The following is a 72,089-nucleotide window of genomic DNA, read 5'->3' as shown; positions in this document are numbered from 1 at the left end:
TACACAGAGAATAATTAGGATTAGGACACGGAGTTTATAATATTTTTATAATGGTCACTGGGATTTAACACAGGAAAATGCAGGAAATCTATCTACAAAACCAAAGACATAGATTATTTTGTCAAGAGCCTAAACCCCACAGCAATGTCCCACATGAGTTCAGATAAAAACCCAGAGGTCAGGACAATGACTCCCACGAGTCCAACTGGATGTCCAGAGCCCACAAGAATAACTCATGTCAGTCTCTTTTACAGATCTGTGCCGGGAAGACCCAAGGATCAGCGGTGGAAGCTAGAAAGTTTATGCCAGGAGGATGAAGGAGGTGTGCTAGTGGGATGAAGGTTCTATGCTGGAGCTGAGAAGGGGCACTCACAACAAAGATCAGGGCTATCCTGAAAGGCACCACAGCCATCCACAGTGACATGGAGGCCCTGAGCTCCTCTTCCAACAAGCACAGTCAGGTACATTCCAGGAAGCAGCATGATGAGTTCATCCTGGAGACCAAGCAGCACACATCTTACCCTCTGGAGCCAGGAAGCAATGCTCGATGTGAGGACCAAGGCTTCACCAGGAGAACCAATAGCTCTGACAGCAACTCATAGGAGAACCCACAATGCCTCCTTAATGCCTCAACTCTCAACACTTCCTTTCTTCTCTACCTATTTATCCTGCCAACTTTCCTCAGGTGGAGCATCTTCACTCAATGCCATGCTGATGTAATCCAGCTGGCGTTAAATTGACTACCCATTAATAATCCATAACAGATGGTCAGAGTGGGAGGGAGGACCCCACAAGTGCTTTGGAGCCCTGCCCCATTTCTGGGTGCTCAGTGCTCATAGGTGATGATGGTTGCTACCTTCCTGCGATTTCCCACTTGAGGATGCCAGGGATGCACCAATCCATTGTGAAACCACTCCTCTTATTTCCTATCCTCAAGAAGGAGTGGAAAGTTATGTGGTAGATAAAGAATTCCATGAGGGTTTATTAACTGATTGTACTGAAGTCGATGAGCTGGTGAATAATGGCTTACTAGTCACGTACTGGGTTCTAACACAACAGGGCAGAGGTTTTTATTATTAGTAGACGAATTGCAAACCTACAGGACCTGCCCAGAAGACTGCAGTGTAAACAGTTACAAGGATTCATGCTGATTATTGAACTGTTGCAGCTAGTACAGCTCGTAGGGTCCAGATGACTGAGATTCTTAGAGCATTTTTTTAATGATTCTAAGCTCATTGAAAGTTTCATTTACATTTTTTCATTGTTTGATTTATTTAAAGTCAAGGAAAACACTGACCATCTAGAAAATTTCTTACAGTTTAAGGGCAGACAGGATGTTCAGCAACACTTTCCTTGGAAGTGGAATTTTTGTTTTGAAATTATACATTGTAATAATACATTATTTTACTAGTCAGAAGATACTTATGGTAAAACAACTTGTTTTATTTTATCAAGCATTAAACTTTCTTAAGAAAATAATTAGACAGCAAAACAAACAGCTTAGAAAAACTAAGGAAACTGAAGCCAGTTGATTTGTAATCAGTGGTCTCCTTTAAAAATATTATTGTGGAACAGATCACAATATAGACATGGAAATCAAGTTTGAGGGTATAGGCAACTACTTTGAAGGCAATAAGATTCACTATGATACCCATTCTGGTTTGACTATTATCTTCTTTTGAAGTCCTGTAATGTCTCCAATGGTTAGGTTTTATTGGTCTTGTTCTGTACCATTTTGTTCAATTTTATTATACCTGATATAGGCAATTGTTTTTAAGGTAGCAAGAGGCATTACGGTAACCATTGTTAATTACCTTGTATTCTGTTTTTACATCAAGTCCATCCTTTGTTTTGACTGACTCTCTTTTGTTTTGTCACATTTGATTTTATTCTCTTCCAAAAAAATGTAATAAGAACTGTGGAAGTAATAAAACCCAAAATTGTTTTTTTTTTAATTTAAAGAGAAAAAGGAAGGACATAAAAAACAAAGCAGTAAAAGGATACATGTAATACAATACTTCAAGAAAAATGTGGAAATCATTGGTTAATAGGTTACATATTGTCTTCTTAAAAATGGTTGTCCAAATTATAAAATTAAAGCATATAAAGTGGACAATACAGTAATATTGGAGACAGTTTCATTCAATGATCCAACAAAAGCTCAGTAATATGGTTTTCCATGCTACACACTCAAACATACCTGTGGTTATATCCCTTAGTCCACCTTCCTTTCCTCTCTTTTTTACAATAACAAGTACACTTTTGGGGTTTTATTACTTCCACAGTTCTTATTACTTTTTTTGAAGAGAATAAAACCAAACATGACCAAGCAAAACAGAGTCAGTTAGAACAGAAGGACGGGCATAGTACATGATGCAAAAATAGAATACCAGGTGATCAGAAGTGATTACCATTGTGCCTCCTGCTATTTTTAAATTGAGTTGCCTATATCATCAGGTATAATAGAATTGATCAAAACAACAAAGAACAAGACCAATAAAACCTCCACTGGAGACCTTACAGGACTTCAAAAACAGATAATAGTCAAACCATAATGGGCATCATAGTATATCTTATTGCCTATACCTTCAAACGATACTATGAAACAAAATATAATATAGTATAATCAGACAGTACAATATGGGGAGAGCAATACTGGGATTCAAATCAGGTTAATAGGGAAACAAAAAAGTTACTATAATATGTCCCACTATTTTAAATTTAATTTTCCCTTAATTAAAAAAATGAGAAAAAATAGATTCATTTAAAAGGGGGGAGATTGAGATAAAAGAAAACATTGTAACAGAACAATGCAGGTCAGAACTGAACAATTTAAGCATCATTGTGTTTCACCACCAGATAATCTAACATAATAGTAGTCCCCATAGTGCCTCTTTCCTTGAATTATTTGAGTATAACTTCATATGCTATAGCATCAAGCATATCAAGACAGTGTGAAGCCATTCAAGAGAATGAAAAAAATTACAGGGTATTTAGAACCTGCTAATAGAAAATGAAAAATGGTTTCTATATTATCTCTTTGCCTATATAAAATTTGTTTATAGTATCACATATAGTAAACTATAGTAAGATACAACATGTTAAAACCAGTGGAAACAGATGTAAAACAGCTTGATGGGACTTCAAAATAAGATAATATTAAATCAGCACTAGCTTTTATGTTGTGTTGTTTTCTTCAAAATAGCTATTTGTACTATCACAGATACTAAAATCGAACAACCCAGGTTAAAACCATTGCAATTAATGAGTTAAAACATTATATGGCTTCAAACAAATATGATTGGGAATTATGGTCACCACATATTTTATGTATTCTTATCATTTCTTACACTAGGGAAACTATTCGGTATTTATACATGTGAGTTTGATTTATTTCACTTATGAGTATGGTCTCAAGCTGCATCCATTTATTTATAAATGTCTCAATGTGATCATTCTTTATAGCTGAGTAGTGCTCCTTATATAAAATACCACAACTTTTTATCCATTCTTCCGCTGATGGACACATAGGTTGTTTCCAAGATCTGGCTATTACAAATTGTGCTGCTATAAATATGGGTGCACATATATCACTATGATATGGTGCTTTCAGTTCTTCTGAGAATAAGCCTAGAAGTGGTATAGATGGGTCAAATAGGGCTTCCAGTTCCAGCTTTCTTAAAAATCTCCAGACTGACCTCCACAATGGTTGAACTAGTCTACACTCCCACCAACAGTGCAGGAGAGTTCCTTTTCCCCACAGCCTCTCCAGCATTTGTTGTTGGTAGTTTTCTTGATCTTAGCCATTCTTTCAGGAGTGAGATGAAATCTCAGTGTGGTTTTAAGTTTCATTTCTCTAATGACTAATGATAATGAACATTTTTCTTATATTTATTTGCCCTTTGTATTTCTTCATCTGAATATTTTTATTCATCTCAGATGTCCACTTTTGGATTGGGTCTTTGAATTTTGGGGGTCGGATTTTTAAAAATTCTTTATATGTTTTAGACAGAAGTCCTTTGTCTGAAGGGCAGTCCACTAAGATTTTTTCCCAGTTTGTGGGTTTTCTTCACACTATGCTGGATATTTCTTTTGACGTGCAGAAACTTTTTAATAAGAGGTGATACCAATTATTGGCTCTGGAAGTATTTCCTGTGCAGTTTGAGTCCTATTCATGAATTCTCTACCTAATCCTAGGTCTTCAAGGATTTACCCAATTTGTCTTCCATTAGATTTAGTTTTTCTGTTTGAATATTTAGATCCTTGATCCATTTATATTTTATTTTAATACATAGTGATAGGCATGGATCTAGTTTTAGTTTTTGGCATGTGGAGAGCCAGTTTTTCCAACACCATTTATTAAAGAGACTATCGTTCTTCCAGTGAACATGTTTGGTCCCTTTATCGAAGATAAGGTGGTTGAGTGTGTTTGTAGTTGTGGTTATATCTTCTAATCTATTCCACTGATCTTCGGCTCTGTTTTGGTTTTAGTACCATGTTGATTTTACTACGGTTGCATTGTAGTATAACTTCAAGTCAGGGATTGTGATACCTCCTGCCTTGCCTTTGCTGCTAAGAACTGTCCTTGCTATTCTACATCTCTTCTTGCTCCAGATGAATTTTAGGAGTGATTTCTGGAGTTCTATGAGGTATGTTTATGGTATTTTTATCGGAATTGCATTGAATCTATATAAAAGTTTTGGGAGAATGGCCATTTTCACAATATTTATTCTTCCTATACATGAGCAAGGGATGTCTTTCCATTTTCTGAGATCATCTTCAATTTCATTTTTCAGTGTATTATAATTTTCCCTGTATAGGTCTTTCACTTCTTTCATGAGCGTAATTCCTAAATATTTCATATTTTTTGGTTGCTAATGTGAAGGGTGTGGCTTCTGTTATTTCCCTCTCTGTGCCTTTTTTGTTAGTGTATAGGAATGCTATCATTTTTTGAGTACTGATTTTATATCCATCTATACTACTGAATTTATTTATTATATCTAGGAGTCTTTCAGTGGAGTCTTGGGGATCTTCTATGTAGAGTATCATGTTATCTGCAAATAATGATAGCTTAATTTATTCTTAATTTATTCTTAAGCCTTTTATTTCTCTCTTTTGTCTAATTGCTCTGGCTAGGATTTCCAGTTCTATATTAAATAGGAGTGATGATAAGGGACATCCTTGTCTTGTGCCTGATTTTAAAGTAAAGGTTTCAGGTTTTGGCCATTTAGTATTATATTGACTGTTGGTTTGTCAAAGGCAGCCTTCATTATATTGAGGTAAAGACCATCCATTCCTATTTTCTGCAAGGTTTTTATCATAAACGAATGTTGGACCTTATCAAAAGCTTTGTCTGCATCTATAGAAGTGATCATGTGATTCTTACTTTTGGCTTTATTGATATGGTGTATTGCATTTATTGATTTACGTATATTGAACCATCCCTGCATGCCTGGGATGAATCCCCCTTGGTTATTTTGTATGATCTTCTTGATGATTTGCTGCATCCTATTTGCCAATATTTTATTGAGGATTTTTGCATCTGGTTAATTAGGGAGATTTGTCTGTAGTTCTCTTTTTCAGTTGGGTCCTTCTCAGGTTTGGTACTAGAGTAGTATTTGCTTCTAGGAATGATTTTGTAAGGATTGCTTCCCTTTCAATTTCATTGAAGAGTTTGCAAGTGTTGGCATTAGGTCTTCTTTGTATTGCTTGTAGAATTCTGCAGTGGATCCGTCTGGGCCTGGGCTCTTCTTTGTAGGTAAGGATTTAATTATGTTTTCAATTTCCTTGATAGCAATTGGGGTATTCAGCAGTTTTACTTCTCCTTGATCTAGCTTTGGTACTTCGTATGTTTCTAGAAATCTGTTTCCTCTGTGTTATCAAACTTTTGAGAGTAGAGGTTTTCGAAATAGGTGTTGATGATCTTCTGTATTTCAGTAGGGTTTGTAGTGATTTCTCCTCTTTCATTCCTTATTGCATGAATTTGAGATTTTTCTTACCTTTTTAAAATAAGGTTGGGTAGGGGCTTATCAATTTTATTTATTCTTTCAAAGAACAACTCTTTGATTCATTGATTTTTTGGATTGTTTTCTTTTAGTCTCTATTGCATTGATTTCTGCTCTGATTTTTATACTTTCTTTACTTCTTTTGGCTTTGGGCTTGAATTTCTCTTCTTTTTCCAAATGTTTGATGTGTAACATCAGGTTATTTATTTGTATTCATTCTATTTTCCTGATGTCTGAACTCAGTACAATAAATTTTCCTCTGAGGACAGCTTTCTTTGCATCCCACAGCTTCTAGTAAGTTGTATTTGCATTTTCATTTCTTGTAGGTATTGTTTAATTTCTTCTTTAATTTCCTCTGTGACCCACTGATTACTCAAGAGTGTGTTATTCAGTTTCCATGTGTTTGTGGGAATTTTGCAGTATCTTTTATCATTAATTTCTAATTTCATATTGCTAAGGTCCGATAGCATGCAAGGGATAATTTCAACTATTTTGCATTTATTTAAATACGTTTTGTGAATTAATATATGGTTTATTTTAGAGAATGACCCATGTTCTGCTGAGAAAAATGTGTATTGTGTTGTTGTATGGAATACTCTGTATATGTCTATTAAGTCCATTTGTTCATAGGTGCAATTCAGCTCTTTTAATTCTTCGCTGATTTTCTGTCTGTTTGATTTGTCCATTGGTGTCAATTTTGTGTTAAGTTCTCCTGTTAGAATCATGTTACTGCTAATTTGGTTTTTCATTTCTGTTAGTACTTGTTTTATATAACTGGGTGCTCTGGTATTTGGTGCATCTATATTTAAGATAGTTATCTCTTCCTCTTTGAGTTTTCCCCCTAACAAGTATATAGTGACCTTCTTTATCCCTTCTGATCATTATTGGCTTGAAGTTCACATTGTCTGCAAACAGAATAGCTACCCCAACTTTTTTGGGGGGTTTCTGTTGCATGAAGTATTGTTTTCCACCCTTTGACTTTCAGTCTGTGAGTATCCTCTTGGGTTAGATGAGTTTCTTATAGATAGCATATGGTTGGATTTTGTTTCTTGATCCATTCTGCCAGTCTGTTTTTTTAATTGGTGCATTGAGAACATTTACATTAATGGCTATAACTATTATATACTGGTTTATTGTTGACATGTTATCTTTCTGCTATTGCATCTTTATCTTCCTGTTCTATTTAATTGTCTTCTTTGTTTAGTGTTTTTTTCCTAAATGTATCTAGGCTGTCATTCAGTATTCTTTGCTGGGTTGGCTTGGTGATCATGTAGTTTTTCAGCTGTTCTTTGTCATAGAAGTATCTTATTTCTCCATCGATTTTGAAGGACAGTTTTTCAAGTTAAATAAGTCTAGGTTGGAAATCATTTTTCCTTTAGGATCTGAAATACTTCACTCCATGCTCTTTTGACTTTTTTGTTTGTTCTGAGTAGTCTGCTGTGATTCTGATAGGTTTTCCTTTATAGGTGATCTGTCTTTTCTCTCTGACAGCTTTTAATATTCTATTCTTTTGTTTGATTTCTTGGATTGCCATTATTATATGTCTGGGTGTAGTTTTGTTTTGGTTATGGCTATTTGGAGTTCTATATGCTTCATTGATCCTGATATCAGTTTCCAATTTCCTGTTTGGGAAATTTTCAGCTATTACTTTTCTAAATATCCTCTTGACAGCCTTTATGTTGTTTGCTTGTTTTTTCATTTATCCCTATCAACCTTATGTTCTTCCTCTTTGCCTCATCTTGCAGGTGTTGAATTGTTAATTCCTGATTTCTTGTTATTTTTAAAAGATCTTTCCTTTCCTGTTCACTGGCTGCAATCTTTTCTTCAAGGTCTGAAATTCTATCTTCACATTCATTGAGGCGGATTTTACAACTTTCAAAGGAGTTTTTGATTTCCTATATATCTCTTTGCATCTGATTTATATATTATGTTTGTTTCTTATATTGTTCATCCAGGAATTCTATATTTTTGTTTAGTTCCTCCAAATTTTTAATTGTGTCTTCTTTAGATATGTTCAGCATCTCCTTCATTTCTTTTATCATTTCTTATTTTACCTCAGATCTTATTTCTAGTTTGAATTCCTTTAAGGCTTCCAAGATTTGTTTGTTTATTTCAATTACTATTATTTCAGTTATTTCAGGTATGTGTCACATATTTTCTTCTATGCACATGGCTCCTAGGCTTTCTTGGGATGGGATGGATGTTTGAGATTCCATTTTGGTCTTTAATTTTTCCATTTTCCTATATTTTCTAGCTTCAAGTTTTGTTCCAATTGAGAGAGAGAGGTCCACCAAGCTGGGATGGATTCTGTGGCTTGGCTGGACTTGCTGTTCCTGGCAGGAAGCTGCAGTCTGGCCTGCAGGCGAGGGAGAGAATTCCACCAGGCTGGGACAGATTCCTTGCCTCTGCTTGTTGCACTGGTGCCAACAGGAAGCCGTGGCCTGGTCCTCAGGTGAGGGAGAGGGTTCCGTCAGGCTGGGCTGGGATTCCCTGCCTCTGCTTCACTCACTGGTCCCAACAAGAAGGCACAGAAGAAGACCTGGCAATATCATAATGTAGGACAAACCTTCCCCTTCTGCAGAGATCTTAGAGGTGTGGAGGAAGGAGCTGTGAGCTCCATCAGCCTATGAGTGGAATTTGAGTCTAGATTTGGGAGACAAATTTGCATGAGATTGGCCCATTTCCTTTATGATGTTGAGACACAGGCCATGGTTTCTCTAGTCCTCCTGCTGCAGAGATGAATCTCTTCCCTTGCATTCATGTGCTGTCTGCATTTGTGATAGGCAGGAAGCTACCTTCCCTGGAGTGGAGGGAGCAGAACCATGACCTTTCTTTCTGACCCCACCCCAGCTTTTTCCAGTCCTGTTCCATTCTTGTTCCTAGTCTGACTCTGCCCTACCAAATGAGCTCCTTTGCTGCTTCCACAGGATAAGGAGGAGCACAGCTCCTTCTTCCTCTTCGCAATCTCTCACCTCTACTGCCATCCATGCTGCTGGAGAGCTCAATTCACAATTATTAAAATTGTCAGGAGAGGTCCTCCTGCCACCTCCTCTGACAAGTCCTGTGATCCAGGTCCCACTGGTCAAAGGCTGCAGTGACTGAAGATGAGGACGTGTGTCCTGTGCTCCCATACAGAGAAACCTCCCCGGGGGAATGAATGAGGCTGTCTCTGCTAAGTGTCCCTCTCCCTCTGACCTTGTGTAGGTGCTGGATATCCTTTAATTTCTAGGTTCCCCCTTCCTTTGTTTCCTAGAGGTGATTCCTAAATTCCTAATGCTTACCTAATTACAGTTGTTGTTTTGTGAACAATTATACATTATAAACACTAGTGCTCATGATGACAGTGCCACTAAAATTAAAACTTACCTCTTTCCAAGTTTTTATTAGCCAGGAGTGTGTAGTTCTTGGTCACTATTTGTGCACTGTGGATTCAGAGAAATGTTTTCCAGTACAGTGCAGCAAGGACCCTCATGATTTCTTGCCACTCAGTTCCATAGCAAATACTTTACACATTTTGAAGATCATCATAAACAGATGAAATATACTACTGTCATTAATTAGATCTCCTTAAAGATTCCCCTTGTGAGCTCATATTCTTATCAGTTCATCTCTGAGTCAAGAAATGGGGCTGAGGATTTCTGAGTAAGTCATTATGGAGAACAGAGCCCGGATCCATCTGCCATCATTAGGAGACTCTGAGCAGGGAGACTGCACACATTTTGACTTCCAGTGTGAAGAGGCAAAAATACTGGATGCAGGGGTCACTTTGTTTGTGACCTCTTCTGCAGGGAGACACAAGTGTACAAAATTGTCACCACTGCCTTTAGTGCTGGTTGTCTAGTTTTGAAGTGGAAAAGCTTCATGGAACCCTCACCTGTGATCCACAAGACACTCAGTCTGCTGTTCTATTGTGTCATACCTGTGCCTGGGATGGTTCCCTGCCCTTCAGTGCGCTGTTCTTTCAGTGCATTGAATGGTCTGTATCCATGTACTCTGAAATTATTATTTCTTATGTCATTTCCTGGACAGTCTTCAATATAGCATAGTGCACTTTTTTTCACAATTTTTCATATTTTTTATTAGTGCATATTTGCAGAATATAATGATTGCATTCACCATAGTTAGTTAACAGAATCTGATTTGCTAACCTTTTTCTCTTTATCCTCAAATCTAATCATAATCAGGTGGCCTGAATGCAGGTAACAATCGATTCCACAGTAGTAAGGAGAAATAGATGAAAACATTGTATGTGGATTCTTAGTGCTGGCTCTGGGCAGGCAGGTGGAGCTGTTCTGAGTCCAAGCATGAGAACACTGACCATGACATCAAGAATTAGGAGAGTCTGTTACTCGCTGAGTGGGCACTGGTTCTGACCCCCCACCAGAACCCTCACCTCTCTGCATTGAGGTCATTCATAGAGTTACTCCTGCATTAACAGTTTTAATCTCTGGCCTGAATTACACAATTTTGATAGATTTGTAGGAAGACTCAGATGCTTTACACAGAGAGAAAGAGAAAGGTGCAGTTATGCATAAGCTCTTGTCTTGCAGAGGGGTTCACAGGCTCTGCTGAAGCCTTGGGAGGTCAGTGAGGATTTAGTCACTAAATTTAGGTTTTACTTTTGACAACCACTGCGTGCACTCTACATCATGTTACAGGAATGGTGGGAAGATCCAACAATTAACAGACCCTGACACATGAAGAAGAGGAAAATACCTCGAAAGTATCAGTGAGGAGGAAGTTGATAACCAGGGACTAAGATGGTGGTGGATTTCATGCCTAGGAAGTGAAGATGGTTCATTGATGGATCTTCTCTTTGATGATGAGAAGACAGCATAAACTAACAGTGGAAGATGAAACTTTGGGCAACACATCTGAGAAGAAATGATGCTTTTCATAAGTGTCAGGTCAGGCATGTGGAGACACAGTGACACAAAGAAGTAGCAGTATTGCTGAATAAAGCTCAGCTGAACTGTGTGGTGAGATGAATACTCAGGAGATTCATGTTCCTCCTGGTTCCATTCACTACTTTTCTTTGAAACACAAGTTACAACATGGTGATCGTGTTGGTGCCATTAGAATCTTTATCTCATGTTGACTGATGTTATCTCTCTCACTCTTCTTCTGTTATTTTCTAATAAATATAAAACCAGTACTCTTTCAAGCATATGTTCCAGAGTATGACATACCTTGGTTTATTATCTATGTCTGACTTAATTTTCCCTAATAATTGTACATTTATACATAATAACTATAATTATGGCTAGATCAATACATTTTTGCACATATATAATGTTTCAGATATTGATATAATCACTTTCAGGTTTAGGTTAGGTAGTGAAGTGGTACCCATAAATTCTCATGTAGTTTTCTATAAATTGTCCTATCTGTGTCTTCTTGTATTGCACATTTTCCTAAACTGAAATATTTAGCCCTGCATGAGACACTATTTCCCTATATCAGGTAGAAAATAAATTGATGGTGCTGATCATGGTGGCTTGATTTTTCAAAATATCGAAGATCCTAAAAGTCAGAGTTCTTACTAACTCCCCTCCACATACTTTCAGATGAAGATGAATAATATGTTAATATATAACATATTTATATGTGTGTGTTTTGTAATTGATCACCAAAAATCCATACATTTTTTTGCAATTTGGAATGTGGAAACTTCATATGTAACCTAGAGTGGATGCATGGTGGGGTCTGTTCAGTTTACATAATGCTAATCTAGAAAGAAAACCCCAGAGGCTGACCAGAAGCTGGCTTCCCAACTTCCTTCTCTGCACCTGTTCTTTGGGCCTTTCCTGGTTCTCTGTGCATCCCCAAGGCCCTCTCCTCCTCTAACATATTCTCTCCTAATACTCAGAAGCCCCTTTTGATCTGAAGCATCAGTCTTTGCTTTGCCCTATGTAGCCACTGCAGCCCCTGAACACCCCACTGGGTCCTTAGAACCTCTGTGGAGAGCTTTGTGCCTGGAATGCTTATGTTTCCTCACAGTGTCACTTGTACTGCAAGTTCCTCTTGATCACTGATTCATGCTGCAGGGAGAACTGGTTCCCGGATGTGGTACTGTGATTTAACTTGACAAATCAACAATGCGTTATCAGCTGAAAATACACTCTTACCATCCTGCTCCCTCTGTCATTCTCTTTCTCTATGTGCTGATGGATCCAGCTCCCAGAGACATCATCTGTGAGGGAATAAACAGACAGGGCTCAGTGAGAGCAGGGTCTATGATGTCTTCACTAGACCATGTCCAGCCCCCTGAAGCTGCACCTGAAAGAACAATAGGGAGTGTTGAGCTCAGGTGCAGCTTCCCCACATTGCCCTGTTCCTATGCTGTTCATATGTGGGGTCAACCAACACAGAGGAAGAGTGGACATTACTCAGTCATCTTAAAGAACAGGCCTACAAACCCCTCACAATGTCTTAAAATTTAATAAAGAACCCAAATTTAAATCAGTATCTGGGTGCTCCATGGAGCAAGTGCATGTGGAATGCACTCTTATAGAGAAAGACCTGAGGGAGAAAAAGGGGATCATTGTTGGGAACTTGCCCTGGGTGGGAGATGTTGACTGAGCTCTCAGAGAGTCCAGCACTCTTTGTGGAGTCCAGAGCTCCAGGCCAAATTCCTGTCACTATAGGTCATTGGGGTTGGGAGGAGCTGACTGGGGAGCTGGGTGTGCTCTCAGATGAAAGAAGGCTTTGGAGAGATGGAAACCAGTACACAGTTCGCAGGGGAAATAGAGTGAGAGTTACCTGCATCACAGGTGTGTGTGTACACATGCTCAACACACAACCAAAAATCACACTATATGGATGCATCACTGTCAGGTTCCACATCAGGGTCCTCACTCAAATCCATTTCCAATCTCCATTAACTCATAGTGAAAATCTATAATCTTGCATCTATATTGTTTCCCAGTCTCAACATTATCAAAATGGGGCTCAGTCCTGCTGGATGGAAACTCTGGGAATCCTCAAGGCAGAGTCAATGTGCATCTTTTTCTCTGGACCATGAAGACCCATGTTATCGTGATATGTCACATAATCAAATTTTCAGGTTGATTTCATTGTTGCAGAGTCACTTATAAGGCCCACGCTAAACCTACTGTCTGCAACAAAGTCATCAGATGTTTGTCACTGGAGATTTTTTTCAAAAGGACCTTGTAAAAGTTAAGACATTTTAAACAATATCAACAGTAATAAAAAAATCATAATCAGTTGCTTCATTAAAATGCTTGGAGAATTGCACTATTTAATACTATTGAAAATCATATTATTTTGTCACTATGTATGCCATCTAAATATCAATAAATTGCTTGCAGCAGATACACTAAAATTTCAAATACATCATCCATTCCTGTCCACTGAGAATGAAGTATTTCCTTCTGCCCTTTAAGTTTCTCATGACTATATTGAAAAAGAACAGAAAGTACACAGCCAAATTCTAAAAGCAGTTTTGGTGATAAATGGAGTAAAGATCCAAGTTGCTCAACTGATATTCATGCACATGACCACCCTAATGAATGAAGTGATTTTTGCAACTGCATGTTTGAGGCACAGGAAGAGCAGAATTTGTAGACAACTTAGGGACATTTCTATCAAAGTCTGGAAGCCACAAGTTTCATTTCAGAAGAAAAATTCACTGGACACAGTAAAAGCCTGGCCAGCACAATACTGTGTTCCTAGCCCCCATTTTACTATAATGTGAAGTTCCATATCCAAAATTTTTCATCATCTTCAGAAGCTAGGAGGCCCACACAGTCCTCTCCTAGGTCATGGGATTCACAGATAAACCTCCGCAAGACAAGCAGGTGCTCTCTCTCCTGCCAGGTCCACCACACTGTCAGTGATGATGGGAAAGAAGTGTGAGGCTGTGACTTCCCTGAGGTTTCTCTGGGGGTTTGCAGAGCTCCAGCATCTGAAACTTCTGATTCCGTGCAGAATAGTGTGCTCACAGCAGTGGTCTCACAGTACTTTCCCAGGGATCCTCACCAGGATTGGTCTGGTACAGCAAAAAAAACTTGCAAGTTTTCCTGCATAAAAGAACTGTAATTTTTGCCTCTTCACACTGTTTCTGGCTATATTGTTTGCTGTGCATCTGACTTTTAACTTGCTATGACCCCATTCATGAGTTCTCAGTACCACTTTCTGCACAGCGATGATTGTATTAACAAAGCCACACAAGCCACACGGTGGGTTTGGCCTTTGATGAGAGCAGTGAATGGTGGCACATGATGATGGAAGATGAGCATGAACAAGAAATTGCCTCCCACAACAGAGCAGAAAGAGAACAGTGGGCAGGTGGGTTCTATGCACCCTTCTAGTGCATGATATAGTTACCTAGAGACCTCCCACAAGGACAAAATTTATATGTGCATAGCATGCCCTAAACATAGTACTGGGAGTGAAGAGTTTACCAACTTATATTTGGAGACCACTAAACATGCAAAATTAGAAATACCTCAATAAATACACACACTTCACCCAGTCCCTCTAATAGCAATGATGGTGTTTTCCCCTGAAATAGAAACAAAATCGCTCGATTCCTATAATATAGGACACATAAAATTCTTGGATAAAAAGAGCAGTGCTGCTGCCATCATTTGGCACCACTCTAATAGATTATATAAATGGATAGAGATTAGATATAGATAGAGTATCCAAAAAAGTATGCCCCTGACAAAAATTAACAGGTACAACAAGGCAAAGAATAAAAAAAACTGAGAGCAAATCCTGACCTGTGCAGCTGAAAGATTTTCAACAAAAGCAGCAGGAGCACAGGTTTGGACATTGGTGTTCACTACATAAAATAGTGCTCAGGAAAATGTGTGTCCCTGTAGTGAATCACGATATCAGAAACCTGTCTCTCCCCATGTGTAAATTAACAGAAAGCTTAAAATAGAAGGACATCCAACTAGAAAGAAATGTTCTGCATAAATGAAATTATTGACAGAAAGCACATATATCATCTAAACTTTTTGGTACAATATTAGGTGACATCGTTATACTAACAATGTATCATTAAGTAAAAAACTATAAATCATATTGATGACAACAATAGTTATCATAATGTTATCAATAATAACAATCATAATGATAATAAGTATTTAAAATTGAATAAAGATCATAATAGACATCTGTGTAAAGGAAGTCCAAATGGACAAAATGGCACAGAAAATATTCTCAGCATAACAATTCTAGAACTGTAACTGAAAATGGAAAATATAGTACCATTCACTGCCACCTCCCTTTAAATGGATAAAAGATGAAGGATAAAATAATGATGATCCTTGGTGAGGCTGTATAGAAAGAAGTCATTACAATTCTGCAGGATATGTGAATTGGTTCAGACCAGGTAGAAAGTGTCATGAATTTTCTATAAATATTACAGCACAGAAAATCTGTATAGTTTATAAATCCTCTTGGTAGGATATATTCAGAGATTCTGAAAATAGTACATCAAAATAAGTTTTCTACTATCATGCTTATTGTAGCGTTATTTTCATAGCTAAGTTACTGAGTCAGGCAAAGTGTCCTTCAAGAAATGAATGGATAATAATAAATTTCGTCGAGTTTCCAACCAAAGAAACGCGCAAAATCCTGTCAGCTGAGGCAGCATAGCCAGAATGCATGCTATTTTGTGAATAAACATCCAATGAAGGCCGTGTTTTCAAGCCCTGGCCCCCAGCTCATCGAGCATTAGTCAATGACAGAACTTTGGGAGATGGGGCTGAAGGAATATCTTTATATCCCTTGAACACACCTCAGTAGGGTGTTCCCAGACGCAGGTTCTTCTCTCTTTTCTGATTTCTGGAAGTCTGTACAGTTTTATCCGCACTTAATGTGCACTGCATTATCATTCATTGCATTTAGAAGAATCCTAGAAACCATGAGAACCTCTGAACAAAGCTTTGAAGCTGTGAAACTGAGACAAAACAACACGTTTCTCTTTGAAATTTATTATCAAAGGAATTTGCTGTAGTAAAAGAAAGCAGAGCCACACACTAGGGAATCTTAGACTTAAGAGAAAACAAAAGCAAGGACACACAACAGAAAATTCAGGAATCCCCTGCTTTGGGGTATACTAAACATCTGATTTCATAGAAATATAATGACTGACTGACACACGTCGGGACAGAAGAAGTGGGAGGTGATCCCTAGTGCTCTGTGCTGTGCACATGTTTCCTACACTAGGGAAGACACACTCTCCTGTGACTGAAGATGAAGCTCTAAGGACCCACTCTGCAACATACTGCTGAGCAGTACCTTTAATTATGTATGCAAAAACTCAAAGGGGCACAGTGCAAGGAAACAAACTTACTTTCAATGAAAAATCAAATTTTGCTTAATGTCCTTCAAGAAAATCAATGTTAATATGTTCAGTTCAAGGAGGCAAGTACACAGCTGCTTATAATGAGGTTTCTAGCAGTCACCTGAAACTCAGGACTCAAGATATCAGCCCTGTGGGCCTGCTCCTAGGTGCTGAGACAAATCCTGAGCACTTGATTCAGAGAGACAGAGGCTTCTATTTAGTTCCATTTAACATTGTGCACTGGAGCAGCACCAGGGTTTATGAGGCCCCAGGTTTCCACCTCTTTCCTACAGAGCAGCGGACAGAGGCAGGAGTGAGAGACAAGCTGAGAAGAGGAGGCTGCTGCCCACCCCTCTCCTGAGCATAGGAAGCCAGCCAGAGAAGTCAGCAAGACCACCTGTGTCTCCACCTGCAGCTGCAGAACCTCAGGTCAGAGTGGTTCCTAGGAGTGAGGAGGAGATGGAAGAAGACACTGAGCTAGCATCTGGAGTCGGTGCCTAGAAGAATGAACTGAATGCACAAGGGCGTGAGAAACCTATACCTAAACTGCTGTTCACACCAGCGAGTGCATGCTGAAGTGCAGTTGACCATAGATAGGACAGTCTCTGGAGACATGGTCTGACCTACTGGTTCTCACAAGGCCAAAAAGTAAGCTGCACCAACTGTATCCATGAGGTGACCAGAGAGCAGATATGTAGACCAAGCTCTGGGACAGTTTCCATCTCAGGGCACTGATGGACATAGCAGGACATTCATTCTCTTAGTCATGGACCATGTCCAGGGAGATGAAAGAGAGCAGTCAGACCATGTTACCCAGTAGAGCTAAGAGTCCCCAGCTGTGGGGTGTAATATCTGTAACCTGCATCCTCACCTTGAACAAGTCTTCAGTGTCACCCATAGGCAGGAGTAAATATTGTGCTTTTATGGAAAACAGTAGTAAATCTATGAATGGTTTTTTGTTTGTACACTTTGCTCAACTTAAAACTCATTTTACAGTTTCCATTTTTCAATACAGACACTGAATTAAATATATTGCAGGATTTCTGATAGCATAAGCAACATTAAAACTTACACTTCTCTAGAAAATATTCAGGATAGGGACTGCAAAACTGTGTGTCATGTGCAAGCTTCACTTTTTAACAAAGCGTAGTCTCCTCCAGTGCAGTGCTCTCAGTTGATTCACATGAGGAAGTAAAACATTGACAAGGGTCCTGTGGATTATATCGTGTTCTCAGCCTCCTTAGACAATTTTCTCAAGTATATCAATCTTTACAAATTACATCGATGGTTTTTTATATGACCAGTATTGATAGAAATAAGCAGATGATGCATTTACTAATGACAGATAGATGAAGATGATGAAATAGTTAAGATGTGGATTGACAGAGTGATGCAAAATAGTTAAATTTTGCATGATACATACATGATGGATAGATAAATACAAGGAACAAAATAAAAATAGATAACAGGATGTGTATTAATAATAAAATTTTAGTAGGTACATAACAGAAAAGCAAATCCTTAGAATTATGGATAAAAACACACATAGATCAATGACAGATGATAAAAAGGATGCATAATTATGTAAAAACCTTGCTCAGATTTCTTCCTTAATCTTTAATTTTGTTCAAAATTTTAAAACACTGAATAAATGATTGATTACACATCCGAATTTGTAGAGTTATGGCCACCAAGATCTGCATCTTAAAGAATCTTCTCAATGGCATTTTCCCATGTCCCCAAATCCTTGTGATTCCAAAACTCCTTCCCAATGAATTCACTCCAGGCATGACTTAGAACTGAAACCTGGCCTACCCTTGTTGTCAGGGACTCAGGATAGCACAAAGAGAGCTGAAGCCCAGGTTCCTGAGCAGGTGCTGGCATCCTCTCTGGTCTTGACTCTTCTGTGGGCACCTTGCTGTTTCATGGATCCATGGTCAGGTCACTCACTGTTGGCACGTCAACTAACAGATGAGGCACATGTAGACAAGAGTGTTTCCAAATATGCTGATGCCAGCTGCAGAGATGTCCAAATGTTATTGAGGGCAATGTGAATATAGTAAATTCAATTAGCATTTTAAACAGACATGATATGCAAGACATTCCATAAGAGGTTCTGAGACTCACTACTCATGAATCTAGGTCCTGATAAACAGGGTTCAGGCACTGTCCTATGACTGCAGGAGGTGTGACAGCATGATGGTCTCTACCAATGAGATGCCGAGTGAGGCCCCCCCACAGTGCAATCTACCACAGATCTCCAAGGTATCTGCCTACATCACCAAGTGTGAGGAAATGAACCGCTCCAATAACAAGTGAACACTCAGATCAACACACAGTGATATCCAGTCATTCAGAGTAAAACTGTCCGCAAGAACAGAATTCGAAAGTTCCCTTCAGGATGAAATACAACTCACATGCACCTGAGGTTGGAATGCAGACCTCCAATCAACAGAGAAATAATTTTCATATTTAAATATTGCTAAACCTGGAAACCATTGAACTAGTGTAATCACAATGTACAACAGCTTCTTTGAAAATATGTTGTGTAATTCGTAGTGAAATATATAGGGAAATTAATAAAATCGTGATTCAATGAAAACATAGCACTCGAGAGTCAAGGACATAAAATGTCCCTAAAATCCTAGTCCCTTGACTACTGAAAAAACCCTCCAGGATGTCATCACAAGGCAGTGAAGCTAGTTCTAAAGCAATGTAAGCACATCGCCCCCTACTGGTCTAGAGTTTCCCTGCAGTGAGATTTTGTCTGGGCCCACACTTACATCACAGCACTGTGACTCTTGCACAGTAATATGTGGCTGTGTCTTCTGCAGTGACAGATTTCAGCTGCAGGGAGAACTGGTTCTTGCCTGTGTCTCTGGAGATGGACATGCGGCTCTGGAGCGACGGGTTATATCTACTGCTACCACCGCTACTTAAGTAGCGCCTCCACTCCAGGCTCTTTCCTGGGTGGCTGACGGATCCAGTTCCAGTCAAAACCATTGGTGATGGAGTAGTCAGAGACTATGCATATGAGGGCTAAAGTCTTCGAGAGCTTCACCAGGCCAGGCCCCGACTCCTGCAGATGCACCTGACAGAAGATGCCTAGGATCAATAAAACCTTCATGTCAGTCACCTGCTTTGTTAACATTTCCTGAACTCAACTACCACATGGAGGACACTCATCATGGAGAGCTGTCACCAGGCAAAAAAGAAGACCCAGCAGTCTCATGTTTAGACCAAACTGTTGACTTCCTGGTAGACCTCAGCCTTGTCTGGGATGGAGCCCTGAGGTCCCATAGCCCCAGTGTGGATTTTCAACCTAATGCATGAGAATATATTTGCATATAGGGTTCATACTTCCTATAAAAAGGGGAAAATAAGTCCAGGGCTTGTCTGGTTTTGTGTGCTACTGAGAGGAATTTCTTGTTCTGAATTCTATCTGGGTTTTAGTCTGATAAATGGGAGTAAAATTCAGAGGAGTGATTGAATCAGGGCAATGATAATCACCCCACCTTCCTTACTGCAGGAAAGATTCCTCCTGGCCCTTCTCCATTTCCATAACCCTGTCTGACTTTCTTTTCATTAACACTTGTGTGCTTGTTGTTCATCGAAAAAATCAGCATACTCCCTCCATGCCTCCCTTAGCTCTCTGATTTGGTTCCATTTTTGTTGCTTTGAGAACTTGTTTCACTGTCATTTTTGTTGTCAGGAGAGGTCCACCTGCCTCCTCCTCTAAGACATCTGGTGATCCAAGTCCCACCTGAGTATAGTCAGCAGAAACTGGAATTAAGTACTTTGATTGTGCCTCACAGAAAATTTTCTAATCATCTGAGGGGGGAAAAAAGGCCATCTGGGTGAGGTTTCCTGTCCCTACATGACCTTGAGTGTCCATGGGATGTATCCTTTCTAAATTCAGCTTTTCCTCTTGTTCTCTGGAGTTTATTCCTAAATTCAAAACATTTATCACATTAGAGTTTTCTCCTTTTGAACAATGACATATTATATATTATGAACATCATACACATCATAACAATGTACTGGTATTGGAAGTGGTGACATTCACATGAATCTTGGAAGTTAGTGAATGAAAATTTTGAAATTGGTAATATTTTAATGTCTACAATGAACAATTTTCTCAAAGTTTTTGTACTCAATATTGAAAGGAAAATAATACAAGACACAAAATTTATAGTACTTTATTCTGATAATCACCCAGAAGAAAAAGTGAAAGAACCCTATTCATGCACTAAGACCCAAAGGATCCAGCTAAGGTCCTGGATATCATCAAAACATACTGCATGAGCCCAGCTGAAGACCTAGAACCCATGACAATGCCTCATGCAAGTCTTTTTCATCAATCTGCACTGCGAAGGTCAGCAGGGGAAGCTAGAAAGTGTGTACCATGGGGTGGACCATCTGTGCCATCAGGCCAAGGGACCTGTACTGGAGCCAGGAAACTGCCCTCAAACTAAGACCAGAGCTCACCCAAAAAGTAATACAGCCATCCTCATCAGTGATGAGTTTCAAAGTTGCTCCTCTGATGAAAATAGCAATTCATATCAGGAAGCCAGCGTGACAATTTCTCTAGGAGACTGAACAGCACACATCTTTCACTCTGGAGCCAGAAAGCAATTTGAAAAATAAGGACCAGAGCTTCCCAAAATGAACTTATTCATTCTTAGTGACAACAAGGTCCTGAGCTCCTCTGATGATAACAGCCTAGTTCACATCTGGAAAGAAGCTCAATAAGTCCTCCACATGAACCCATGGCAACAGGAAAACCAACAGCACCTAGGAAAACCAATATGGCCACACAACAACACTTCTTCCTCTCCAGTTCTTTTTATGATGTTGACAACAGTCCTCAGGTGGGGCATCCACACTCAACAAAATGCCGATTCAGTTCATCTGGTGTTAAGTCACCACAGACCTCCATCAAAGATAAGTTTTATTACCATTGTGATTGGTGACAAAATCCTGCCATGAAAATTAAATGAAGAATGATTTAGCACACAGTTTGTAAAGGATTCAGTCATTAGTCAGCAGGTTCTGAAGCAGAATGGCATGGCTGAGAGGCATCGTGGAGGTGAAAAGCCCATTTCATGGCAGCTAGCAGAAGACAACAAGCCTGGGAAGCAGCAGCAGCCAATCTGCCTGTCCCTTTTATGTCATGCAGGCCAAAAGGCTTTTGAGTACTGCCAAACACATCCAGGTTTTGCCTTCCCTCATCCACACAGTGAATCCAAATGTCACACCCTTACACCAGTATCACACCAAGCCATCTTCACATCTCCCCATGAATGGGAACATGAGGCTGTGGGGAGCATTAGATACAAGCTGTAACCAAAGCTCTTTTCCTGAGTGTCTGGAGAAGGCACTTAGTGATAATCTCAGTGATCTGTCCTCCTTTCTCCCTGTCAGAGCCCTGAGGGTCTGTTTGGTCTTCACCTTCAGATCACAGAGGGCTCTGGGGGAACCTAATGGGTTTAGTGATCCAAGGAGCTCTCACATTCACCCTGGTCCTCTGCTGGCCTCCAGCCATGAATTTTCACCATGTCGCTGTTCCCTCCACTGCGTGCCCCAGTGACTTTTGTAGGAAGAGAATAGTTGTTATCAGTGATGTTGCATTTTGCACTCCTCCATATTCCAATGTAATTGATCACTCTGAATTATTACTTTTGTCAGCCCAATGACTTTTTTTTCTTTTTCAACACTGAAAATATGTTTTTGCCTGTTGGGAGCTCGACCGAGTGATATGAGGCCTGTGGTGAGGAGTGAAGCCTGAGCTAGATTGCCCCTCCCGTCGACCGAGTGATATGAGGCCTGTGGTGAGGAGTGAAGCCTGAGCTAGATTACCCCTCCCATCGAGTATGCCAAGATGGCGCCCATTTCCTGCTCCCTAGCTAGTAAACAACACGCCCTGTAAGCTAGTCTGCCCAGCAACAGCTGACGCTGGCCAATCAGCTCGTCTTGCCTACTTTGATGTGATTGGTCGATGTGTCCATATATATGCTGACACCACCCCTGGGGCGAGAACACACACCAAGAAGAGGGACTGCTGAGAGAAGCACACAAGGAGCCGTAGGGAACGGACCAGAGGAGGCTTCCCTCAGGCGGGATCCGAGATCCCGGAACAGGGCGTACGGAGAGAGAAAATAAATCAGAGGCTATCCGCCGACTACTCGTGTCGTGTGTTTTTTCCTGCCGGCCGGGATCGACACCGACATTTGGTGGCCCGTACGGGGAACTGATCACCCCCGAGGCGAGGCGGACGACGCTCCAGTATTGCTCTGCAGGACAGGTGAGTAGGGGATAAACCTGGGCTCTGGGTGGCGCGCACCTACAGGGCTTTTTAGACTCCCCTCAAGCTCACGTGTATGTGGCAGGTTAGCCTCACACGGTGAGAACGGACTCCTCAGTGACAGGCATGGGCAACTTACCCACTAAGAGTTCCAAGTCACTGGTAAGAGCGGTGAAAGACCTGCTCAAGATTTCAGGTATATCAATGAGCTCCAAGACACGGAGTTTCTCCAACAAGTAGATGAGGCGGCACCCTGGTTCCTGCCGACGGGGCACCTGTCCCTACCTTGCTGGGAGAAATTAGGTAAGGATTTAGAAAGAGCAGAAGAGGAGCGCCGACTCCCACTTTCGGTTCGGCCGCTCTGGGAGATGATTCATTCATGCCTCAAAGGGGAGAGGAATGGGGCTAAGGATAGCGCAGATGGGCTCTCTCAGGCCCGCCGAGCTTTTGAAGGGGCCCGTTCGGAGTCCTCCCGAGAGGGGTCCGTCGCAGGGAGCGTGCGGAGGCGCTCGCGAGAGCGAGGCAAGAGAGAGGTACCCCCTGCCTCGGATTCCTCGGGCTCAGATACCTCGGAAGGCGAGGACAATGAGGCAAGTGACCCCCCTAATCCCTTTGCAGCTTTACGTAGAGACCTAGTCAAGATGCAGACAGACCTAGAGAAGGGAAGGAAACTCCTGAGCACTCCCCAACGGAAAGCCGTAGAGCCTTCCGCGCCACCCTGGGAGGTCCCAAACACCGGTTCCTGTGGTGAGATGGCGGCCTGGGGCCATCCTCCGTCACCCCCCCCATGGAGGGAGTGGCCTGGACCGTTGTCACATGTAGGGCCACCATCTTGTCTGCCTGGCGACCCGCCATCTTGTGCCCCAAAGACTGGTCGGCCATGTTACAAAGAGATACAATTTTGTGATAGGGAGGGACAGACATCTCATGGGGAGGCACCACCCTGTGAAAAAATGCCAAGGTCCCAGGGAAGGTATTTTCGTAGATGGACATTTAGAATGGAACAGATTCCTCAAGGGGCGAATGAGTATGAACAATGTGGGCTTTATCCGGTGCTCCTAGCGCAAGGCCAAGGACCCAATTACTGGGAACCACTGGAGATCAAGCAAATTAAGGAGCTTAAAAATGCGGTTGCCACATTTGGCCCTACTGCTCCTTACACTATAACTATGTTGGAGAATTTGTCTGCCGGTGGCTTTCTGACGCCCAGTGATTGGACCCAACTGGCTAAAGCCTGCCTGGCCCCCGGGGCTTTTCTGGATTGGCGCGCCTGGTATACTGAGTTTGCCGCCGAACAGGCTGAAAAAAATGCGGCTAGGGGCCATAGGGGGCAAAATGAGGATATGCTTATGGGTAAGGGTCAGTACGCTCAAGATCAAACTAGATTCCCTCCAAATGTGTATAAACAGATACATAACATAGGCATCCGCGCCTGGAAGCAGGTAAACAACACAGGGGTGGCCTCACAATGCCTCTCTAAAATTGTTCAGGGCAACACAGAACCTTTTGTGGATTTTGTGGCCAGAATGCAGGAGGCAGCTGACAGACTCTTTTCAGATCCGAGTGCTGCTGCTCCTCTTATTAAACAGTTAATCTTCGAACAGTGCACCAAGGACTGCAGGGCAGCCATAGCACCCCATAAAGGTAAAAACATAGAGGCGTGGATTAAAATTTGTAGAGAAATAGGGGGGCCATTATCCAACTCAGGCGTGGCTGCCCTTTTAGCCGCCGCCTTACAACAGACAGGGCCTCAAAAGACCAATCACCCTGGTAAGCCCAGGGGATGTTTCCAGTGTGGGGATCCCAGCCATATAAGGAAAAACTGCCCCAAGACCGGACAGGGGGAGTTTATATCCAAGAGACAGGAATCAGACAGACGAACGGGAACCTGCGAAAGGTGCGGTAAAGGTTCTCACAAAGCAAAAGATTGCAGATCTATTTTTGATGCCCAGGGGAACCGTATTAGTGGCAGGGAGACTACGGAGCCAAAAAACGGCCAGAGGGGGCCCTCCTTACGGACGGGCCCCCACTCCCTAGACAGGACAACACAAGATGGCACCCCCCCACAGGGGCCACCCCCGGGCCAGCAGGCGTGGACCTCTGTGTCGCCTCCAGACTCCTATTAACACCCGATATGGGCGTTCAGGTGGTTGAAACCACCTCCAAAGGACCACTACCCGACAAGCTAGTTGGTTTAGTGATTGGACAGTCCTCCACAGCCCTCCGGGGCCTTACCGTGATCCCTGGAGTTGTAGACCCAGATTATTTAGGAAACATCAAAATCATGGTACAATCTCATATAGGGACCATAGTAATTGATGAAGGGGATAAGATAGCACAACTTTTACTGTTCCCCAGTCTCCATGAGAGACCCCGGTCCGGTCAACGGGTTAGAGGGGGTCAGGGACTTGGCTCCTCTAAGGAAATTTTTGAAGGGCTTCATATGACTCTTGATAAAAGGCCCATGCTATCGCTCAGGATTAACGGAAAAAAGATAACAGGACTCCTAGATACAGGGGCAGACCGTTCCATCGTCTCCAAGAAAGACTGGCCCCCTAGTTGGCCTACCAACACAGCTGACAACACACTCCAAGGATTGGGGATAGTGGCTGCCCCCCAGGTTAGTGCCGTGACCCTGCCTTGGGGTGATGAGGAAGGTCACCGAGGACATTTTCAACCTTTTGTCTTGCAGCTGCCAGTATCCTTGTGGGGAAGAGACGTTCTCACCCAGATGGATGTCACTCTTACATCCACCTGCTCTCCCCAAGCCAAAGGGATACTCAAAAATCAGGGATATGTCCCCGGCAAGGGCCTGGGCGCAGCCCTGCAGGGCCGGACATCCCCCGTACCTGTAGAAAAAAGGGAAGGTAGACACGGGTTGGGTTTTTCCTAGGGGTCACTGAGAAACTTCTCCTGCCCGCTCCAATTAAGATCACCTGGAAATCTCAAAATCCAGTTTGGGTGCCTCAGTGGCCCTTACCCAAGGAGAAGCTTTTAGCATTAACTGAGATAGTCAAAACCCAGTTTCAGGCGGGACACGTAAAGCCGTCAACCTCCCCTTGGAATACCCCTGTCTTTGTTATCAGGAAGAAATCAGGCAAGTGGAGGCTGCTCCATGATCTGAGGGCTGTCAACTCACAGATGCAGCCCCTGGGGGCGATCCAGAGGGGACTACCAGCCCTCTCAGCCATCCCTCGGTCCTGGCCAGTCTATGCCATAGATCTTAGAGACTGTTTTTTCTCAATCCCCCTGCATCCAGAGGACACCCACAGATTCGCCTTTACCCTACCCACCATTAACCAAGAGAGTCCTGATCAGAGATACGAGTGGGTTACATTACCCCAGGGTATGGCCAACAGTCCCACCATGTGTCAGATGTATCTTGATTTTCTACTGGCCCCCTTGCGTGAAGCCTTCCCCAGAATTAGATGTATTCATTACATGGATGATTTGCTAATCAGTGCAAAAGATGTGACTGAGTTGGAGGATATGCTTGGCCAATTGGTCAGGGCCCTGAGAAAGGCAAATTTACATATTGCCCCTGACAAGATTCAGGGAGGAGACATAGTGACCTACCTGGGCACCAAAGTCTCCCCCACATCGATTTCTCCACAAAAGGTAACCATCAAAACAGATAGCCTAAGGACCTTGAATGACATGCAAAAGCTACTGGGAGATATAAACTGGATCAGACCTTATTTACACATCCCTAACTCGGACTTAAAGCCCCTGTTCGACCTCCTGAAAGGAGACCCGGATATTGCCTCCCCCAGGGAGTTCACCCCGGAAGCCAGAGTTGCTCTGAGAAAGATAGAGAAAGCCCTAAGTACAGCTACATTGCGGAGAATTGACTCAGAACAGCCTTTTGAGGTCTGCTTGTTGCAGACCGTTTCTCAACCTACGGCAGTGATTTGGCAAAAGGGACCACTTTTGTGGGTGCACCCTAAGGTCTCACCTGCCAAGATTATCGAACATTATCCGAAAACGGTCGCTTCCCTGGCCTTGGAGGCACATGGCAGGGCTATCCAACATTTTGGCTCTGCACCCCATGCTATTCGGGTACCTTATACCGCTTCTCAAATAAAAATCCTGACTGCTTGTATAGATACGTGGGCCATCCTGAGATGTGTTTTTCTTGGGGAGATAGACAACCAGTTCCCCAGGGACCCCATACTACAGTTTGTTACTCAACATCCGGTGATATTTCCAAAAATCACCGCGTCCACACCACTTACTCCTGCAACAACGATCTATACGGACGGGTCAAAAACCGGGATAGGGGCTTATGTGGTCTCAGGTATGCCTCCGATCAGCATACAATTTGAACCAGATCAACCACAGGTGGTAGAGTTACAAATTGTACAAACCGTCCTCGAGAAGTTCCCAGGGGCCCTTAATATTGTTTCTGATTCAAAATACGTTGTTAATGCCATGCAGGTCCTTGAGACTGCGGGCCCGATTAAGCCAACCTCCAAAGTGACTAATTTGTTTTTGTCTATCCAGACTCTGCTGATAAATAGACACAACAAAATATACATCACTCACATAAGAGCACATACGCGCCTGCCAGGGCCCATGGTACAGGGCAATGCGGCAGCTGACGTGGCCACTCGCCCGTTGTGGATACTCAATATGTTATCTTCAATAGAACAAGCCCGTCTGTTTCATGACAGATTTCATGTCAACGCCAGGACGTTAGCCAACCAGTACCACATTTCCAGGGCTGACGCGCGGGACATCGTACGGTTATGCGGCTCTTGCGCCACATACACACCCGTCGTATCAACGGGAGTTAACCCCAGGGGATTGATTCCTGGCGACACTTGGCAAATGGATGTCACACATATGATAGAATTCGGATCTCTTAAATATGTTCATGTCTCTACGGACACCTGCTCTCATATTATATTTGCGACTGCTGAAACTGGCGAAAAGGTGTCTCATGTAATCAATCATTGCCTGACAGCTTGGGCCACATGGGACAAACCAAAAATATTAAAAACTGATAATGGACCAGCTTATACAAGCAGAGCCTTTAATGAGTTCTGTGAAAAAATGGGGGTACAGTTAAAACATGGCATCCCATACAATCCCCAAGGTCAAGGAATTATTAAAAGGGCTCATAGGAGCCTTAAAGATATTCTACAAAAACAAAAAGGGGGAATAAGTCAGGGCCTGCCCCCAAAGGCACGGCTCTCCATGGCACTGTTCACATACAATTTTCTGAACCTGAATAACAACAATCACTCCCCGGCCATGGAACATTGTAATCCATCTCCTGGCAATAGGGGATGGGTGAAATGGAAAGATGTCCTGACGGGACAATGGATGGGCCCGGATCCAGTAGTTAGCTGGAACCGAGGTGCGGTTTGTGTTTTCCCGCAGGAACCAGGACGAGAACCATTGTGGGTCCCAGAACGGCTGACGCGTGTGGCGAATCCAACGAAACATAATGCAGGAGACACTCCAAAACTCAACGGCAGCGGACAGCCTAATCAAGATCGGTCCGACCAGGATATTGCTGCTCGACCGAGGAATACCGTATGACTTATGGGACACAGTAATGATTATGCTCTCGATAGTAATTGGCTCTCTTTTAGGGTACGGTGCAGCCAGAGTGGCTAGGCCACGCCGCCTTCCGGCAGCCCCCTTCCTTCTGGTTTTGATGCTCACCACCACTACTGAAATAGGAGCAGACTTGGTGTGGGCAGCAATACATCATCCGCCAGCGCTAGCCGCTATCTCCACCACAGCCCCCTCTCTCCCAAAGTTGTATGCAAAAAACTGCTCCGCCAGATTGCCTTGCATACCAGATATACCGTTAACCATCAGACCCATACGTTTTGACCTTCCCATCACCAATGACGTGGTCATTTTTTCCACTAATAGTAACCCCTCGTGTCACCGGGGATCCTGCGTTAGCTTCCTGCCCCTCCTTGTAAAATGGTACAATACCTCCCTGACGGTGAGGTTGTCTGTCCCATCCCTGCATTCGCCTGGATGTTTTAAAGCTGGCACACTTAGCGGCGGAGTCATCACTTTTAACTCAACCTGCAAACCCCGAGCAGCCATGCACACCCGTCCCGATTTCCCCACATGCCCATACCGTGTGTCCCCAAGCCGAAAAAGACAGATGGTGGACCTGTCACAACTTTCATGGCAGCCCTGTACTGTCGACGGCGTGGGAGTGACTCATCTAAACATGTCTTGGTGGTCCCGGTTCTCTCCTCCATCCGGTAGTAACAACATATTCGCGTTGACCTGGTGGGAGTCCTACCTGAGAGTGAACAACAAGTGGGCAATAAGCTTCCCCTTCCCCCTTAATGAAAATTGGTTGTGCCTCTCCACCGGAGCCTGCATGGACTTAAGACCCATGCTCGCTATTAACGCTTCTGCCTCTAATGGAACCACCAATGTCACCCTTAATTCTGAGGCTGCATGCGTAAAACCGCCCTACTTATGGGTATTCTCTGCTGACATCTCCTTTAAGTGCAGTAACCAACCATGCTTTACAGGGAACTGCTGGAATGGGTCTTTCCCGTATGCTATGTTGGCTCTTCGACCCCCACTGATGTGGGTTCCCTTTAACGAATCTGTTTGGGTTCATCCCGTCTATCAGCAGGACCAACTACCCATGCTCAGATGTAAGAGAGATTTTGGGATCACAGCGGCCCTGACAGCACTGTTCGTGACTCTGACTGCGACGGCTGTGACGGCTGCCGTTGCTCTGACCCAGTCTACGCTGACGGCTCAGGCCTTTACCAATCTTACGGACACCACCTCCCTGGCGCTGAGGGAGCAACAAGAAGTCAACCTCCTCCAGCACAACGCCATAATGGCGTTACAGCAGCAGATCGACCTAATCGCTCAGGAAGTCCAGGGACTCTGGGAGGTGGCTAACAATTTATGTGACGCCAGATGGGCATTCACCCAGTTGTGCGTTACCCCCATCCAGGTCAACCGTTCGGCTTACAGGCAATTTCAGGATTATGTTCTCACCACCTATAATTCTTCCTTTTGGAACGCTAGCGTGCGCCTGGATATGACTATCCGGCAGCTAGATCAGATAGAGGTGCCTATACTTACAGCCTCCTTTTTTGATGATGTCCTAAGCCAGATAGGCTCCTTCTTCAAACCTTCGTCACTTCTTGCGTATGGGATCATTCTTGCTCTTGTGATTGTCACTCTCGTGACTCTTAGGTGCCTGCGGTCGATAAGGGCGACCCAAAAGACACATATGACATTGATGATGTTGCTGGCCCAGAGTCAAGGGGATTCCACACCTAGCGTTTTCTGGGCTCAGGCTAGAAAGGCACGGCTCCTTTAACCAGTACGTGGCTGCCCTCGCCATTATTCTTACGGATGTTCTAGTATTATTACGTACGTCTCCTTCCCCGTCGCGGCTGCGAACTTAGACTAGAAGGACCCCACGCTTAAGGCGTGTTCCCATTGATAATTAGAAAATAGTAATTAGTGATTGTAGTGAACGGGGATTATGGTTGGTAATTAGTGATTACGCGGTTCCTCAAATGTCACTCGGCTGACCCCTCCGTGTCTCCCCCAAGATATAAGCTTTAAGAGTTGAGTGGGCAAGCCAACGACGGGTAAGACGGGAAAAGTTCTCCTGATCAACCTAAGACAGGCTCTACTCCGAGGGTCCTCTAGGGAGTGAGAGTTATGGCATTGAGATGCGAGACCAAGGGTACTGCAGTGCCATCCGCCTCGAGGGTTGAGGGGAAGGCAGGAATAAATGTCTATATGCATCCAGGTTCGGTTCACAAAAGCCTGGCCCTGCGAAAAAATGAACCACTCACCTTGAGCATGGTCCTGGCGCAAGGATATGTACGAGACAAGGTGATGCACAGCAGGGTATAGACCTCTACATTCTCTCATGCCTCGGCCTGCGAAATAGGCCCACTCCCAGACACCTCACATGGACCCACAGACCACACTATCTTAATAAATAAAGAAGGGGGAGATGTTGGGAGCTCGACCGAGTGATATGAGGCCTGTGGTGAGGAGTGAAGCCTGAGCTAGATTGCCCCTCCCGTCGACCGAGTGATATGAGGCCTGTGGTGAGGAGTGAAGCCTGAGCTAGATTACCCCTCCCATCGAGTATGCCAAGATGGCGCCCATTTCCTGCTCCCTAGCTAGTAAACAACACGCCCTGTAAGCTAGTCTGCCCAGCAACAGCTGACGCTGGCCAATCAGCTCGTCTTGCCTACTTTGATGTGATTGGTCGATGTGTCCATATATATGCTGACACCACCCCTGGGGCGAGAACACACACCAAGAAGAGGGACTGCTGAGAGAAGCATACAAGGAGCCGTAGGGAACGGACCAGAGGAGGCTTCCCTCAGGCGGGATCCGAGATCCCGGAACAGGGCGTACGGAGAGAGAAAATAAATCAGAGGCTATCCGCCGACTACTCGTGTCGTGTGTTTTTTCCTGCCGGCCGGGATCGACACCGACATTTGCCTTCTTATGGGGTTGAAGAAGCAAACTTACATGACTTCAGAGGTCAGATTTAAACTGTTGCTAGCAAGAATCAAGGGTCTGATCCAGCAAAGTTAAAAATACATCTTGTTATTCATTCCTAAAGCTGAAAAAACACTGAAAAAGACACAACAGGATGCATACAAGACATTCTAAGAGCTTTGAAGGATCTTCTGGCAAGCAGGAATTTAAAAGAGCCACGGAGAAGATCTAGCTCCATCTTACGTGGGTGTGTTCAGGGAGGTGGGCTCACCCTGACTGGACATTGCAAAACCACCTGGGTCTTCACACTGGAGGAAGGAACTTTTAGTCTTTCCATACAGGGTAGCTCAGTGATTATCCTAGTCTCAGGTGAGGAGCAGAGGAAGACGAAGGATGAGAATTGCTTAGCTTCTCATGATGAGCTGGATGGTGAGTTCCAGGGTGACTTCAAAAAGGCAGGGATTTTGTTGTGAGGACATCACCTCGGCTCTGCCTTCAATAACCATGAATGTGAAAGGGTAAGGAGCAGGGGTCATTTCCTTCATGTCAGTGTATTCCCAAGTGTATTCCAAATAACAAAAAACTGATAACAGGAGGGGGGTATCATTTAGTTTGATGATGTCATTTCCTATTTCATGCAATGTCATATATAGATGAGTGATTGATAATTACACAAGTAATGGAACACAGTAAAGAAATTGATAGCTCTGGTAATGATAAATAATCTCTGTGAAAATATGGGCTTTCAAAATTTAAATATACTTTTCTTAACTGAAATTGATATGCGTATGGAAACCTGTGTGTGTGTATTAGAGAGACAGAGACAGAGACAGAGAGAGAGACAGAGAGAGAGAGAAAGAGACAGAGAGAGAGAGTGAGAGAGAGAAAGAGAGTTTCAGTGTATGGAGGCTTTCTACTTTGTAGGCATGGTCCAAATTTAAAACACATTTTTGCTTTTTCTACTTTTCAATACACACATTGTACTGTGTTGCAGGATTGCTGATTTCAGAGTAAGCATCAAATTTGATTCTGTTATAACTAACACTCAGAGCAGGGGCTGCTACATTTAAGGCAAGCAAGCACAACTTTTAAGAAAATGTAGTCTCCTCCATCATAGTGCCGTCAAGATATTGCCAAGAGGATGTAAATCATGAGAAACTGGTCTTGTGGATTACATCATTATCTCAGCCTCTTAGGCAACTTCTCAATAATATCAGTCCTACAGACTATAAAGCAACAGTTTTGTGTCTCACTTATGCTAATAAAGCAGTTAAGATAAGCAGATGATACATGCATCAATGATGCATAGATGACAATTAATGAAATATTTAAGATGTTGATGAACACAGTGATACAAAATAGATAAATTTTGGATGGTACAGACACAAAGGATAGAAAATAACACAAAATTAAAAAATGAGTAACAATTATATGAATAAACATTTACAGTAGATACATAAATGAAAGGTGAATGTGTAGAAAGTTGATGAGTCAATAGAAATATGACAGAGTATGGAATAGATACAATGATGATCGATGGAAATATAGGCAAATAGTTAAATAGGTGATAGAAAGATGAATAGATGATTATATCAAAATGCTTGCCAAGATTCCCTCTGTGATACTCAATTTTGTTCATAATTTTGGAACTATGAATAAATGACTGTTATATACCTGAATTGGTAGAGATACAGCAACTGTGATTTGCGTCTTAGAGAATCCACTCAAAAGCATTTTCCAATATCCCCAAATGCCAAAGATCCCGAAGCTCTCTCCTAATCATTTTATTTGAGAAGGAGTCAGAGTCTAGGCCTGGACCAGTGTTGTCCTCAGGGACTCAGGAGAGCACAGAGAGAAATGGAGTTGAGGTTCCTTAGTGGGCAGGGCCTGGCCTTCTCACTTGGTCTTGATTCTCCTGTGGCTACCTTGTTCTTCAATGGATCCATGATCAGGTTCCCAGGTCAACTGGCAGATGAGGAAGAAGTGGTCAACACTGTATCCAAATATGCTGATGTCAGCTTGACAAGACATTTAAATTTTATTGAGGATAAGGTAAATACAGAAAATTCATGTAGCATTACAAACAGACATGATATTGAAGACTTTCTATGAGAGTTTCTGAGATGCACTACTACTGACTCTAGGTTCTAATAAATATAATTCAGGCAGTGCCCTATGACTGCAGGATGTGTGACAGCACGATGGTCTCTACCAATGAGATGCCTAGAGAGACCCCCCCTCAGCAAATACACCACGGATCTCCAAGGCATCACCCTACATCCACAGGGTGGGGAAATGAAGAGCTCTAGTAACAGGTGAACACTCATATCAACACACACATACAGTGGTGTCCAGCCATTCATAATAAAAGTCTCTGTGAACAGAAATGGAAAGTGCCCTACAGGATGAAAGGCTCTACAGGTGGAGGGTAGACCTGTTTTCAGCAGAGAAATAATTTTCATGGTTAAATATTTCTACACCTAAATACTATTGAGACAGTATAAACACTATGGTTGTGAATAAGGGATTCATTGAAATTGCATTGTGCAATCAGTAATGAAATTGACAGAGAAACAAAAAAAGCTTGATTCGATGAAAACATAATATTCTATGATCAGTAAGATAGAAGGTCTCTAAAATCTCTGTAACTTTACTACTGAAAAACCCTCCAGGATGTCACCACAGGGTTGAGAAGTTGGTTCCCTAGAGCAATGTGTGCAGCTCGCCCCCTGCCGGATGTGAGTTTCCCTGCAGAGAGGTTTATGTCTGGGCTCACAATTGTACTAAAGCACTGTGTATCTTGCGCAGTAATAGGTGGCTGTGTCTTCTGTAGTGATAGAGCTCAGCTGCAGGGAGAACTGGTTCTTTCCTGTGTCTCTGGAGATGGAGATGCGGTTCTTAATGGATGGGTTGTAGTAAGTGTCAGCATCGTACCATATGTGCCCCATCCACTCCAGGCTCTTTCCTGGAGGCTGACGGATCCAGCCCCAAGCATAACCATTGGTTGTGATGGAGAATCCAGAAACTGAGCAGGTGAGGGACAGGGTCTGAGAGGGCCCCACCAGGCCAGACCCTGACTCCTGCAGCTGCACCTGGGACAGGACACCTGGAAAAAATTAAAATCATCCCGTCAGTCACATGCTTTGGTAAACTTTCCCTTTACCCATGTCTGATGGTAAGGATACTCACCATGGAGAGCTGTCACCAGGCACAGGATCAGACCCAGCAGTCTCATCTTTTAGACCACACTGCTGCCTTCTTGAGAGACCACAGCCCTGTCTAGGGATGAAGCTGTAAGTTCTCATAAGCTGTGAGCAGATTATGAATCTAAAGTTGGAGCAGATATTTGCATATAGGGTACACACTTTGTATATGTAGTAATCATTGAGCTCAGACTATGTCTGCTCTTTTTGTGCCACTGAGAGTAACCTGCTATTCTGAATTCCAGCTGGGTTTGCATCTGGGATAAGTGGGAAGATTAAGTTAGAGGAGTGGTCAAAGCAGGGCAATGATGACACTATCATCCTGATCCCAGGAATGGATTCCTCCTGTACCCCAATCTGACTCTGTTCCCATCCAGTCACTGACACTGATTCTCAGGACCAAATTGAGCACATCTCCCTCTGTGTCTCTCTGGTCTCTCTCTTATGTTTCCATCCAGACTTCCTGAGACCTTCCTCCACTGTCATTAATGTTGTCAGAAGAGGTCCACCTGCATCCTGATCTAAGGCATCCGGTGATCCAAGTCCCACCTGAGAAGAGCCAGCAGGAACTGGAAATCTGGCTCTGAGTTCTATGCTTACCTCACTTAGAAGTTTCTAAACCTCTTTGAATAGAAGGAGGCCCTCTGTGTTAGGTTTCCTCTCCTCAAGCAACCTTGTGGAACAATGAGGTGATCACTCCCTGTTTGGATTCAGCTTCTCCTCTTGTTCTTTCGGTTGTATTTCTACACTACAAATATTTAACTCATGTTAATTTTCTGTTTTGAAAAATCATATACTATAAACCAAATGTACCCAATAACAATGTCTCTAAAATTAAATCTGGGCACTTAGTAAACATATTGTATCCACTTTTCTTTTTGTTGATTTTCTAAAAGACAGTGTCACTTTATCATCTAGGACACCTTTAACTAGCTTGGTGGCAAAGGGTGGCCTCAAATGCATGGTGATCTTCCTGCCTCATCATATTAAGGGTCAGAATTACAGGGTTGTGACACCACATTAACTTATGTCTCCATTTTATGGATACACCTAAAATAGAATGCTTGTTGTAGTACATAGGAGCATGTTGGCCAGAGAAAATGATCTTGTAGGAATGGGTTACCCAGTCTCCTCTCCAATAGTCACAACCACAGGTCACATCCTCCTCTATCACATACATATGATCGTGTGTGTGTTTCTGGCAGATCTCTACAGCTCAGGAAATATTTTAATGGTTGTCTCCTTGCAGAATAAAAGGTGTAGACAGGAGGCTAATCCAGGCCCTTTGGGCAGGGCTGTATCCGTGCAGTAACACACCCTGCATTCTTCAGATCTGCATGGGAAAAATCTGTGACTACATCAATTTATTCAGTGTTTTTGAGCCCTTTCATTACTGGTAATAAATCTAAGAAATTATAGATCAAACATTAACAAGTAATAATATGTTATCTGAGGTAAGACCTTCACAATGAATCATAGGGGATATGGAAACTTTAGAAATTATTAATACATACATGTTCTGCTCAGGGCCTGAGTCCTGCAGCTCTCCCCAGACAGGCATTGAGTAGGATCCTCACCAGGAAACACACATGGCCAGGTCTGCTTTTCTAATGGGACAGAGAAGATGTGGTTGCAGCTGTTGCTGTACACAACACATCCAGTAGTATGTCACCAGCATTAGTGTAGCCATGGTCTACAACAATAACCAGATATCAGAGTGCTAGTGTGAACCTCAAAGTACTATCAAGAGAAGCCTTTCACCCACTGCCCCCTTTGATCCACAACCCTGGCTCCAAGGTCCTCTCTACATGGGGCTGATCCTTACACCAGGCCAAAACAACATCTGCAGTTTCACAGGCAGCATCTGCAGGTTGTGAGGGCACAAATTCAGACAGGCCTTCTTCATGGGTCTTGAAACACTATGTCTTATTATTTTAAAAACAATTACTTGAAAATACATGACTGATCTAAGCCTTCTTACACTTTGAACAAGCTTAAAAAGACAGCAGTCCTCATTCATGCATGTGCTTTTGGAGGAAATTTCTGCATGGTTTCTCTCCAGTATTGATCATGACCACAGGACAGTGTGGCCAGGAACAGCTGGACAAGGCCCTACTGTCTCCCTGGTGAACAGCAGGCTTAGGGGCAGGGGTGGGGAGCAAGGCAGGAAGCTGAGAGAGTTTGGGGATGACAGGGAAGAGGCCCCTGAGTCAGCAAGTGAATAGCTTCAGTAGCAGGGTTCTATGTCCTCTGTCAGGTTTGCAGGGGAAGGGAAGGGACCTACAGCAATGTGTGGGCAGACACATCCACACAGAAAATGTTTCATACACATTAGGATCAAAGAACTATACATGAACCAGGACTGGATGGTGTCAAGACATGTCTGATGGTGGATGGCGATATGTACTTAGCAGGGTATGAGTAATCATCAGGTATTTCTAGACCTAACATTGAGTTAGGCTATGTAGTCACCTGGGTTTAAATAAGAATTCAGTGAAAAACATGAAGTGCATCTTGTCACGATCTGGATGCTAAAAAACAAAAAGCCTTCCTCCATGAACACATAACAGTGTAGGATTAAAGATGAGAGCTGCTTTAGGCTATGGTGTCCTGGCAGAGAGGACAATCTAGTGGAAAGAAAACCCTTAAGTTATTCTAGCTGCTCTCATATGTCCCCCTTGGGCTCCTTCTGTCCTGAGCTCCCCCTGCTGGTCATGTGAATGCCTGTAGGGAGGTGTCTGTGTGGGCTCATTATGCCTAAAGTTGTCTTCACTCTTTGCACCCACTGTTACTGGTCACACAGGTACTTCATGGGTGAGACTGAGGTCGGTGGCTCCAAAATATCTGTGACTGACACTTGAGGAAACCCTGAGAAATGAGACTTGAAATCATGTCTTCTGTGTTTAACACTATCAAGCTTTCAGGTCTTTGCTCTTCTCCTGTATTGGGAATGTCAGCTTCTAAATCCACTTTGGATCATTTCTCTATTTTCCTGTTGAGCAACCTCTGGTTTCTCTCCATCTACACTGATCTTATCAGAAATTCCCTTTATGTGACCTTAGTGTTCCCTCTAGTAAACTTGTGTCATTTATACCTTGGCTACTGTAGGAAACAACCAAGTTACTAAGTTTCTAAGTTACTAAGTTTCCTTGAGTTGATTTCCCCCATTCTGCTCTGGTTGCCATCTCTGTGCCATTGGAGATGAGCTCTATTGTGCCATTTGTGCAGAACACTTCTGGAACCCTTCTTCTCTGTTATATTATTTTTACCTGTCTACGCATGGTTTCCACATTAGTGTATCACTAAAACATTGCAGTAAGTTTGAACTTTAAATTTGGTTTCTCAACTGATTGCTTTAGAAATGTATTACATGTTAGAACTTTTGTTTCATCTTTTGCCATGGCACTGTGCAGGAATTTTACCTACAAGAGCAAAATTCAATTTTAAGAACACAGTTGAATGGAATTTTCGGTATTAAATTATTTGTGACTCTGTCCTAAGAGTACTTAATCTGTATGTTCTCCACTTTAAAAAATATGATTCTTCTGATTTTTCCTCAGGTTATTCATATTCTCGTAGTCCTTGGAAATTTTCACTCTACTTTCTGGATATAATGGTATGAATAATGTGGATATTGCACATCTCTATAGTCAGATAGGAGGGATTATTTGCACTCATGTGTATGTTTTTGAAAGAATGTTCATGCAGTCACAAAAACACACATTTGATTTTTTATGGATGAGCAATATTCCATTTGTGAACATAAATTTTTTATTGCCCTCTCTGCATTTTAGACTTTTGGATAGTTTCTAACTTTTGATTACCATGAAGAATTTTTACAGGAAACTTTCTTGCAAAATTTTGTATATATGTGCAGTTTCAATACCCTTGGATAGTTACCCAACTGTAGAGTCATATGAGAAATTCCTTGTGCTAATTTTGAAAAGCACTAAATTATTAGATAAGCTAGGAAATATCTCTCTTTCAGGACCATTTTAAGGACTCTTAATATTTCTACATCCACAGTGGTATATTTATTTCTTATAATTTGTATTTAACCACAGAAAGTGGCATAAAATGCAAACAACTGAAATTTTGCTAAGCATTAAATTTAGATAAAGCCTTCCCTATTTTATGAACTTTTAAAAAATGCACCAGAATTGGTAAATCCATAAGGACCGAAATAGGTTTGTCCACATTTGGGGGGTTAAGGGAGTGGGCTGTGAAAGAATGGAAAGGGACAGCAAAAAATATGTTGTGTACTTTTGGAATTTAGAAATATGATTTAAAAGGAACTTGTTTGAATGGGTGCAGTTTTCATAGCATACATTCAGAAATAAGAACACTTTCAACTTTTAATTAGTGACATTTTAGTATACAAATCATTTCAATAAATTTTCAATGATTATCAGATTTATGGGTATAAAATATTATTAGCCTAACATGCATGAAGATGATGTAATGAAAGACACACAGGGCCCATGATTATTACCCCACTTCCATAAGGGGAGTGGGTCACAGGGGAATGAAGTATAAGGAGGACCGGGGTCTAGGCAGGTAAAGTTCCCCAGGTTTCGATGTATCTGCTCCTGTGCTGGTACCTGGAAGAGCTGGCTCCTGGACAACATGAGTGCTCCTTGGCTCCCTCTGAATGGACCCTGGGCTGTAAGGCACAGCATCTGTGGGTCCTAATCCCTACAGACCTGAGGGTTGTGATTGGGCTCACTCTGATGCCCCTCAGTGGCTATAATTTCCATCCAGACCTTTACCGGATTCCCTGAGCTTCACAGGGATCTTGGCAAGATGAACACAGCAGAGTCATTTTGACCCACTATAATTTGAGTTCTGCACAATTGAGAATATGTTGTATGCAAACAGCAACAACTAGCCTAAGACTGTGGTTAGGATGGACATGTGAATTTGAAGAATCTGGGATAAATATTACACGGAAAGGCCCCAGATCCTGATAGGAGCCCACATTTCACCTCACTTCATTTATATTTTAATTTTTTGGTTTATTTTTGTTTGTTTGTTTTTTATTGGTACTAGGGATCGAACTCACAACTGCCTGCTTGCAAGGTAGGTGCTTATGCCACTGAGCTAAATCCCCAGCCCCATTTTTATTGGTTTATTTTTGCAGCTCACACACTTGACAGTTATCCTGTGGAGTGGCTAGGTGCACACACTACAGTTTGGCTCATTCTTTTAAATCCCATTCTGCCTCCTCACATCCCTCCTATAATGTCCCCATATGGTTTTTCATTTCTGTGGATATTAATCTTATTTTGCTCATGTTTTGGTATATAATGTTTACAGTAACTGAGGGTATTGAATGCCTCTGCACAACAAAATTTGATTATTTCCTTTTACTACACCACTTGCCTTTTTTCCTTTGGACTCCTTCCCTATTGCATGATACCATCTCCTTGTCCTCCTCCACTCAGCCTTTAATATTTTCTTTCTTTGCACAGTGCTTTAGATGTGCTCTGAGATATACTCTCGCATATCTCCTGCTGTTCCAATGTTCCCCTGTATGGAGGGTTTTGTCTAGGCTCACAATGATGTACCCTCATTGTGTTTCTTGCACAGTAATAAACAGCTGTGTCCTCAAAGCTCAGGATGCTCATCTGCAGATACAACGTGTTCTTGCTGTTGTCCCTGGAGATAGTGAATCGGACTTTCATGGAGTCTGCGTAGTAAGTGCTACCACTGCTACTGGTGTATGAGATTCACTCCAGCCCCTTCCCTGGAGCCTGGTGAATCCAGTACACCCAGTAGTCACTGAAGGTTAATCCTGAGGTTACAGGAGAGTCTCAGGGACCCCCAGGCTGCACCTTGCCTACCCCAGATTCCATCAGCTACACCTCTGCCTGGACACCTGGACATACAGACTTCCTGCGGTCCACTGTTTATCACATTCATGTCCACTCACACACTTAGTGCCTCTTGTTTTTCATGAATTGCATTTTAAAATAGTAAGAAGAGGGGCTGGGGATTTAGCTCAGCGGCATAAGTGCCTGCCTTGAAAGCAGGCAGTCGTGAGTTTGATCCCTGGTACCAATGAAAACGAAAAAGCCAAAAAAAAAAAAAAATAGTAAGAAGAAATACCCAGCTCATTGCAAACTCCATAGTGAGGACTCTGTGCTCATTGTTGACCACTAAGTGGGGACAGCTGGGCACCATAAGGGACTGCTCTGCAGAGCTTCAGGGTCAGAGCTGGGCTGGATTTCATCAGCACAGGGAGGCCCTGTTTGCATGGCTTCCTGCTATACAGACAGCTTTGTGGTTGGATATCTCAGAGAGGGCATGGCACAGTGCAAGCATTAGCATACTGAAGTAATTTGATAATAAAAATAGCAATGAAAATAATTATGAATTCAGTTATGTGATAGATTCTTGTTATGTGTATCAAATGAGCTCCATTCACTTTTGGCCATGCACACAGATCATGGATTTTTATTGATGTCGCATAATTTATAAGCATGTAATCATGTAAAGCAATGGAAGTGTCATAACTGTTATATTATCTATATTGGATGCCTTGTTATGAGTTTAGTCCGTTGTATGGCTCTATGCTCTTCTAGGCTGTGGAGAGCTTCCTGATCTGGCTCCTTGACAGAGAGGGCCACAGCTGCTGAAGTTCACATCTCCTCTTCCTGTGATGAGAACTTGTGTGACTTTGCTGCATTCTGTTGCCTGCTGTCAGGAAACTGAACAGTGATCGTGTTGGTGCCTGTTAGTGGCTCTCTCCTTGTTTACTGTTATCTCTCTCACTCTTCTTCTGTTCTCACATGTTGTTTATCTGTAAAAGCCTCACCAGATATAAGGCGTAAACTTCCCATATATAATGTGTGCCCCTGAGAAGTATTAACACACATGGACACGTGCACAGCCACACACACCAAAGCAGGGAGCACTTGTGTCATCCTCAGTGTGTTCTGAGCCCTGCTCTGTAGTCTCTCCCTCCTTGATTCCCTCCCACATCCCATCACCAAGCAGCTCATGACCATCCTTAGGTTGCTTTACTTTAACTTTCCTTCCAATAAACCTGGCTACATTGTTGCTGTGGATCGAAATTAGTTCAGACAATTTAAATCAGTATGGATATTCTTCAAAGAACTGCAGTAAAAATTCCACATAATCCAGATATTCCCATTCTACACATCTTTCTCAAAAAGCTATGTGCACCTATGTTTATAGCAGCACAATTTGTAATCGCCAGATCTTGGAAACAACCCAAGTGTCCATCAACTGAGGAATGGATAAAAAAGTCATGGTATTTCTATACAATGGAGTATTATTCAGCTATAAAGAAGGATCACATTGAGATATTTATCAATAAATGGGCACAGCTTGAGACCATACTCATAAGTGAAATAAATCAATCTCGCATGTGTGAATACCGAATATTTTCCCTAATGTAAGTAATGATTCAAATATATAAAAATATGTGGTAATCATGATTCCCCATTATGTGGCCTTGAAGCCTTATAAAGTTTTCACTTATTAATTAGAAAGGCTTTATTCTGGGCTTCTTGATATGGAAATATTTGAAGCTATAGTATATGAAGTTTTATCCAAATATTTCAAGGAAAAAGACAGACACTATGGTAACTACTATTATATCAGGTTATTTGGTGGTGAAGCACGATGTTGCTGAAATAGTCATGCTTTGACCTCTATTGTTATATTGTTATGTCCTGTTTTAACTCAATCTCTCCCTTATTCTTTAAAAAATTATTTAGTTATTTCTTATGTTTGTTTTAATTAAGGGGAAAAATTTAAAAAATTAGGATAGATAATAGTAACTCTTTTTGATTTCCTAGTAACTTGTTTTGAAGTCCTGTAATACTCCCACTATCTTGTTTTGACTGATTAGACTCTGTTCCATTCTATATGATAGTATCAAGTTTGAGGGTATAGGCAACTACTTTGAAGGCAATAAGATTCACTAAGATGCCCATTCTGGTTTGACTATTGTCTCCTTTGGAAATCCTGTAATGTTTACAATGCCTAAGTTTTATTGGTCTTGTTCTCTACCGTTTTGTCCAACTTTATAATATCTAATGAGATAGACAATTCTTTTTAAGGAAACAAGAGACAACGTTGATAACCATTGTTGATAACCTTGTACTCTGTTCTACATCATGTGCTATGTCTATCCTTGGTTTTGACTTACAGCTTTGTTTTGCCATATTTGACTTTATTCTCCCCCCCAAAAAAAGTAATAAGAACTAAGGAGTAATAAAATCCAAAATGTGTAAATTTTGTTGTAAAAAAAGAGAGGGGGAAAAAAAGAGCTCTAATGGATATAACAGCAAATGTGTTTAGGGGTGTTAAATAGCTGACTATATTAATGTTTTTGGATCATTGAACACAGCTGTTTGCAGTCTCTCTGTTTGAATGTCCACTTTGTATTCTTTGATACTGTGATTTGAGCAACTATTTTCCAAGATGATAATATGTAATCTATTAACAGGTGATTTCTTACTGTTATGTTTTTTTTTTGTAGTTCTGTATTATGTGTAACCTTACACCGCTTTGTTTTGTTTTGTGTTTTTCTCTTTTTCCTCTTAAATAAAATTAAAATGTCAAAAAAAAGCTATAAGCATCACAGTATAGCATTATATACATAGCAATCTGTGTACAGCATGATTCATGATAGCTAAATCTGGGAATCAGCCTGCATATCATAGATGTATGAATGTATAAACAAAATATAGAATTTGTAAATCCTAGGCTATTATTCAGCTATAAAGAAGAATAAATTCTTGATAAAGGAGCATGTCTTACTGAGAGACTACTTGGGTAAGGACAGGCATTTGTAATTGGAGTATCCACGGATAAGTATTCTATGGAGAAGTTCTAGATTATGACAGAACACTGCCTTCACCTTCTTATAAATCTTTTCTTGAGGTACACACTGTGGTCTCTCTGTGACCCCACTGCTGCCTGCTGGCCACGGGTGTCCTGCAGGAAGCTTTGTGTCTGGGCTCACACTCATGTCCCCTCACTGTGTCTCTTGTGTAGTGACATATGGCCATGTTTGCAGATATCAGGCTGCTCATTTGCAGATACAGTGTATTTGTGTTCCCTCTGGGGATGGTGAATCAGCTCTTCACAAATTCGAGGTACTATGTGCTACCACCACTTTACACCCACTGTAGCCCCTTCCCTGGAGCTGCTGCTCTGAGATGATCCAGTAATCAAAGCAGCTAAATCCAGGGGCTGCATAGGAGTCTCAAGGTGCCCCCCACTGCATCAAGCCTACCCTAACACCCCCCTCACCAATTCCTCACACTGGACACCAGTAAACAGACAGACGTCCTACTCAGGAAACTTTCACAGAGGTCCAGAGTTTATCCCATTCATGTTCACTCACACACTCATCATCGCTTGTTTTTTTCATTAATTACTTTTAAAATAGCAAGAATGAAAACTCTTGCTATTTTTATGAAAATAGCAAGAATTGAAAACACCATGGCACCATCTGTGTTCAGTTCTGATCCCGCAGCAGGTACACCTGGCATTCAGGACTGGGTTCCTCTGCAGACCTGCAGGATCCAGGCTGGGCTGGGCCCCTGCTACAGAGACTCATGTATTGTGCAAGCATCATATATGGAAGGTTCAGTGCACATGAGAATGATCTGGGAGATATTTTGCAGTATTCCTAGTACTAATGAGGATATGATTCTTCATTATTCATTTGTGTTCTGAAAAACACTTACTAGATTTTTCACAGTTATATATGTATTACATTAAAAGTTTTAGTCACTTTCTGTCTTTTGCAGATGTGCACACAGAGCAAGGAGCACAACAGACCTCTGAGATGTGAGCTCAGGTGTGATATGAGCATGTTATGGATTTGGGTCTAGAAATCTTCCCATGGTGATGAACTGGTCCTGAAAAGTTACAAGACAGAGAGACCATGCTCAGTGGTGTTGCCAAAATGCTTCCTCAAAAGAAAGAATATAACAAGATTTTTCTCCCCTCCAACTTCTCATAATTAGACTACCAAGATTACATGAAACATATGATACATAGTGTTCTATATCTTGACTCATGATCTATCTCTGACTTTATTATCCCAGAATAATCATTTATGGAATACATATAAATTTTAATTATGAATTAATGACATACATTTTAATACATGTAATTTTTTAATATTGTTATATGCATTTTCATGGTCAGCGGATGTAATGAAGTGGTACCCATGAGTTCTCTTATACTTTTCTACAAATTGGCTTTCCTTTGTCTTATTTTATGCTATATTTTTCTAAACTTAAATGTTTAGTCCTCCATGAGACAATATTTCCCCACAGAAGTTAGGAGATGAATTGATGGTGATGCTCATCATGACTGGATATATTTATGCATTTAAGTTTTTAAAATTATGGTTCTTTGCAGTAATAAAAAGTAATAATTGCCCTGCTACTTATTTTCAGATAAAAATGAATAAATACATACATAATGTATTTGGGGGGTGCGTGTGTGTGTGTGTGTGTGTGTGTGTGTGTGTGTGTGTGTGTTGTAACTGATCATCAACAAAACTCTTACATTCTTTGCAGTTTGGAAGGTAAACCTCCTATGTAACCTGGAGTGGATGCACGGTGTGGTCTGCTCAGTTTACATAATGCTGAGTCAGAACGGAAACCCCAGTGCAGACAGAAAGCCAGTTCCCCACTTCCCTCTCTGCACCTGTTCTTTCAACATTTCCTGGTTCTCTTTGGATCTCCAGGGCCCCCTACTCCTCTACTATTTTCCTTTTTTACTCCAGAACCCCTTTCTGGTCTGAGGTTGTGTTAACTTCACAAATCAGCAGTGAATAATTATCAGCTGGGCCTCAGCTCTCACCATCCCACCCCCTTTCTTCATTCTCCTTCTCTATGTGCTGACAGATCCAGCTCCTAGAGATGTTACCAGTTAGGGAGTGATCAGAAGGTGCCCAGTGAGGAGAGGGGTCTATGAGGGATGCACTAGGCCAGGTCCCCACTTTTGAAGCATGTGCAAGAATACATATTGCTTTTATGGTACAATTGTTGCCAGTCTATGAATGATTTCTAGTTTGCACTCCTGCTCCAACTTTAAAACTCATTTGTCTTATTTTAGTTTCAATACACACATTGCATTAAATGTGTTGCAGAATTGCTAATTGCATGGTGAACATCAAATTTTACAGTGCTTTAGGAAATAATCAGGACAGTTTTCTTTATGTGCAAGCTTAATATTTTGAGAAAATGTGGTCTTCTCCAGTGTAGAGCTGACAGTTGATTGAAATGAGGAAGTAAATTATAAGAAAGTGGTTTTTTGTGTTATATCCTGTTTTTAGCCTCTTTTGACAATTTTTTCAAGTATATCAATCATTACAACTACGTCAACAGATTTTTGTATTGCCTATATTATTAAAGCACTTAAGCAGATAATATATCCCACAATGATACATATATGAAAAATGATTAAATAGTTAAGATGTGGATAGGCAGTGTGATACAAAATACTTAAATTTTGAGTGATGCATATAGAAGGCAGATAATTACAAGGCATAAAATGAAAAACAGATATGAAGAATTTGTATAAATAGTAAATTTATAATAGATACATAAATGAAAGTTGAATGCATGAGTTTGGTGGGTGAACAGAAATATGACAGAGCATAGATGGATAGAATGGTGATCATGGAAACAAACACACATAGATCAAAGGACCGATGATAAATGGATAGATAATTGTATAAAATCCTTGCTCAGATTTTCTCTATAGTACTTAATTTTTTCAAACATTTGAAACTATGAATAAATGATTGCTCATGTATCTGAATACATAGAGATATAGCCACCATGATTTGCATCTAAGTGAATCCTCTCAGTCACATTTTCCCAGGTCCCCAAGCCCCTGTGATCACAAAGCTCCCTCTCAATGATTTCACACCAGGTAGGAGTCAGTGTCCAGGGCTGGCCAGCCTTGACCTTAGGGACTCAGGAGAGCACAGAGAGAGCTGGAGTTCAGGTTCCTCTTTGGGCAGGCCCTGGCTTTCTCTCTAGTCTTGACTCTCCTGTGGGCACCTGGTTCTTTCAGGTTAATTGGAAAATGAGGACATCATTATTTCCAAAAACACTGATAGCAATTTGCCGAGATGTTCAAATTTCATGGAGGGCAATGTAAATATAGCAAGTTCACTTTGCAGTAAAAATAGACACTATATTTAAGAAATTCTATAAAGGTTTTTGACTACTGATGATAGGTCCTGATAAACACTGCTTGGGCAGTGCTCAGTGAGTGCAGGATGTGTGCCAGCACCATGTTCTCAACCAATGGGATGCCAAGAGAGCCCCCTCACATTGAATCTACCACAGGTCTCCAAAACGTCACCCTACATAGCCAAGAAGTGGAAGTGAACAGCCGTAATAACAGGTAAACACTCAGCTCAACACACAGCAATGTCCAGCTATGCAGAGTAAAAGTCTCTGCAAGAACAGAATTGGAAAGTGCCTTTCAAGATGAGAGGCCTTATGGATGTGTGAGTGTGGAGGGAAGACATCCAGTCAACAGAGTTATAAATATCAAATATTTCTACACCTATAACCTATTAGGATATTGTAGTCATGTGCACTGTGAACAAGGGCTTCATTGAAAATACATTGTGTAATGAATAATGAAATGGGCAGGGAAATGAATCAGGCTTTAGTCTGATTCTATGAAAACATAACACTGTATGATCAACAACCTAAGTTCCTAGAATCTCTGTCACTTGATTACTGAAAAAACCCTCCAGGCTGTCACCACAGAGTTGAGAAGTTGTTTCCCTAGAACAGTGTGAACAGCATGCCCTCTGCTGGTCCTGAGTTTCCCTGCAGGGAGGTTTATGTTTGGGCTCACTGTTATAAATCACTATGCCTCTTGCACAGAATCCTCTGTGGTGACAGAGATCAGCTACAGAGAGAACTGGTTCTTCCTTGTGTCTCTGGACAGGGAGATGTGACTCGTGAGAGAAGGGCTGCAACCAGTGCTACCTCTGTAGCTTATTACCCCCATCCACTCTAGGCTATTTACCGAGAGCTTAGGGATCCGGTTCCACTAGTGATTTCCAGCTGTGATGGAGAATCCAGAGACTGTGAGGCGAGGGACAGGGTGTGTGAAGGCTTCACCAGGCCAGGTCCTGATTCTTGCAGCTACACCCCGGACAGGACACCTGGGGACAATTAAAACCAGTCAGTCACGTCCTTTGGTAACCTTTCCATGGGCCCATGTGTGACATTGAGGACACTCACTGTGAGGGGCTGTCACTTGGCACAGGAGAAGAACCAGAATTCTCATCTTGTAGACCACACTCCTGCCTTTCTGAGAGACCTCAGACCTTTCTGGGGGTGGAGCTGTGAGCTCCACAAACTGTGAGCAGATTATGAATCTGAATTCTGACCATATATTTGCATATAAGGTGCACACTTCCTATATGCAGGGGAAATTGAGGCCAGGCTATGCCTGCACCTTTTGTGCTACTGAGAGGAACCTCCTGTTCTGAATTCCAGCTGGGTTTGAGTCGGTGGTAAGTGGGAAGATAAATGTAGAGGAGTGGTAGAAGCAGGGCAATGATGACACCATCTTCCTGGCTCCAGGAGGGGATTCCTCCTGGCCCTTCTCCTTTCCTGTACACCAGTCCAACTCTCTTCCTAGCTAGGCTCAGGTGCTTTTCTCAGGACCACACAGGGCACAGCTCCTTGTTACATCCATGATGCTTGAGAGCTTGCTCCTGGGTCATTTCTGTTTTCCGGAGAGGTCCACCTGCATCCGGCTCTAACATATCCTTGGATCCACTTCCCACCTGATCAGAAGAGCAGAAAAATGGAAATAAGGATGTGAGTTCTGTGGTTACTTCACATAGAAGTTTCTAATCATCTAGAACGAGGAGAAGGTCATAAATGTTTTCCTGTACCCATATGACTATGTGTGTCTATTTGCTAGTTGGTCATTCTCTTTCAGTTTTTCCTCTTGGTCTCTGGGGTTTATCCTAAATAAAAAAAATGTATCACATTGCAGTTTTCATTTTTTGAGCAATCATGTGTCATGAATACCGTGCCTATGATAACAATGTCTTTAATCACAAACCTGAACAATTGCTAATCATATCACTTCTACATTCTTTTTTTTTATTTTGGTTGGTTTTTGAAAAAAATGTCACTTTACAGTATAGGTGATGAGATTTCCTTTCTATTCATGCAGTGGCAAAGGCTGGGCTCAAAAGTGTGGTGGTCTTCCTGTTTTGTATTCCTGAGGGTCAGTATTACATGGTGGTGTCACTATGCCTGTCTCAAAATGCATGTTTCTTTCTCTGTTTTGTGGAAATTTGTTTCTATTCCAAGTTCATCTTAGCCTTAATCTTGCAATTTTGTTTCCTAAGACTTCCATTTTCTGGCAGTATACATATTTACTAACATTCTTGTTTTGTGGTTTCATTCTTTAGAAATTTTTGTATTTTCAGAATTTATAGAAAATCTGACTGTTAGAGTATTCTGGAAGAATAGATAAGCAAAATTACAAAAAGAACAGGTTTATTGAGCTGAGAATGTGGAAAGGAGCACATGACCCATGGCAGCTGGGCTGTCTCCTTTGACCAGATCAGAGAGTCAGAGACTTAGTTGTATGACCTCTGATTCAAGTGGCACAAGGGGCAGATATTGATGATATGTGAGGAACCAACTGGAATTCTCTGTGAATGTAAACAGGGTGGATAGTTTCAATTAAGGGACAAGAAGAAGCAGGAAGTGGTAGATGCTCCGGATCTGACCTTCTTCCAAGTTAGACCACCAGCATAACTGTACAGTAATTTATACTGGGGCAAAACTCTTTCACTGCCAATGATGATCTTCTCCATGCATTGATAATGGAGGTTCTTTTTAGTGAATTCCTTGCCTTCAAAACCAACAACCTTCATCACATTTAAGAGTGTTGATGACAAGATATCCAGTATTAAGCTTCATGCATTTTCTGAACCAAAGCAAAGTCACCAGGTCCTGCCTTGTTTCAGAAAATTTTCATGGAAGTCTCTGATTTTTCCCTCCAGAACAATACGAAGAATATTTACAGTGTCATTGCCGTGTTCAGTTCAGAGCACAACAGACATAGCCAGTGAGGGTCATACGTCCCTGTCCTTCTGTGCAGACTCTATATAAGATATGTGCTGTGTCACCGTAAGAAATCTCTAGTGATTTCCCTTGGGAAATTACACAAAATGTGAGGGAGCCTCTCCACCTCTTGGCAAGTAGCAGTGTTTGTGCCCCATTCAGGCAGATGTTTGTCCCTGAGGGTGATCATGGGATATGTGAGTGGGATGAAAGTTCACATCATTTTCTGAAGTGTAAACTCCAGAGCTTGTTCACCTGAACAGGTCCTTTGTGGTCAGGATGGAGCTCCCTGTGTGAGATTTGCAGCTATGATCTACATGTTGGCCCCTTTCCTAAGCTTCACCTGTTACCCTGTGTCCTTAGGGGTTTCCCTAGAAATCCTGTTGTAATGCGTCCTAGCCCATTCATCTATGCTTCCATTTTATGGCTCTACCCCAAATAGAATGCTGTTCAGACTGTAGAGGAGGATGTTAGGCCACAGCAAATTACTATAAGGAATGGGTTCCTCTGTTTCACTTCAGCAGACACAACCATGGGTCGTATCCTGCTCCACCACCTGACATATATACTAAATACTGGAATGATTTTAGGTTATGAGGTGGATATCCATGAGGAGATTAGGGGGTCAGCACTGTATTTCAACTCTTTACTACCCAGACAACATGGGATGACTGTGTCTTCTCCACCACTATTCCCACTGTGATGCACTGAGCTGCCACAAGTCCAAAAACAGCAAACTGTGAAAACAGAACAAAATGTATAGAATACTTGACCAACACACCTGCACTCTTTTGAAATCTATTTGTCACTAGTGTTTAAATGCAAGGGAAATCTGGCTGATAGAATAGTTGTCATACAACAATATTATGTTTTCCATTCTTTGACAGAACATCTCTTTTTAGTTTTGTGCTATTTTTCATTTGTTTGACGAATGTTTTATATATTTTTCAAACACCACTGTTTCAATTTTTTGGTTAAACTTATTTCTAGTTTATTTTAGGTAGCTATTGCAATTTAATTCTCTTACTTTTTTTCTTTGTGAGGCAGGGCCTCACTACGCAGTTTGGAGTGGCCTAAAACTCTCTTTGTAGGATAAGCTATTCTGCAACTCACAACAATCCTCCTGCCTTGAGTTCTGGCATAACTGGCATGCACCATCATGCCTGGCTTAATTCTGTTCTAGTTTATTTCAAAAACTTCACAAAAGTCATCCTGAGATGTTTATTTTTATAATGTGATTATGTGTTATCTATTTTTCCTGAATTTGTTTTGAGTTTTATCCTTTTTGGTGGATCTTTTAAAGTTTCCAGAAATCACTTTGAGAGATTTTATCAGTCACAGGTGTTGAATTTAACACATTTCTATTCAGCAATGACAAAATTCAAGTGTGCGTATCACCCCCTAAACATGGTACTGGGAATGAAGATTTTACCCACTTGTGTTTGGAGACCACTCAACATGCAAAATTAGGATTAAGTAAATAAATACACATGTTTAACTCAATTCCTGTATTAGCAACAATGATGTTTTCCCCTGAAGCAGATGCACAATCCCTCTCTTCCTATGCTAACAAAAATAATCTAGGGCACACAATATTCTTGGATAAAAAGAACAATGCTGATTGCATCATGGGGCACCACTGTAAGAGATGGTAGAAATGGATATAGATTAGCTAGAGATGGAGTATCCAAAAAAGCATGATGCTGACCAAAATTAACAGGTACAGCAGTGCAAAGAATTTAAAAAAACCTGAGAAACAAAACCTTCCCTGTGCAGCCAAAATATTTTCAACACAACCTGCAGGAGTATAGGTTTGGAAATTGGTGTGCACTTCAGAAAATAGTGCTTTGGAAAATGTGTGTCCCTGTGGTGAATCATAAGACCAGAAAACTTCTCTCACATTTGTAAACTGACACAAAAACTTAAAATGGTAAGACATTAAACTAGAAAGTTATGCTTGCATAAAAGAAATAATCGACCGACAAAAATGACATCATGTAAAGGTTCTGGTCCAATATTAGATGACAACATGGTTACACTAACAATGCATAATGAAGTAAAAAAAAAACGTAAAAGCATAATGGAAATAACAATAGCAATCATAATGATAACAATAATTGCAATCTAATGATAATAAGTACTTTAAAATTGAACAATAATATTAATAGATGTCTGTCTAAAGGAAGTACAAATGGATAAAATGGCTCAGAAAATATTCTCAACCAAACAATTCTTTAAATGTAAATGACAATGAAATATATGGTACCATTCACAGCCACCTCATTTTCAATGGGTGCAAGATAACGGATAAAACAATGATGATCACTGGTGAGGATGTGTGGAAAGGGGAAATCATTACAATTTTGTAAAATATGTGATTTGGTTCACACCCAGTAGAAAGTGGCATGAACTTTCTATAAACATAAATCATAGGAATTCCGTATAATCCATAGATCCCCTTTCTAGGATATATTCAAAGTTTCTAAATATGTATTTCAAAATAAATCATCTACTATTATTTTTATTGGGACACTTTTTATTAGCTGTTACTGAATCAAGCAAAGTGTCCTTCAAGGAATGAATGGATAATAAAAATTCCATCGAGTTGTGAACCAAAGACATATGTAAAATCCTGTCATTTGAGATGGCATGGGTATAGTTGATGCTGTGGTGTGAATAGTCACCCAGTGGAAGCCATGTGTTCAGGCCTGGGGCCCATCCCATGGAGCATTAAATGGAAGAGCTTTGGAAGATGGGGCTGGAAGAATATCTTTAGATCCCCGGAGCACATCTCTATAGGGGCTTCCCAGACTCAGGCTCATATCTCTTTTGTGATTTCTGGGAATACAGACAGTTTATTTGCACAGGATGTGCACTGCATTATCATCCATTGCACTAAGGAACATTCTAGAAGCCATGAGAACTTTTCATGATGGATTTGAAGCTGTGAAACTGTGAGACAAAAACAACACATATCTTTTCTTAAATTTATTACAACAGGTATTTTCTGTAGTGAAAGAAAGCAGAGCAACACGCACTAAGGAATCTTACAGTTCAGAAAACAAAAGCAAAGATACAGGCCAGACAATTCAGGCCAGACAATTCAACTGCTATTGAGGTTCACTAAATAGCTGATCTCATGGAGAAAGAATGACTGATTGACACAGGTCAGGTGTATGGGGCAGACGGAGAAGTGGGGAGACAACCCCTAGTGTTATGGCCAGTGAAGATGTTTCCTCCACAAAGGAAGACACATATGTCACTCTTGTGTGCCAAAAGGTGAAGCTCTGAGGACCCACTCTGAAACACACTGTGGATCAGTACCTTGAATTATGCCTACAAGGCTCAAAGGGGCACAGTGCAAGAAAATAAAGTTGCTTTGAACAGAATATCAAATTAACTTAATACCCTTTGAAAAAATAAACTTTAATTTGTTCCAACAAAGCAGCCAAGCTTCTAAACAGGGTTTGTCAGTGACCTGGACCACAGAACTCAAGATATCAGCCCTGTGGTCCTGCTCCTAAGTTCTGAGCCAAATCCTGAGCACTTCATTCAGAGAGACAGAGGCTAGTATTCTGCTGAATTTTACACTAAGCTGTGCCCTGGAGCAGCACTGGGGTTTGGCAGGTCCCTGGTTCACATCCATTTCTCACAGAGCAGTAGAGGGAGGCAGCAGTGAGGAACAAGCTGAGAAGAAGGAGGCTGTCTCCCACCCTGCTCCTGAGCATAGGAAACCAGCCTAGGGGGCAGTGAGACAACTTCTGTCTCCACCAGCAGATGCAGAACCTCAGTTCAGAGTGGCTCTGATGGTCACAAGATGGAAGAAGACACTGAGGCAGCATCTGGAGTTGGTGCCTAGGAGAATGAACTCCATACACAAGAGCTTGAGAAACAGACATCTACACTGCTTTCCACACTAGAAAGTTCATGCTGAAGTGCAGGGGGCAGCAGACAGGAAGGATATCTGGAGACATGGGCTGACCTGGGAGCTGCTGGTTCTCACAGAGCCAAGGAATGAGCAGCACCAGGTGGGTCCAGGGTGAGTGCATACAGCAGATGTATGGAACAAGCACTGGTACAGCTCCTACCTCAGGGCACTGCTGGGCAGAGCAGGACATTCAATTTCTTAGTTATGGGGTCTATCGAGAGAGAGAGCACTTCAACTGTGTCTCCCAGTACAGCTATGAGTTCCTGGGTGTGGGGTGTGATGTCTGTAAGCTGCATCTTCACCAAGCATGAAGTCTGCTGTGTCACTCATATGCAGGAGTAAATACTGTGTTTTTATGGAAAAAATGTAGACAATCTATAAATGCTTTGAAGTTTGTACACCTGCTCCAATTTTAAAACTCATTTGTACTATTTCTAATTTTCAATTCAGACATTGAATTGTATTGCAGGATTGTTGATTGCAGAATGAATATCAAGTTTTATTCTTTTCTAGCCTTCTTCAGAGATCTTAGAGGTGTCTAAGAAAGAAGCTGTCAGCTCAATCAACCAAGAGTGGAATTTGTGTCTAGATTTAGAAGATAAATTTGCGTGAGGGAGGCCCCTTTCCTTTATGACAGTGAGTCACAGGCCATAGTGTCACTGGTCCTCATGCTGCAGAGAGGAATCTCCTGTCCTGCACTTGCATGGCGCCCATGTCTGTGAGAAGCAGGAAGCTGCCTTCACTGAAGTGGAGGAAGGAGAACCATGATCTCTCTTCCTGATCCCACACCAGCTTCCTCCAGGCCTGCTCCCTTCTTTTTCCCAGCCTGACTCTGCACTTCCACATGGGCTCTGCTGCTGCTTCCACAGGACAAAGACTAGAACAGCCCCCTCCTCTTCTCCCCAGTCTCTTCCCTCTGGTGCTGCCTGTGCTGCTGGAGAGAGAGTTTGTGTAGGTGCTGGGTGTCATTTCCTTTCTAGGTTCCCCTTCTCCTCTTGTTTCCTGGAAGTGATTCCTAAATTCCAAATGCTTACCTAATTACAGTTGTTCCTTTTTGTACAATTATGCATAATCCTTTTGTACAGCATGTTCATGATGACAATGTCTCTAAAATTAAAACTTACTTCCCACTTTCAAATCTTTTTTCAGCTAGAGGTTTGCAGTTCTTGGTCACTATTGCTGCACTGGGGACTCAGTGAAAAATTTTCCAGTACAATGTAGCAAGGACCCTCATGATTTCTTGCCAATAAGTTCCATAGCAAAAGCTTTATAGATATTCAAAGCCACCACCAACAAATGGAACCTACTAATGCCATTAATTTGATCTCCATAAAGAATTCCTGTGTGAGCTGACATCATTATCAATTCATCTCTGAGTGAGGAGAGTGAGGCTGAGGATTCCTGAGTGAGTCAGGATGGAGAGCAGAGCCCAGCTCCATTCTTTATCACTGGCAGACCCTGAGCACAGGTGCTACACCTTCTAACCTCCAGTGTGAAGAGGCGCAAATGCTGGGTGAAGGGGTCATTCTGTATGTGATCTCTTCAGCAGGGAGGAAGAAGTGTCCAGTGTCATCTCTACTGCCATGATTGCTATTTGTCTACTGTGGAAAGGGAAAAGCCCCATAGAACCCTCATCCATGATCCACAAGATACCTGATCTGATGTGCTATTGTGGCACAACTGTGACTGGGATGGGTCCCTGACCTTCAGTGCACTGTCCTTTCAATGCATTGACTGAACTTTATCCATGTCCTCTGAAATACTTTTTTTCCATGTCACTTCCCCGATAGAGACTTCAATCTAGAGTATTGCACTCTGTTTAAAATTACTTTTTAAGATTTTTTCATTAGTACATATTTTCAGGATGTAACAATCAAATTCATCATGGCTAGTTAGATAACACAACGTGTGTTTCTACCCTTTTTCTCCCCCTCCCAAATCTACTCATAATCATGTGGCCTTAATGCAGATAACAGTGGAGTCCAGAGTAACAAGGAGAAATAGATTAACAATTTGTACAGGGAATCTCAGGGTTGGACATGGACAAACAGGTGGAGATGTTCTGAGTCCAAACTGGAGAGTACTGACTCAGACATCCAGAATTAGGAGAGTGTGTTACTCTGTGAGTGGGCACAGGTTCTGATCTCTGATACCAGACTCCTTACATCCCTGCTCCAAAGGCACTCTTAGAGTTACTCCTGCATCCACAGTTCTGATCTCTGTTCTGAATTAAACAATGTTGATGAATTTGTAGGAAGACTGATATGTATTCATGGAGAGAAGAATAAAGATTTAGTTATGTATAAGCTCTTGTGGCAGGGAGGGGGTCACAGGCTGTGCTAAATCCTTGGAATTTCAGTGAGGGCTTGGTAATTAAGGTTAGGAAAGTGCATGTTTCCTTTGTGGATTTTGTTATTTACAAGCATTGTCTGTACTCTACATAGTGTTACAGGTCAGGTGCGAGGATCCAACGATTAACAGACACTGACACATGAAGAGAAAGAGGAAAATACAGGGAAGGTGAGGAGGAAGTTGAGAAGCAGGGAATAAGACACTGGTGGATTTCATGCTTAGGATTTGAGGATGATTCAGCTGGTGCATTTTCCCCTCCATAAAGAGAGGAGAGCATAATGTAAGGGTGTAGATGAACTTTGTGAAACACATCTGTGAAGAATTGAGGCTCTGTAACTTTCATGTCAGGAATGCACAGACAGTGACACAGAGGTGCAGCATTGTTGCTGAATAAAGCTCAGCTGAGGTGCATGGTGAGATAAACACCCAGGAACTACGTTTCTCCCAGTTCAATTCACTACTTTTCTTTAAAACACAATTTACAACATTAATGCTAAATTTGAACTCTTACTTGATCCAGGCTTCTAAGGTCTCAATTTGAAAATGACATCTGCATAACACTGAGTAACAGAGAAGAATGAAACAGAAGAAAACCCATAAAATATTTTGTATTTTCATGGATCTGAAGGAAGCTGTAATTCAGAAAATGAAATGTAGATAATCAGACTCCATCTCAGGGAAGGGCATATTCTCAAAGAGATATGCATCCTGGGTGAAAAACAACAGATGACCCTGAGACATTCCATCAAGATAATGAATTATCTGCCCTTAATCACAATACACATTGGTGAGAATGCTGGACAAGGTGAGGAGCAGAGCAGGGTAAGGAGGTAGAGGTCCGTTAGACTCTGTGGATGAGTGTAAGGGTGTGGTCCTTGGTCACATCTGAGAAATAGGACTGTGTGTGAGAATGTCAGCTGGGCTCTGCCTTCAGGAGCCAGGGATTTGTGTGCAAGTGATTTTGTGCTGTTCACTATGGACTGGGTCACAGAAAACTAATGATAAGAGTGATATCAGTAACCATTGGGTATGTTTAATTGTTTTAGAAAAAATTACAAATACATGTGTGAGTATTAAATGCAGAATTAAGTGATATAAAATAAAATACATCAAGGCAGACTCATATGAATTAACTTAGGAAAAACCATGCATACTATGAGAATGGAGGGTTTCACCTCATCAATTCTCCTCTGTTTTCCTGATGGACTGAAACTGAGAGATGAGTAAGAAAGAGATGACTCTTGCAGGAGAATGGAGGAACAATGAGCAGGAAAGGAATAAGTACTTCTCTTCTGTTGTCCAGAATCTTGGCTACAGCAACACAAGGGAGAGCAGGAGGACAGAGCTGGGGCCTAGATACAGGAAGGGTCAGACCTTCAGGTTGAAACCTACAGAAAGAGAGAATTCAGGAACCCAGCAAAAATAAGAGAGTTGGGGCAACAGTCTGGCCTGAGGAGAGGAAAACAGCAGGAGGCAGTGCAATACCCATACCTCATGCTCTGGCAGAGGCCCTGTCAGCCTGGGAGAAGCAGCAAGGAAGCTGGGTAGCCTCTCCTTCCTTCCCCTCAGTAACACACACATAATCAATGAGACGTAGCACAGGTTGAGATGTTACTAACTGAAGTATGGCAGCGATCTGACATTTAAATTGATTGATTGACTTTGCTAGCGTGGGGCCAGGAGCTTGAGCAACTAATTAGAGGATGAGATTATGCAATATAGTAAGGATAGTGACTTTCCTACTGTCCTAACATTCTGTTGTTTTGTTTCACTCTTCTGTTCTAATTTCTGCCTTTATAATAATAATTTATAAATACAGAAAAAGAAATTTGTACAAGAGAGAGAAATGGAGATTAAGATAGAGAATGGGTTTGCTGTATTTTATAAATTTATTAATTTGTAAGTTGCAAACGAAAGGCATAAAACCAATTCCTGTGCAGTCCTCTTGTCTAGAAAGAGCACATCAAGATTCATAAACACTAACCAGAGTCCAGGCAGGCTTTCTTCCTCCTTCCTCCTTTCCTGAGCTCAGAGCTACTCACTGTGCTGGGGCTGAGCCTGAGAACCAGGTCTCCTGATTTGGCCAAGGAGAGAAGGGAGCTATGTGTTCTCAGACCCCATGGATAGGGATGGGAAGGATTTAATTTCTTAATCTGAAGCATTTATTACTGGGTGAGACAATTCCTAATCACCTAAACTAAACCAACAGATCCATATTTAGATGATGAGGCTATGATAGTGAATAGAAAATTAACTTCACAAAATACACAAGTTACTTTGAAATGGGTGCAAGTTTTGTTTACCCATAAGTAAACTTCATACACAGAAAATGAAAAGTATCAGTGCTTGTTATGTACTCATGAACTTGCATTAAACAGAGAATTTTTTCCTTGAAATTGTTTACTTCTCTGTGGTTCATTTAAGGACCTAACATGTTAATGCAGAAGGGAACACTGGAGGCCCCAGGAAGGACTCCTTCCTCTGCTTCCTTCTCTGAAACTGCTCTTTTGGGCTCTGCTTTGTTCTCCAGGTCCATAGAGACCCTTGCAGGGCATGAGTGCTCCCAAAGTGAGGTTTTGTATTTGAGCTCACACTAATGTTCCCTCACTGTGTCCCTCACACAGGAATACATGGTCATATCCTTGGGTCTCAGACTGCTGATCTGCAAATAGAATGTGCTCTTGCTATAGTCCCTGGAGATGGTCAATTGCCCGTTTGTGGAGTCTGAGTAGTATATGCTACACTGGTATTGATGTATGAGATCCACTCCAGCCCCTTCCCTTGAATCTGGTGAATCTAGCTCATGTCATAGCTACAGATTTTGAATTCTGAGCTCACCTATGAGAGTCTCAGACCCCCCCCAGACTGCACCAAGACTTCTCAGGACTCTACCAGTTGCTCCCCAGCCTGGACACCTGCAAATACAACAACATCTTGTTCAGGAAACTGTCACCCATGTCCACTGTTTATCACCAGTTCATGTCCACTTCCCCATTCCTTATCTTTTGTTCTCAATAATTTATCTTTCATAAGAGCTAACAGGAAAACTCAACTCAGCACAAACTTCATTGTGATCTCCATTGTGATCAGCACAAACTCCATTGTGATCAGTTCTGATCAATGAGTGAGAACAGCTGGGCATTAAGGCCTGGGCTTCTCCACAGAGCTGCAGCGTGTGTACTCATTTTCATGAGCACATGGAGCCCTATTTGCATGATTTCCTGCTATATAGACAGCTCTGGACATGAAAAACTCAGAGAGGGTAGAGTTCACATCTGATGTTAATATGCTGAGAATGTTTGGTAGCAATGTTGTCATTTCAGACAACATAAAATCTCATTATGTGATGAATTCTAGGTACTTATCTCTTTGTTGATTTTTAGATTTCACTTACCCATAACATGCTTATTTGTATTTGTCAGCTTTGGAAATGTGTAAATTTATCAAATTCTTGGAACATTTTCCTTTCCCATAAGACAGCTGCTTTGCTGTACATTTTGTCCACACTGTCCTGGCCTAAGCTCACCTACGCTGTGAACAAACTGCTTCCAGGTCTAGGTCCTGAACAGAGTTCACACACCTGGCATTACTCTCTGCCCCTCTTGCTGCAGGGCAAATATGTGTGACTATGCTGCATTCTGCTGTCTGCTGAGAAAAAACAGAATCTTTGTAACTGTGGATGCCTGCTACTGATGCTCTCATTTTCACCTCTCATGAACTCTCTCACTCTTTCTCTGTGTTGAGATTTTGGATGTCTGTGATAGCTTCATCAGACATAACACATAACCTTCCCATAAAAAAGTATGCACAGCTTGATGACCACCATCTCTCACCCAGAGGGCACACCGCAGCTGCCTGCCTGGAGGAGGGAGATGGGCCGAGCTGTGGGAACCTGTTCCGGCCTTGCTGACCACCTTCCCTCACTGAGAGGGCAATGGCAACTGCCTCACCTGAAGGAAGGAGCTGGGCCAAGCTGCAGGAACCTACTACGGCTTTGCCTGAGACCTTCTTTTGGGCTGGAGAGCACCAGCATTACTGCTACCACCTGGATGAGGGAGCAGTCCTGCTGAGGAGGTTTGAGGCCTATGTAGGCCACAGGGGGACCTTCTATCAGCCTGAGGAGCCTTGGCATCCAAGGAGGTGGATGGTTACACAACACCCAATCTCTGGGAGAGTATGAGACCCTTGCTCTAGGGGCTTGGGGGTGTGCTGGGCTTTTGGGCATACTACAGTGGGTGTAGCGGGATTTGGGCCAGCCTGGACCAAACCAGGGGGCCTTCTTTCCCTCAGGGGATGTTTGCTGCCAGAGGGGGGAGCTGTGTAGCTTGAGGAGGCTTTAGGTCTACCTGACAGGAGCCTGGCAACCTTCTTTTTAATCCGGGGGCCTTATTGCCCATGGAGGGAGCTACACTACCAGAGGAATCCCAGGAGCCAGGACATAGGAGACAATTACCAAGATGCCCAGGGGAAGCATTGGAACAACATATGAAACATGGAAATATAGGAAAATGACAAAATGACAGAACAAAATGCAATCTCAAACACCTAGTCCATCCCAAGAAAGCCTTGGAGCCATGAACATAGAAGAAAATACATGCCATATGCCAGAAATATCTGAAATAATAGTAACCAAAATAAAGAAGCAACTCCAGGAAACTTCAAAGGAATTCAAACTAGAAACAATCTCTTAGGTAAAAGAAGAAAAGATAAAGGAAATGAAGGAGATGCTGAACATATCTAAGGAAGACACAGTTAAAAAAATTGGAGGAACTAAACAAAAAGGCAGAATCCCTGGATGAACAATATAGGAAACAAACATAATACATAAAGCAGATGCAAAGAGACACACAGGAAATCAAAAATTCCGCTGAAAGTTGTAAAACCTGCTTCAATAAATGTGAAGATAGAATTTCAGACCTCGAAGACAAGATTGCAGGCAGTGAACAGAAAAGGAAATATCTTCTAAAAAAAACAAGAAATCAGGAAAGAACAATTCAACACCTGCAAGATGATGCAAAGAAAAACAACATAAGGTTGATAGGGATAAATGGAAAAGAAGAGAACAACATAAAAGATTGTCAAGAGGATATTTAGAGAAGTAATAGCTGAAAATTTCCCAAACATGAGATTGCAAACTGATATCAGGATCAGTGAAGCATATAGAACTCCAAATAGCCATAACCAAAATAAAACTACACTCAGACGTATAATAATCACCATCCAAGAAATCCAACAAAAGAATAGAATATGAAAAATTGTCATAGAGAAAAGACAGATTACCTATAAAGGAAAACCTCGCAGAATCATTGCAGACTTCTCAGCACAAACAATAAAGTCAAGAAGAGCATGGAGTGAAGTATTTAAGATCCAAAAGGAAAATGATTTCCAACCTAAACTGATGTACCTGCAAAACTGTCCTTCAAAATCAATGGAGAAATAAGATACTTCAATTACAAAGAACAGCTAAATAACTACATGTTCACCAAACCAACCCTGCAAAGAATACTGAAAGACACTTTAGATACACTTAGGAAAAAACCACTAAGCAAAGCAGGTAATTAAGCAGAAAGAAAGATAAAATGCAACAGTAGAAAGATAACATATCAACAATAAACCAACATATAACTGTTTTAACCATTAATGTAAATCGTCTCAGTGCACCAATTAAAAGAAACAGACTGACAGAATGGATCAAGAAACAAAATCCAACCATATGCTGTCTACAAGCAACCCATCTAACCCAAAGGATACTCACAGACTGAAAGTTAAAGATAGAAAATAATACTTCATGAAACAGGAACCAAAAAAAGAAGTAAGGGTAGCTATTCTGTTTGCAGAAAATGTGAACTTCAAACCAATAATGATCAGAAGAGATAAAGTAGGTCACTACATACTGGTTAGGGAAAAACCTCAAGAGGAAGAGATAACTATCTTAAATGTATATGCACCAAATTTCATGGCACCCAGTTATCTAAAACAAGTATTAACAGAAATGAAAACCCATATTAGCAGTAATACAATTATAACAGGAGATCTTCACACAGCATTGACACCAATGGACAGATCAATCAGACAGAAAATCAGCAAAGAAATAATAGAACTGAATCACACCTATGAACAAGTGAACTTGATAGACATATAAAGTGTATTCCAGCCAACAACAATGAAATACACAATCTTCTCAGCAGTACATGGGTCATTCTCTAAAATAGACCATATATTAACTCACAGAACATATTTAAATAAATGCAAAAGAGTTGAAGTTATTCATTTCATGTTATCGGATCATAGCTCTATTAAATTATAAATTAATGATAAAAGGGACAGAAAAATCCCACGAACACGTCAAAACTAAATAACACACACTTGAGTAATCAGTGGGTCGCAGAGGAAATTAAACAATACCTACAAACAAATGAAAACACAAATACCACTTACAGGAATCTGTGGGATACAATGAAAGCTGTCCTCAGAGGAAAATTTATTGCACTGAGTTCCCACATCAGTAAAACAGAAAGAATACAAATGAATAACCTGAAGTCACACCTCAAACATCTAGAAAAAGAAGAGCCAAAAGAAAAGAGGAAATTATAAAAATCAGAGCAGAAATCAATGCAATAGAGACTAAGAAAACAATGCAAAGAATCAACGAACCAAAGAGTTGGTTCCTTGAAAGAATAAATAAAATCGATAAGCCCCTATCCAACCTTACTAAAAAATGAGAAAAAAAGCTCAAATTCAAGAAATAAGGAATGAAAAAGGTGAAATCACTACAGACCATATAAAAATACAGAAGATCATCAACACCTGTTTCAAAAACATCTACTCTCAAAGGTTTGATAACACAGAAGAAACAGACAGAATCCTAGAAGCATATGAAGTAACAAAGCTAGGTCAAGAATATGTAAAACTATGGAATAACACAATTTCTATTAATTAAATTGAAAATGTAATTAAGTCCTTACCTACAAAGAAGAGCGCAGGCCCAGACGGATTCACTGCAGAATTCTACAAGAAATATAAAGTAGACTTAATGGCGACACTTCTCAAATTCTTCAGTGAAATAGAAAGGGAAGCAATCCTTCCTAATGGAGGCTAATATTACTCTAGTACCAAAACATAAGAAGGATCCAACTGAAAAAGAGAACTACAGACCAATCTCCCTAATGAACACAGATGCAAAAATCCTAAATAAAATATTGGCAAATAGGATTCAGCAAATTGTCAAGAAGATTGTACACCATGACCAAGTGAGATTCATCCCAGATATGCAAGGATGGTTCAACATACGTAAATCAATAAATGTAATCCACCATATCAATAGAGTCAAAAGTAACAATCACATAATCGTATCTATAGATGCAGAAAAGGCTTTTGATAGGGTACAATGTTCATTTATGATAAGAAATTTGCAGAAAAATGCAATAGATGGTCTTTACCTTAACATAGTAAAGACCATCTACGACAAACCAACAGCCAGTTACATACTAAATGGCCAAAAATTGAAGGCCTTTACTTTAAAATCAGGCACAAGACAAGGATGTCCCCTGTCACTGCTCCTATTTAATATAGAACTGGAAATACTAGCCAGAGAAATTAGACAAGAGAGAGAAATAAAAGGTGTAAAGATAGGAAAAGAAGAAGTTAAACTGTCATTATTTGTAGATGACATGATACTCTACATAGAAGACCCCAAAACTCAATTAAAAGACTCCTAGATAAAATAAATAAATTCAGCAATGTGGCTGAATACAAATCAATAATCAAAAATCAATAGCATTCATCTACACTAACAAGAAAATCACAGAGAGAGAAAATAAAAGAAGCCACACCTTTCACACTAGCAACCAAAAATAATGAAATATTTAGGAATTACTCTCACGAAAGAAGTGAAAGAACTATACAGGGAAAATTATAATACACTGAAAAATGAAATTGAAGATGATCTCAGAAAATCAAAAGACATCCCATGTTCATGGATAGGAAGAATAAATATTGTGAAAATGGCTATTCTCCCAAAACTGTTATACAGATTCAATGCAATCGCGATAAAAAAAATACCATCAACTTACCTCATATATCTCGAGAAATCACTCCAAAAATTGTTCTAGAGTGAGAAGAGACCTTAGAATAGCAAAGACAGTTCTAAGCAGCAAAGTCAAGGCAGGAGGCAACAAAATCCCTGACACAACTACAAACACATTCAACCAGCTTATCTTTGATAAAGGGGCCAAATAGGTTCATTGGAAGAACAACAGTCTCTTTAATAAATGGTGTTGGAAAAACTGGCTCTCCATATGTCAAAAACTAAAACTAGCCCCATACCTATCAGCATGTACTAACATAAAATCTCAGTGGATCAAAGATCTGAATATTAAAACAGAAACACTAAATCTATTGGACAATTGGGTAAAAACCTTGAGGACATAGGAGTAGGTAGATAATTCATGAACAGGACTCAAACCACACAGGAAATATTTCCCAGAGTCAATAACTGGGATCATGGCTTGTTAAAAAGTTTCTGCACATCAAAAGAAATCTCCATCATAGTGAAAAGAAAACCTGCAAACTGTGAAAAGATCTTAGTGAACTCCCCCTCAGACAAGGGATTTTTGTCTAAAACATATAAAGAGTTAAAAAAAAAACTCAGACCCCTAAAAAGTCAAAGATCAAATCCAAAAATGGGTATCTGAGGTGAAGACACACTTCTCAGATGAAGAAATACAAATGGAAAATAAGTACATGAAAAAATGTTCATCATCATTGGTCATTAGAGAAATGCAAATTAAAACCACACTGAGATTTCATCTCACTCGTGAAAGAATGGCCAAGATCAAGCAAACCACCAGCAACAAATGCTGGAGACGCTGTGGGGAAAAAGGAACTCTCCTGCACTCTTGGTGGGAGTGTAGACTGGTACAACCTTGGTGAGGGTCAGTCTGGAGATTTCTCAAAAAGCTGGGACTGGAAGCCCCATTTCACACACTTATTTCACTTCTAGGCATATTCCCAGAAGAACTGAAAGCATCATAGCACAGTGATATATGTGCACCTATGTTTATAGCAGCAAAATTTGTAATCGCTAGATCTTGGAAACAACCCAAGTGTCCATCAACTGAAAAATGGATAAAAAAATTGTGGTATTTCTACACAATGGAGCATTACTCAGCTATAAAGAAGGATCACAGTGAGATATTTATCAATAAATGGACACAGCTTGAAATGATATTCATAAGTGAAATAAATCAATCTCGCCTGTGTGAATACCAAATAGTTTCCCTAATGTAAGTAATGATTCAAACATGTAAAAGTATGTGGTAATCATGATTCCCCATTATGTGGCCTTGAAGCCTTATAAAGTTTTCACTTATTAATTGGAATGGATTTATTGTGGGCTGCTTGATATTATTGCCTGTGATGAAATGAACAGCTATTTTGAAGAAAATAAGTCATCATAATAGCTAGTGCTGATTTACTATCATCTTGTTTTGAAGCCCCACCAAACTATGGCTCTTCTGTCTCCATTGGTTTTATCATGATGTATCTTGCTGGATTATAGTATAGTATATATAGTATAGTATAGTATAGTATAGTATAGTATAGTATAGTATAGTACAGTATAAAGAAAAATTGTTATAGGCAAAGAGATAATACAGAAACCATTGTTCATTTTGTTTGCTGGTTCTAAATACCCTACAATGCTTCCCTCCACTTGAATGGTTTTATAAGGACTTGATATGCTTGAAGCTATAGTATATGAAGTTATATTCAAATATTTCAAGGAAAAAGACATTATGGTAATTACTATTAAGTTGGGTTATTTGGTGGTGAAGCACTAGGTTGCTGAAACTGTCATGCTTTGACCTGTATTGTTATGTTGTTGTGTCCTCTTTTATCTCAATCTCTCTCTTATTCATTAAAAAAGTTATTTAGTTATTTTTTATGATTTTTTTAATTAAGGGAAAAAATTTTAAAAAATTAGCAGGGTATTTTATAGAAACTTTTTTGATTTCCTATTAACTTGATTTGAAGTCCTGTAATACTCCCACTATCTTGTTTTGACTGATTAGACTCTGTTCCATTCTGTACGATAGTATAAAGTTCGAGGATATAGGCAACTAATTAGAAGGCAATAAGATTCACTATGATGCCCATTCTGGTTTGACTATTATCTTCTTTGGAAGTCCTGTAATGTTTACAAGGTTTAGGTTTTATTGTTCTTGTTCTCTACTATTTTGTTCAACTTTATAATACCTAATGAGATAGACAATTCTTCTTAAGGAAGCAAGAGGCATTATGGTAACCATTGTTGATAATCTTGTACTCTGTTTTCACATCATGTGCTATGTCTATCCTTAGTTTTCACTGACAGCTTTGTTTTGCCATATTTGACTTTATTCTCTTCCAAAAAAAGTAATGAGAACTAAGGAGTAATAAAACCCAAAATGTATAAATTTTGTTGTAAAAAAGAAAGGAAAAAAAAGTGCTCCAAAGGATACAATTGCAAGTGTGTTTAGGGGTGTTATGCAGATGACCATATTAATGTTTTTGGTTGGACCATTGAACACAACTGTTTGCAGTCTCACTGTCTGAATGTCCACTTTGTATACTTTGATACTGTGACTTGAGCAACTATCTCTAAGATGATAATGTATAATCTATTAAGTGGTGATTTCTTATTTTTATGTAGTTCTGTATTATTATATGCTTACACTGCTTTGTTTTGTTTTGTTTTGTTTTTCTCTTTTTCCTTTTAAATAAAAAATTTTTTAAAAGTTGTGGTATTTTTATACAATGGAGTACTACTCAGAAATAAAGAAGGATCACATTGAGATATTTATAAATAAATGGGCACAGCTTGAGACCATACTCACAAGTGAAATAAATGAAACTCACATGTATAAATACCGAGTAGTTTACGTGGTGTAAGAAATGATAGGAATACATAAAAGTGCATGGTAATCACGTTTCCCAATTATATTGATTTGAAGCCATATAATGTTTTCACTCATTAATTGGAATGGTTTTATTCTTGGTTGTTTGATTTTATTGTCTGTGATAGTATGAACAGCTTTTTTAAAAATTTTACTTAAGGAGAAAAAAAAGCAGAGAAAGGGTACAAGTTATACAGATTTACAGAAAAAAAAACAGTAGGAAATCACTAGTTAATGGATTATGTATTGTCATCCTAGAAATAATTGTTCAAGTCACAGAATTAAAGCTTGTAAAGTGGACATTCCAACAGTCAGACTGCAAACAGTTCCATTCAATGATCCAAAAAACTCAGTGATATCATTTTCTATCTTATACACTTAAATATACATGCAGTTATATCATTTAGAGCACTTTCTTTTCCTCTCTTTTGTACAATGACAATTACACATTTTGGGTTTTATTGCTCCCACAGTTCTTATTACTTTTTTGGAAGGGAGTAGAACCAAATGTGACATAACAGAACAGAGTCAATCAAATCAAAAGGGTGGACATAATAGATAATGTAAAAGCATAATACAAGGTGATCAATAATGGGTACCATACTGCCTCCCGCTATCTCTAATAGAATTGCCTATATCATCAGTCACAATAAAATTGAACAAAACAGTAAAGAACAAAACTGACAAAACCAAAACATTGGAGACATTATAGGTCTTCAAAAGTAGATAAAAGTCAATGAGAATGGGCGTCATAATGAATCTCACTATCTTCACAGCTGTTGCCTAAACTTTCGAACCTGGTACTATCAAGTAAACAGAATAGGGGGACATCAATCAAAAACAAAATGGAGAGAGTAATACAGGACTTTAAATCAAGTAATTTAATGTCAAAGTGGGTTACTATAATATATTCTGCTATTTTTATTTAGTTTTCCTTTAATTAAAAGGATAAAAATAAAAAAGTAAATAATGAAGTGGAGATTGAGATAAAAGAGGGCATAACAGCAAAACAGCACAAATCAAAACATAACCACTTAAGCAGAATAGTGTTTCACCACAAGATAATCCTGACATAAAAGTAGTTTCCATATTGTCTCGTTCCTTGAAATCTTTGAGTATAACTTCGTATACTGTAGCATCAAATATATCAAAACAATGTAAAACCATTTAAGAGAATGACAGCATTACAGGGTATTTAGAATCAACTAACATAAAATGAACAATGGTTTCTGTATAATCTCCTTGTCTTTAAAAGGTTTTGCATATACTATCATACATAATAAAATCCAATAAGATACAACCTGTTTAGACCAATGGAGACAGAAGAACAAAAGCTTGATGAGACTTCAAAACAAGATGATACTAAATCAGTATTACCTATTAAGATGTCATTTTCTCCAAAATAGCTCTTCCTATCATCCAATCTTCTCTGCCTCTTTTCTGTTGAGCTCTTTTTCTGTCATTAGTTGTCAGTTTGTCTTCTTCATTTTGTTCTCTGCTCCATTCATTGTGGCCTCTCTGCCACTATTTCTGGATTCTTTGTGTTTTTCTTTTTTAGAATATCCTGCAGTATTCTCTGTAGAGTTGAATTGGTGGTTGCAAATTCCCCTAGTTCCTCTTTATCCTGGAAGCACCTTGTTTTTCCAACAATTTCCAGGGATAGTTGGGCAGGATATATCAATCTTGGCTGGAGATTATTATCTTTCAAAGCTTGAATTATTTCCCCCCAATGCCCTTCGTGATTTGATGGTTTGTGCAGAGAAATCTGCTGTAATTCTGATGGGTGTTCCCTTGTAAGTGGTCTGTTTCTTGTCTCTGACAGCTTTTAATATTCTGTTCTTGTATTGAATTTCTGGAATTTTTATTATTATATGCCTGGGTGTTGCTCTGTTTGGGTTGTAGGTGGCTGGGGTCCTGTATGCCTCATACATCTGAGTATCTTTACCTTTTGCTAAATTAGGAAAATTCTCCTGGATTATTTCTGTGAGTAGCTTTTGTAGCTCATTTGTTTGTGTCCCTACTTCTTCTTTTATGTTCTTAATTCTTAAGTTATGGATCCTCTTATCATCTTCTAGTCTTTTATTATTGCTGTTTGTTTCTTTGTTACTTTTAAGAAGTTTTTCATTTCATTCTCCCATATTACAAATCTGCTCTCCAGTTCAGATAGTCTGTCCTTAGTTTCTTTCAAGCTGTTATGCCAGTTTTTGATAGAGTTTTTAGTTTCCTGGTAGTCTCTTTGAACCTGCTTCACATATTCTATGCTTTGTCTATTTTCTCCATCAAACAATTCTCCCCTCTTTTTCTGTTCTTCCATTCCACCATCAGTTTTTTTCTTGGGTGGTGCTTAGCATTTCTCTAACTATTCTGCTTATTTCTAGCTTTGGGTCATTAATAACTTCATTCCTGAATTGATCTATGAGGCTCTCTAGATGGCGCTTTATGTCTATTGGTGCGGTGTCCGCTATTGCCTGTTTCTCAGGATTGGGGGCCGAGGAGCCTTTCTTGTCGCTGCCTCTTCCCATATTCTTTTGAACAGCTATTTTGAAGAAAAAAAGACATCATAATGGCTAGCGCTGATTTAATATCATCTTGTTTGAAGTCCCATCGAGCTATTGTTCTTCTGTTTCTATTGGTTTTAATATGTTGTATCTTATTGGATTTTAATACATGTGACAGTATAAACAAAATTTTATAGGCAAATAAAAATATAGAAAACATTGTTCATTTTCTGTTAGCTGGTTCTAAACACCATGTAATACTTTCATTCTCTTAAATGGTTTCACACTGTCTTGTTATGTTTGATGCTGTAGTATACGAAGTTATACTCAAATATTTCAAGGAAAGAGACACTATGGTAACTACTATTATGTCAGGTTATCTGGTGGTGAAACGCTGTGTTGGTTAAATTGTTCTGACCTGTGTTGTTTTGTTGTTATGTCCTCTTTTATCTCAATTTCCCCTTTTATTCCTTTTTTTAAAAAATTAATTTTTTATTATTTTTTAATTAAAGGAAAAATAAATTAAAAATAGTGCAATATACTATAGTAACCTTTTGTTTTCCTGTTATCCTGACTTGAACCCCTGTATTGCTCTCATCATCTTATTTTGACTGATTTTACTCTATTCTGTTTTGTTTGATAGTATCAGGTTTCAGGGTATAGGCAACTATTTTGAAGGCAGTAAGATTCACTATGTTGCCCATTCTGGTTTGACTATTATCTTTTTTTGAAGTCCTATAAGTTCTCCAATGTTTAGGTTTTATTGCTTTTGTTCTGTATTGTTTTGTTCAATTCTATTATACCTGATGATATAGGCAACTCTTCTTAAGATAGCAAGAGGCATAATGGTAACCATTGTTGATCACCTGGTATTCTGTTTTTACATCATGTACTATGTCCATCCTTATGTTCCAACTGACTCTGTTTTGTTTTGTCACATTTGGTTTTATTCTCTTCAAAAAAAAAGTAATAAGAACTGTGGGAGTAGTAAAACCCAAAATGTGTAAATGTTATTGTAAAAAAGAGAGGAAAAGAAAGTGCTCTAAAGGATACAACTGCTTGCATATTTAAGTGTGTAAGATAGAAAATCATATTACTAAGTTTTTTTGGATCATTGAACACAACTATTTGCAATCTCACTGTTTGAATGTACACTTTGTATCCTTTAATTTTGTAATTTGAACAACCATTTCTAAGATGACAATATGTAATCTATTAACTAGTGATTTCTTACTGTTTTTTTTTTTCTTGAAATTCTGTATTACTTGTATACTTTTACTTTTTGGTGGTTTTTTTCTTTAAAAAAATAAAAAGTCTGCACCTCAGAAGTATTAATACACGGGAACACTTGTACAACCATACACAGAATCACAGTAGTGAACTCATGAGTCTTCCTCAGTGTGTCCCGAGGCTCCTCTGCAGTCCCTCCCTCCTCTGTTTCTCTCCTGCATCCCATTTCCATGCAGCTTGTGACCATTCTTGGGCTGCTCTACATTAACTTTCCTATTTCAACATTTATGAATACACCACCTATAATGCTGCTCATGTTTAACACAGAATATTTATTTGAAATATCTATATATGAGTATATGAGTTGGTAAACACAGATATTTATGCCGAGTCATTTAAAACATGTAAAAATAAAGCTGATTATACATCTCAGTGCTAGGCTATTTGTCTATTGATTCTGAGGACTTTTAATCCCCAGTAAGGCAAAAGTAATCAGAAAACAGATGAAAAATATTATTTTTAAAATAAACAGAACAACCATAAACAAAACTGTATTAACTGAATTTATAATTTGTAACCACATAAAAGGAATGAAATTATAAGGCAAAAATATACAGAATTTGGGGATACAAGCTTTACATAAAAAATAGGATGAAACCTTATCTATATAGGACCCAGGTCATCCTAGACCATGTGATCAAGTGATTCACCTGGACGCAATTCCTGGATTCCTAAGGGCTGTGTGAAGCATCAGAGTGTTACTATGACAGGTGCAGAAACTTAGGGGGTGAGTATATCTATGACAGTCCCTGTAAAAATACCCTGTAAGAGCAACTTTCATGAAATAAACATTTTCCTTACATTTCTGGCCCCTGAATTTTAAGAACAGGCCCTTGATAAAGTTGATGTCTGGCAGGAGGCACCTGTGTGTGTCAGCCCTTATCTACTTTCGGGTGGGGGAAGAGATGCACACTGGGTCCCTCCTTTGCAGGTGTGCAAAAGGAGAGATCAGCTCAAGTCTCAAGAGTCATGATTTCATCTAGGAACTCAAGACTCTTCCAGGTAAATCTCAAAAAACACTTCACATGGTAGTGACGTCCTCCAGGGGGCGCAAGAGCTCCCATATGGAAACACTGACAATCCAGGCTCTCAGATCCCAGCTTTCTATACTCTCCTCCATCTTCCTTTTATCTCTGACTGAAATCATTTTACTCTTTCCTAATGGCTCCAAATCTTTCAGTCTTTCTAGTACCAAATTAAAAGTCTGATATAAATACCCTCTAAATAAATGACAGGAGCTGCAGCCTGCAGTGTCCCAGACCCACTTTTTATGGTGATGGCTCTGCACCCAGGGTCTTGCAACAAATGACACCACACAGATGTGCAAGGAGCCGCTGTCAGAGGCTGCTCTGCGCCAGCTCCAGCCCCACACTCATACCAGCCTCGCCTTTGCGGGAAGCTCTGCAATTTCCTCCCTTCTGCGGGCCTCACTCCCTGTACCTGAGGGAGTATGGGTCTTGCTCTGACAGCCAAATGGAGCAGAGAAGGATGAAGTGATATGGGTTACTTAGCCACATGATGAGCTGGATGGTCAGGTCCATGGTGACTTCAGAGAGCCCAGGATTTCAATGTGAGGACATCACTGGCTCTGCCTTCAGGAGCCATGAGTGGGAAGGGTTCAGGAGTATGGGTCATTTCCTTTGGGTCAGTGTAT

At 40.7% G+C, this 72,089-nt stretch overlaps 1 protein-coding gene, 1 pseudogene and 1 gene segment (V, D, J or C); 1 reads left to right on the top strand and 2 right to left on the bottom strand.

The window, feature by feature from the left end:
- Positions 1 to 19,110: 19,110 nt before the first annotated feature.
- Positions 19,111 to 19,594, bottom strand: LOC111755912 (Ig heavy chain V region 3-6-like; annotated as a pseudogene).
- A 2,474-nt stretch (positions 19,595 to 22,068) lies between these two features.
- LOC134477255 (uncharacterized) lies at positions 22,069 to 31,753 on the top strand. The gene is made up of 2 exons (XM_063254462.1): positions 22,069 to 22,630; positions 28,016 to 31,753. The coding sequence occupies exon 2, from the start codon at positions 28,083 to 28,085 to the stop codon at positions 29,955 to 29,957; it is 1,875 nt and encodes a 624-aa protein (XP_063110532.1). The 5' UTR covers positions 22,069 to 22,630; positions 28,016 to 28,082; the 3' UTR covers positions 29,958 to 31,753.
- Positions 31,754 to 33,876: 2,123 nt separating this feature from the next.
- Positions 33,877 to 34,445, bottom strand: LOC101787157 (Ig heavy chain V region 3-6-like). The segment is given in 2 exon segments: positions 33,877 to 34,214; positions 34,298 to 34,445. Coding segments are annotated over 2 exon segments (369 nt in total).
- Between the last annotated feature and the right edge of the window lie 37,644 nt (positions 34,446 to 72,089).

This window comes from Cavia porcellus, unplaced genomic scaffold (genome assembly GCF_034190915.1).
Source record: "Cavia porcellus strain 051 isolate PalLab524CR breed Dunkin Hartley unplaced genomic scaffold, mCavPor4.1 scaffold_8, whole genome shotgun sequence".
In the NCBI taxonomy this organism is placed as follows: domain Eukaryota; kingdom Metazoa; phylum Chordata; class Mammalia; order Rodentia; family Caviidae; genus Cavia; species Cavia porcellus.
This window is presented reverse-complemented; position numbering and strand designations above follow the sequence as displayed.

What these genes read in the sequence shown, in the direction of transcription:
- LOC134477255 (XM_063254462.1), top strand. Translation starts at nt 28,083, where the DNA reads ATGCAGGAGACACTCCAAAACTCAACGGCAGCGGACAGCCTAATCAAG.